At 32.2% G+C, this 60,948-nt stretch overlaps 5 protein-coding genes and 1 non-coding gene across 9 annotated transcripts; 2 read left to right on the top strand and 4 right to left on the bottom strand.

Annotated features, from left to right (window-relative positions):
* Nucleotides 1–2,424: 2,424 nt before the first annotated feature.
* Nucleotides 2,425–3,461, top strand: LOC100253955 (arabinogalactan O-methyltransferase 1). Its single transcript, XM_002277584.5, has one exon. The coding sequence runs from the start codon at nt 2,479–2,481 to the stop codon at nt 3,325–3,327; it is 849 nt and encodes a 282-aa protein (XP_002277620.1). The 5' UTR covers nt 2,425–2,478; the 3' UTR covers nt 3,328–3,461.
* Nucleotides 3,462–5,995: 2,534 nt separating this feature from the next.
* LOC100243822 (uncharacterized) lies at nt 5,996–10,173 on the bottom strand. 2 transcript variants are annotated; one of them, XM_010657622.3, is made up of 3 exons: nt 9,550–10,173; nt 7,176–7,256; nt 5,996–7,059 (listed from the first exon to the last, which is right to left on the bottom strand). In XM_010657622.3, the coding sequence occupies exons 1-3, from the start codon at nt 9,568–9,570 to the stop codon at nt 6,115–6,117; spliced, it is 1,047 nt and encodes a 348-aa protein (XP_010655924.1). In that variant the 5' UTR covers nt 9,571–10,173; the 3' UTR covers nt 5,996–6,114. The 2 variants fall into 2 exon arrangements, with proteins under 2 accessions (XP_010655924.1, XP_010655922.1); XM_010657620.3 differs by lacking the exon at nt 9,550–10,173 and adding an exon at nt 7,348–7,904.
* Nucleotides 10,174–10,761: 588 nt separating this feature from the next.
* LOC100248862 (uncharacterized) lies at nt 10,762–24,781 on the bottom strand. 2 transcript variants are annotated; one of them, XM_019222161.2, is made up of 6 exons: nt 24,416–24,781; nt 23,310–23,413; nt 16,532–16,645; nt 11,810–11,893; nt 11,060–11,157; nt 10,762–10,946 (listed from the first exon to the last, which is right to left on the bottom strand). In XM_019222161.2, the coding sequence occupies exons 1-6, from the start codon at nt 24,657–24,659 to the stop codon at nt 10,922–10,924; spliced, it is 669 nt and encodes a 222-aa protein (XP_019077706.1). In that variant the 5' UTR covers nt 24,660–24,781; the 3' UTR covers nt 10,762–10,921. The 2 variants fall into 2 exon arrangements, with proteins under 2 accessions (XP_019077706.1, XP_002277728.1); XM_002277692.5 differs by lacking the exon at nt 11,060–11,157 and having other exon boundaries at nt 24,416–24,775.
* Nucleotides 24,782–25,079: 298 nt separating this feature from the next.
* LOC100243727 (alpha-ketoglutarate-dependent dioxygenase alkB) lies at nt 25,080–30,825 on the top strand. Of its 2 annotated transcripts, XM_002277732.4 has the most exons (7): nt 25,080–25,359; nt 25,438–25,589; nt 26,771–27,129; nt 27,694–27,832; nt 28,143–28,209; nt 28,293–28,414; nt 30,191–30,825. In XM_002277732.4, exons 1-7 carry the CDS (start codon nt 25,256–25,258, stop codon nt 30,328–30,330), a joined length of 1,083 nt encoding a protein of 360 aa, XP_002277768.1. In that variant the 5' UTR covers nt 25,080–25,255; the 3' UTR covers nt 30,331–30,825. The 2 variants fall into 2 exon arrangements, with proteins under 2 accessions (XP_002277768.1, XP_059590870.1); XM_059734887.1 differs by having other exon boundaries at nt 25,088–25,589.
* A 139-nt stretch (nt 30,826–30,964) lies between these two features.
* On the bottom strand, nt 30,965–31,045 carry TRNAL-AAG (transfer RNA leucine (anticodon AAG)). Its single transcript has one exon. It is a non-coding gene; the product is annotated as a tRNA-Leu (tRNA).
* A 4,319-nt stretch (nt 31,046–35,364) lies between these two features.
* Nucleotides 35,365–39,809, bottom strand: LOC100260936 (F-box protein At1g67340). The gene is made up of 3 exons (XM_002271406.5): nt 39,264–39,809; nt 38,841–39,003; nt 35,365–38,723 (listed from the first exon to the last, which is right to left on the bottom strand). The coding sequence occupies exons 1-3, from the start codon at nt 39,509–39,511 to the stop codon at nt 37,977–37,979; spliced, it is 1,158 nt and encodes a 385-aa protein (XP_002271442.1). The 5' UTR covers nt 39,512–39,809; the 3' UTR covers nt 35,365–37,976.
* Nucleotides 39,810–60,948: the final 21,139 nt, after the last annotated feature.

Here is a 60,948-nt window from a genome sequence, read left to right as displayed (position 1 = left end):
AAAATTGATGTCTTATCACTTTGAGTTCAATTTTTCATTCACTTATAAATGATTTTGAATCATTTTTCTAAAACCGTTTCCCCATTGGATTCAAGAAACCACCCACTTTATTATTACTCCTAGTGTTGAGATTGAAAGAGACTTCAATATTTGCCACAACTACAAGACTACGCGTAAGCATCTACACCAAATGTAGGTGTTTGTATTATAACTCCCTCATATCCTAATTCCTAACATGATAAAAAAAAAAAAAGTAAACCTTGAGTTACGGTTGTTTACGAAAAATTTGAAAGAAAATGGAAGAAAAAGAAAATAAAGATAAAAAAGTAAAAAAATAAAATAAAAATTTAAATTAATAAATTATTTTTAAATATCACCTCAAACCCATTTCACTTATTTTAACTATTCTATATAAAAATGGATTTTACCAACTACACTTTTTTTTGTAATAAATATATAAGTTTTTAATTAATTTTAATTAAATTTATTAATTTTTATATTTTTATAGTACAACCAAATATATATATATATATATATATATGTATCAATTTACTAATGGAATTTAATTTCGATCTTAGAACAACATAATCCGAGCTCAATTTAACCTTATCTTAGATCGAGTTTTTCGACTCAAGTTGTATTCGATTGCATTTGGTTAAGCTTAGACACTTCCTATTAATTATTCTGTTCTAAAATTTAATATTCTTTGTATTAATTACATAATCAATTAATTAAGCATACTTAATAAATAAGTGAAAAAATGTATCATACAAAAATATGAAAACTTGTAATATCTATCAAATTAATGTCACCATATTTTCCTATAGTAGAAAAACTTTGAGTGTGTTTGATGATGATTCTAAGAAGTGTTTGTAGACATAAAAAAATTAGTGGACTAAATTACCACTAATTTGGTCTTCTAAAAAAAAAATAAAAATAAATCATCTTATGAATAAGTCTCTCTCATCTCCAACTATAAAAAGGATAATAATAATAATAAGAAAATTATTATTATTATTATTATCTTGTTGGTAAAACCTCCGATAAATTTTTTTTTGCTAAAATTAAGGAACTAAGCAACTAAAATTGGGGAATTTGAAAATCTTAAGGAGAAAATTCAAAGGTAACTTCGTATGGGAAAAGAGGTTTCACAACAAAAGAAAGAGCTTCATCAAATCTCCCTGCAAGTTCGGTAAGCGGCAAAAGAACTAATACATTCATTCTTTGCTATTCAACAAGGTCATTCGGGAATAAGTCATTTGTGGCCCTCGATTAACCTTCGAAATCAAGAAAACGTCACCGTCGTCTTCCAAAGTGTGATCAAGGCAAAAGAATTAGAAAGAAAATATTCTTTGTTGGAAAGAATACTATTTTTTTTAGATTGTACCCGCGATATTATTAAATTTAATAAATCATTTGTTCGCACTATTTTTCCTATTTTATTTTACTAATTTTACAGGATAAAATTTTACGAAATTTGTGTGTACAGTGTTTCTAACTTATAATACTTGAAAATTTTCATACTTTAAGTATTAAAAAAAAAATACTAAAAACACTTCATATAATCATTATCAAACGCACTCTTATACCAATATGAAATTTGATGTTTATAAATAATTGAAAAAACTTGAATTCTTATACCAAAATAAAAATTTGATGTTTATATCAAAGGCACTCTTATACCAATATAAAAATTTGATGTTTCTAACATTTTTAACACTTAAATGGTAAAAAATTTCAAGTGTTAGAAAAATTTAAAACGTTTTCTAAAATTATTATCAAGTGAATTCTTAAAATACATTTAGTAGTGTTTTTGGATGAGGTATTTTTAATAGAAGTGTTTTCTTTTGAAAGTGTTTTTAAGAAAATAATTTATAAAATATCTTTTTAAAAAACATTATAAGTGATTTTTTAAAATTTTAAAACCGTTTCCTAAATTTTGCTAAACGTCTAATTTTTTATTTTTAAAAAACACTTTTTAAGGTAAAGTGTTTTTTAAAATCATTGGCGACCTCGAATCTCATTTGAGGAATTAGGAACTACTAAAGGGTTAGTTTTGTCATTTCATAAGATTACATGATTATAAATGTCATTATTTAAAGTTTTTAGTGGTAAGAATTTCATCAAAAATGTTGTAATCAATTTTTATTTTTAAAATTAAAACATACTCTTATTTTGGGTAGCGGCAATGATTTTATTAGAAAATTTTAAAAACAGAGCAGCCACGTGTAAGTACTTGATTTGAAAGACAAGTCTCCGATCATTACGGAGTTGAGTCAAACTTTAGACAGGCCAGAGCAGACTCTACGGAGACGTGGTTTGAATCATGAGACGTGCGTTGCAGTCACTGGATGAGGGCATTTTCGTCCAACTTTAATAATCTTAACTTTCCACCGCCATTATTGCTATATAACCAAACAGACCACAAATTAGGCCAAATTGATTTTCTGATTTTTCTGGAGAAAAATATCTGAGAAAATGATGAAGAAACGCCACCTGCTCGAGAAACCGTGGTTCCTTCGCCTGGCTCTGGTCGGGTTGATCGCCGGCGTTTTGTTCATCTACCACTTCGTTCAAAACTCGGATCACTCTCTGCTCTGCTCCTTTGCAGCAGAATCACCGCGAGCTGACTCATCAGCGACGCAGATCCAGCTCAGCGCCATACTCCACTACGCCACGTCACGAATTGTGCCGCAGCAAACGCTGGCGGAGATCACAGTTTCATTCGACGTCCTACAATCACTCGCCTCCTGCAACTTCCTCGTCTTCGGCCTCGGCTTCGATTCTCTCATGTGGTCCTCGTTCAATGCACGTGGCGACACTCTGTTCCTCGAAGAGGATCCCAAGTGGGTCCAGACGGTGTTAAAAGACGCCCCTACCCTCCGCGCTCACACCGTCCGCTACCGCACGCATCTCTCCGAAGCAGACGATCTGCTCTCCACATACCGGTCCGTGCCGGAGTGCATGCCCCCCAAAGCGTACCTCAGAGGGAACAACCGGTGCAAGTTAGCACTGTCCGATCTTCCGGATGAGGTATACGATAAGGAGTGGGACCTCATCATGATCGACGCTCCGAGAGGGTACTTCCCGGAGGCGCCGGGGCGAATGGCGGCGATATTCTCCGCCGCGGTGATGGCTCGTGCTAGAGTGCGCCCTGGGGTGACGCACGTGTTTCTTCACGACGTTGATCGGAGGGTAGAGAAGGTCTATGCGGAGGAGTTACTGTGTCGGAAATATCAGGTGGGCTCTGTGGGGAGGCTTTGGCATTTTGAGATACCACCTGCGGCTAATTTGAGCCGTGCGAGTGATAGTACTGGGTTTTGCTAGAATGAGCCTTAGGCGTCGAGCTTTTAGGAGACGTGCACCGATATGTATGTTTTTATTTTCCATTTACTTTCACACTTTTTGTCTTTTAAAAACAAATAAAAAACTTAATTAATAAAATAAATACAATTTTTTTTTTAATATAATTATAGAGGAAAAAGACATTTGATTATGGGGCAGACAAGTTTGACTTTTGATAGGGCTTTTCCCATGCCGCCGCTGACTAATGAACCAAAATATATATATTTTAAATAATTTATTTATATTTTGTAACTCAAGGGGCGTTGCGACTTTGATGACATGAGTAATTGACAAAATTATATGCTTTATATTTATTACTATTTTAATCAACTATTTCATTTATAACCTTTTTAAAATTAAATGACATTAAATGAGAATCGAAATACGTGACAAAAATAATTAAAAAAAAAGAGTAACAATTATAAAAATAATAATTTTTATTCATAAATTAGAAAATATGTGGATGTAATTGTTATTTATACTGTAATGACTCATATTCAATCACGAAAATATTATATATTTATATAACTTTAGAATTTTTTTTTCTCTTTTATAAAAAATATCGCATGTACAATGAAAATAATGTATATTTTAAATTTATATCGATAATTATTAAATTAGAAAAAGTGGTGTTGGAACAAATTTTAAATCATGGATCAATTTTGTATAGAAATTGAATTTTGGCCGCGCGGATGAAGAGGAGAGACGCTGATTTAAGCCCATAACCAAGGTAGTGGGCTTGGGCTGGCCCAGTTTTTCACACAAACAAGTGAGAAGAAATGGGTTTACTTTAAGATTATTTTAACTAGAAAAATGAGATTTTAAGTCCAAAAATTCTTTCCTTTGGTGGGTTTGCTCCATTGAGAAGATTTGATAATGTCTTTTTATTTTTCATTATTTATTTATTTATTTATTATAATCATTATGGGATGGAAAATGTTGACTACTATAAACATAGGTGATCTTGTTGTATCTTAATTGCTTCACTTCCACATTTTTATAGAATTAAATTTCCTTCCATAATAAAGACTAAAAAAGGGTTGCCATTTGCTGCTAACTTATTTTTATTGATTTATCCATTTTTTTTATCATGTCTTGTTTAATATCACTTTATATAAATTTACATTAAATATTGGTAATTCAAAAATAAAATATGACAAGAACTTCAAATTTAAAAATGTAACCAAATAGTATAATGAAAAATCTAATATCTATTACATTTCATTTTCACAATTTATTTTGAAAAATATGATTTTTATTTCTAAATTTAGATGTCACAATTCTTAAAAAGAAATAAAAAAACAAAAAATACATTTACAAAGTTAAGAGATTTAGGATCTGTTTGATAACTATTTTAAAAAATAGTTATGAAAAACGGTTTTTAAGAATAACTTTTAAAAATTGTTCATTAATGTTTTGTAAAACAAAAATCTATTTGAAATTTAAAATGTTTTTAACTTGTTTTTAATATTTATAAATATGTTTTAAAAATAATTTTTATGTCTAATATTTTATTTTTAATCATTTTAAATGTTTGTATAATAATTTTTTAAAATGATTATAAAAAACAAGTGAAAATAACATAAAACAATTAAAAAATATTATTTGAAAACACCCTAATTTTTGTTTTTATGAATAGAAAATAGAAAATAGTGTTTGATTATCAAACAAGTTTTTCTATTTTTTTTGTTCTAAAGATTAGAAAACTGCTATTGAAAATAGTTAACAAATAAGCCCTTGATATATTATTTGTAATAATTTGCTTTCGTGACATCTCATGTATAGTAACACAATACAATATAGTGTGATAAGAAACATCTTCATAATAAAAACCCCTTTTCATTTTAAACTATGAATTAAAAAGAGTTTACAATTTGGTATAATATTGTCAAAAACTTCATTCCCAATGAATTATGAGATTTCATGATCAAGGCAAGCATCTTAGTCATATTACAACAAGCAATAATGCCCCTTATATCTAATCGAGAATTGACTTTGATATCTCATATCACCATAACATGTTTTTTTTAGTAAACTACCATCCACTCCTCGCGAGATACCATACACATATATCACCTTATATAGAAAGCTAAACATCTTACTCATATTACATAGGGTGGCGATGACAAACAAGCAATAATACCCCTCTATCTTATAGAAAATTGACTTTGATACCATCATAATATGGTTGTTTTTAGTAAAATATTTTCTAATCTTCACAAGATACTACACAAATACGATATAGTATGATAAGTGATAACAAACATCTTTATAGTAAAACCCCCATTTTATTTCAAACTATGAATTAAAGGAGTTCACATAAATTTAGTATAACGTCAAAAACCGATGAGATTTCACAATTAGCTTATATAGGAACACAAACATTTTAGTCATATTACACAGGGTGGTGAGGACTGACAAACAATGATACCTCTCAGTCTAATTGAGAATTGAATTTGATACCATAAATGATAATATGATTTCTTTGTAGTAAAATATTATCTACTCCTCTCAAGATACTACACAAATTAAATTAAAATCCTCTTTTTCATGCAAGCATATACACTAGCATTTGCAGAACCCGGAAAGCAAAATTTTCAAGCATATACACTAGCTTTCAGACCTCTTTGAGTGATACTCCAATAAGAAATAACAGAAAAAAAGAAGAGAAATTCATATTTGCTTTCTTCAAAATATATAAATTTGTTTCATTACAATATTTTTGGATGGATTCGATTTATTACTTGCTCCTCCAACACTGATCAAATTCTAAGAAAGAGGTGTAGTAGTATCAAAAGACTTTGTCCTCACCAGGAGGCAGGTGATCATGGAGGGCTGTGTATGCTTGTCATCGAGGGTGCAGAGCACAAAGTCCGGCCGGTGAAGCGCAAGCGTCAGCCGGTCCTTCCCGATAACCATCTCCGTCGCGTCCAGAAGAACATGCCATGAGTTCCGGTGGGCCTCTGATATCCAGTGCATTGAATAGCGGGTTCCATTCACATTTGCAGGGTAAGAGAAGAGTCCTTTAGGGATGTTTTTACACTTCCTTCTGAAGTACTGGCTCAGCTGTGATCCCTTGATCCTCAGGTCCAGCCAAGTTTCCGGCGCAGAAACAACTTTTGAATCCTTTGCCATAACAAACTGCCTTATATAATCGCGTTCTTCTCCGATGATCGTCATGTAGAAGTTGCCTCTGAAGAAGGGGTAGCTTTCTCCGATCATCATCATGGCGTCCTTGTAGTTTGGAGTGAAGAGGACCATGTACTCACTCTCTGATAGCCCACAATGCTGCAAAGCTCGGTTTCTAGCTTGGATTTCTGGGATGGAGATGAAGTTTCCCGAAAACGATGATTTCTTGGTGAGAATCTCCAGCAATCTTGATGGCTCCAACTGGGTTTTGTCGAGGTCAGAGAGATTGATACTGAAAGAGGGAGAAGACGACTCTCTGATGCCAATACTCTTCGGAGACTTGTGCTTTTCATCCGCCATACTTTCTGAGGATTCCTCATTGATACTGAGATTGTGGAGACCAATCTTCTTGTCGTCTTCTTTCTCGACAAGGCCATTGCAATACTGCGGATACTTGGCGAGAACATACTCTTCAACATACTGCATTTCGCTTGGTGTGATCGGCCCCGACCATCTTAGATCCAGACCGTGGAGGGTGGATATGGCTTCCGCCACCAAGTGTGCAGGAATCACAGATTTCGCCTTCTGTTTCAAACTCATTTTGAATCAAAACCCAGGTTACAAACAATCTAAAACTATAGAAGTTCACCATTTGTATTAGTATAGAAACGAAGAAATTAATGGAATCTGTATATACTTGCCTTGATGACCATGCTGCTTGGCCTTCCAATTCGGATTGGTGATTCAGGATGAGAAGCTTCAAGTTCAACCTCTATCACGTCCTACAAAATATGAACAATCAACATTTAAGGGTATAGAAAGAAAGAGAATAGTAAAATAGTATACTCTTCATCTGACTAGAGAAAACACCACCTTGGACTCTCCATGTAGAACAAGCTGTTCTTCATCGTTTCTGTGCATGATACCTCTCTGATATCAGTGGACTACGGAAGAGGACAAGATAGACGGGGGAAGAAGAAGAAGAAGGAGAAGAAACAAAGAGAGGAGAGTGGGCAGAGGGCTGGGCCAAATTCAAAGGAAGGTGAATGTTATTTTGGTGTGAAATGGATGGAAACCAAGGGACGAAATAAATTAAAAGGCTGGAGACAAGGAGAGAGACGCAGACAGTGACGATGGCTGACGATACAACAGTAGTATCTCTCTGACTCAGAGAGGGAGAGAGAGATTATAATGCAAAAGTATATCTTGAGAATATTATTTCCATATTTATTATTTGGGGTATCATGTTGATTGACTTGAGAGTTACATATGTTGCTTCTTGGTTCATCATTTGTCTAGACTCTAGAAGAATAAAATCGCTATTTTATTTAATTAAAAAACAATTCAATAATGTTAGTTAGTATATTCCATCTGTTAACCATTAATTAAAAATTGGGCGGAAGACCTCAGAGGTTCTTCCCCCACTTTTATATTTTATATATATATATATATATATATATATATATATATATATATATATTAATTTTTAATTTAAAGTCTTGAATATTTTAAATGAAATTTAAAATTTGTTGCCTGAAACATTTATTTTTATTTAAAATATAAATAGATCTAAATTTTGACTAAAAATTGATACAAAAATACAATTTCACATTTATTATAAAAGATTCAATTTTTTATTTTTATATTTCAATAAAATGCCTTAAAATAAGACTTTAGTTAAAAAAAAAAAAAAAACCCTAATGATTTAGAAAAACAAATCAATCAAGAAATAAAATTAAGGAAAACTAAGGTCGATTTTATAATTGTTTTTTAAAATAGTTTTGAAAATATTTTTTTAAAACTATACGTTTTATAGAACAAAAATAAGTTTAAAAACTTGAAATGCTTTTAATTTATTTGAATGTTTTTTAAATAATTTTTTTTAATATTTTTATTTTTAATTATTTTACATGTTTGTAAAATTATTTTTAAAACAGGATTTATAAAACAAGTGAACGTCAAGAAACCGAGCTTTGGTTAAAAGTGGCCGTTTGGCCATAAAAATATACCTTTTTCTTTTTTAATATTTTAACACAATCATTTAAAATGACTCTTTTCTCCCTCATGCTTCATTTTTGTTTTCTTTAAAGATTTGTAATTTGAAACTCTACCTTTAGTGTAAATATATAAATCTGATTTCAGTGCATATTTAGAAACCATATTTTAAAATTAAAATTTCTAATATTTTAAATACATTTTCAAACCAATTTAAAGAAAAATAATAATAAAAGGGAGCAACCTTCCATAATAGTTATAAGACATGTCCACAACCTATATTTTGTTGGCCAAGGAATACTTGGTGAACAAAATTATGGCTTTTCTTAATGGATGCTAAGGATTAATTTAATTTTGAATGGTGACCAGCTGCATCATAAGAGAGTCAAATTGAAACTCAACGTGGTACAGTAGTTGGTCTGCCTCAATCCATCCAAGTTGCAGATAGAATAAATTTAAAAATAAATAAATAAATAAATAGAAACCTTTGAATGGAAACAACTCTCAAATATTTTTCAATTGCAGATGCTAAGCCACCGGCGATAATTCAGAAAAAGGGAAGAGAAAGTGACCCTCTGAGAACTTGAGAACGTTGGAAATTAGTAAGAAATTGGTGGGGGGCCCTTTGGTGATATCAGTGTTGGAAGAAACGGAAGAGGGTGGGAATCTTTAGGCCTGAGAAGGACTTATCTCGGGACCAATAGCTCTTAAAAATAGTGTCATGATCATTAATCACAATACAACGTATCATATTAAAAAAAGGAAAAAAGAAAAAAAGAAAAAAAGAAGAAATTAATTGATTATTAAAATAAAAATTAAATAGAACCAATTGGTCTGGGTGTTCCTAGTGGAAGGTTGACCTCCCGGGACAGATTCATAAAAAAATAAAAAAATTGATTTTGGTGGAGACAGAAGAAGGTAATTGGTGTATGAGGGTGTTTGGGACCGTTGGATTAAATTTATAGCCAAGCAAAATAGCTTCAATGTGTCCAAGAGTGAAGACCCATTTCAAATCCTGGATTTCTAGCACAAGTTAATAAAAAAACAAACCAAACATGTAGCAGTTTCCTGTGCAATTACCTTCACAATCCTGCATTGCATTTGAAAGAAGGGGTTGTATATGCACTCCCTTTGTCCAAGCCTGCATCTCTCCTTAATGCAATAAGACTACTCGTCATTCCTTCCCTCTTTCTTTTCATCCACTTCCCTTTTCCATCTTATTTTCTGGCCTTCCAAATCCCAATTGCATCTTCAACTTTAAATTCAAACTATCATTAAGAAAAAAAAACCCTGAAGGGATAACATGATTGCATCTGCAACTGCAAATTTTTGCTTTTTGTTTCCTTTTTAATTTGAATTGGAAGATGAATAGAAAAAACCATAAACTCAGCCTTAGAACAGTTCACAAAACACATGCGGGTTAATTACAAAGTAGAATAACCAAGTTTTATATAAGGATTTTGTTATGTTAGTGGTAATTATCAGCAAAAGCCGTGCGGAAGATAATGAGAGAGGGGTATCAAAGACTGCCCTAAAACACTACTCACATTGGTTAGGTTAAAGATGCCAACCACAACAGCCATTGCTACACATCTTAAGTCTTTGGAATTTTGTTCCCATGGCATCTTAACATCATTTTCAAACCACTACCCTCCCATGCCTCTTTTCCACATTCCAATAAGACATCAACAAAGAACAATAGTATCACTTATTTCTACTATCATAGTAATAAGGATGACCATCCAACAATCATGGCAATAGGAATGCTTAATGGCCCCTGTTTATGCATAAGTTCAAAACTACAAGTCTAGAGATTATGCAGAGTAGAAGACGAAGGATGTAAGGTTTTTGAAGCCAATATACAAACAAAAGTAGATAGAGATCAGTGACTGCTGCAACTCAGAAACACAATAAAAGGAGCAGGTAAATAGATGGCTACCTTAGGGGAAGTCTGCAGTGTGTTTTCTTGCATGGCATGGGACCATCTTCTTGTGTGCTTTGCTCTGGTATCAACTCCAATGGCATCAAGTCAAGACGTTGACAATGTGCTTGGGCTTTTGGTTTCCATGGCACTGTTTGAACGAGCAAATGACTCAAGAATCAACTAGTGAGTGTTACATGCTCTGAAATACATCCACTTGGATGGATTGAGGAATTGTCAATACACTTATTAGTCCCTTTCTTTCTATGTGGTCAACACCTAGGGAATTAAATATAGAATTCATTTTGAGCAGATATTGAATGGATTAATCTTGGACTATGATTCCTTATAGTCTAGAATGACTTCATGGGTTGATCAAAGAATATTAAATTAGACTAAACTGGGTGCAAAAAAGAGTGAAGGAAATTGGGGAGGAGCAAGGGCACCTATAATGCCCCAGATAATTAGCATTCTATACAAAATAAAAGTGAAAATCACACTACAAAAAGTATTTCATCCGATCATCTCTCCTCATGGCGTTGTATACAGCTTGAACCTGGACAACACAATAAAATTCCATGTCAACAATATTCCTAGGCCAACTCATCAAGAGCAGAAATCCAAAAGTTTCTCATCCACGGTCTCATAAACACCAAAATATAACTGTACCATAAATTATCTATCAGAAGAGAGCAGATCCTACTTTCTCTCTTTTTTTGCCTTTGTTTTTCTTTAAATATTGGTGGTGGATTGGGGGAACGATCCAGCTAATAAAAATATGTGATAAGTTAGCAAACAAAACTTCATTCAAATGCAGTGAGTGTGGGTAGGTTTATGTGTTTTTTACCTTTTTCCTTTTTGTTGGGTGGAGGGTCAAGGTTGGTTGGGTTTTTTTATGCATGTGCTTGAGAAACAAAGTACAAGTCATACATTAGAGCTGAGCACAAGATCTGTTCCCTAATAGATATTATATCACAAAATAACAAAAGTATCAATCACTCCCTCCCATTCAGGATGTTTAATATAGCAAATTGATCAATGCATAGACCAATTTTCAATTAACTAGGACTTGAAACATAGAGTTAGACAATTGACAGGCTCAGTCGTGGAGGTCTCAAAATTCATACTTATATGACATTTTTGAAAATAGGTCTTCTACTTGTCCACAAATCCAAGAGCTTAGAGTCTTAAACTCCAAGTTAACACTGAATTTCCATTGTAATTGAAGGTCTTCACATTTTTCATTCCTTTATTTGAGTTTTTTTGGTTTTGGTGGGTGTTTGGACAAAGAGAGGAAATGGGCATTTAAAACAGACCAAGCAGAACCTCTGGTGTGTCCAAGGGATCCGAGGGACTAGGGTGAGCATTTTGTGCATGAGTTTGCATGTGTGTGAGAGAGAGTGTGAGAGAGAGAGAGACCTGCTCACTGGAAATGACTCGAACCGGTCCAATATTTACTGATACATATTTGCCTCTTGATGATAGTTTCTGCTTTACATGGCCCTGTTTGTAAAAATCACAACATACATTAGGTTAAAATGGATTTGCATATTGATACAAGTTAAGCTCTTGGAAAACTGAAAGTACATCAGCAACTATAGTCATAAACAATCATGTTTTATCTTCAAAAGAAGCGCAGAGTGACTAAGGTTTTCTCAAAACAATACCAAATTCTGAACTTTGTTACCATTAAAAAATAACAATGAAACCCTGCAGCTTTCAACTTCTTCCATTTGCAGCCTATGGAGTACATTTAAAATGTCAACCAATTCTCTCTCCACAACAATAGTTGGATTTCTTGCCAAGTGGCCATGAGAAAATCAAAGTTTTACAAGCATCCTTATAGGTCAAAATGATTACAAATTTACAAATCAAGCCTAATTATTGGGAGATGAGGTTAACATCCTATCCTTTCAGGGTCAGTGCCAATCCAAATTCAATGTCCCAGAATCATCTTGAATAAACCACATTAAAAAACTCAACTATGGGCATGTTTCATTATGAATTGCTAGTTCTTCTCTCTCAGAAGTCAAACATTTCTATTTTTTTTTGTTTTTTTTGCTTGGTACAATTTTTTCCCTTCAGCCCCAAACCCTTGCCACTTAAGCAAGGCCTCGAGGACTGCCCTGCCCTGCACTTGTTAAGAAAGCCTTGTAGGCCATGAGCCATATCACTTGAAACCAAATTAGCCACCAACACTTGAAGGGAGGTTAAGATGGCTTATGCTTGTGTATTCATTAAACTGTTAGGCTGTTAGCTACCATCTTACCTACAATCATTATGTTTCTCTTGCTTGCTGGTTATCATCATTCATGTATTTATCATCATTTCATGGGCTTAACCAAACTGCTAAAACAACAAAGACCCAATCCAATCATTCAGGTGTATGGAGAAATATATCTTCAGCTGATCCATGATTTTGTAAACACAATTCATATCCTTCTTGACCTTCTCACTTCTCTCAATAGTTTTCAATTTGCAACAACTTTTTTCTCATTGGCAGCATTGAAAAGATGATTAGTTCTCCTCCTGTACATATGTGATGACCCTCCCTTTTTTTTACACATAATTGAACTGTTAAGGGAAATATAATTTGGTAGGAGATGGTCCAGTGTTTGTTTTGCCTAAACCAAATTGATCTCAGAGTGGGAAGAATAAAGGAAAATATGGAGAAATGGCAATATCAACTCCCCAATGGTCACTAGTTCGAGTCCCCTCAGGGTCACTGGAGGTTTACTTAGTCGTTAACTTCAGGGCCCCGTGAGATTAGTCGAGGTGTGCGTAAGCTGACCCCGACATCCACGGTTATCAAAAAAAAAAAAAAAAAAAAAATGTCAATATCAACTGCCTACTCCCATTAGCATGCAATCTACTGATGTCAGCAGGATTAATTTCACCTTGGGAACTGTCAGGCCTAGGAACTAGATTAGTTTTAATCAATCTTAGGAGACAGACATTTGCAAGTAACCTCATTCCAATATTTGGACACTCGATACCTTAGGCTAAAATTTACATACCTAACAATGAATTTCAGCATGGATACTTTACTCATATCCATGCAACAATGAAATAAATCACGAAAGTCTAAAGTAACTTATATTTAATTAAGAACTAATTCCCTTTTTCCCTTTTCCTCTATGAACACACCTATCAGGTGCATAAATGACAAACCGACATGTCAGATCAATATTCCATACCTAAGCCCTTGTCATGTCCAAAACAAATATTTTATATGCTTTGAAGTGAGAATGTAACATTAGGAATCACACATCCTGATTTACTAGCTCCCAAGTTTCAGTTAGTCTTTCTACTTGGGAAATTGAGGAATTCTATAACACTCCAGGCTTCTGAGGATACATCGACCACTGGTTTTACTTCTACTCAGACAGGTATAACTGTTTCTGTTATGGTTTGTCTTCTACTTAGACTGGTTAAGCAGTCTCTCCTCATAGTTGTCTTTAACCAGTCTTGCAATCCATCCAAGTGCATATATTATGGTGCTTCTGATTGAATCATTGGATCATCATCTTTTACCTCATCATTTACTACTCACTATGGTAGAGATAAGAGTTAAGAGATCTTAAGCTTCTCTGTTTTCCTTTTTATTATTATTATTATTATTTAAAAATAAATTAAAAAAAATCAAAGGGAGGAATTTATCAAAACTGCCAGTGAAGTAAACTTCAGGTAGCATGTGCTTGCCCCTCCACCCATACCATTTACAGACCAAAGAAACTTGAACTTGGGACTTCTTGTTCATTACCAGAAGGTACTACTATTGAGCTACCTAATGGGGCTATAGACCTGTTATTTTAAATCTTCAAAGAATATAGAGTTTTTTATTCAACTCAAACATGTCATAGTTTTGCATCTATTCTAGTATGAATTTAATGGACAACATACAGAAACATGCAATCATAAGCATTCAATATTCAAGACTTCCTCAAACCTATCATGACCCTAAAGATTACTCTTTCCAGTGAAATACATGGATGAAAATGTCAATTTCATCCCTAATTAAATTTCTCTTCTTTATTACCTACATTACGATAGTAATTCATTATGCAAAACTCATTGATGAACAAAGATGCCTGTCATTACTGCCAACATTGTGTAGATATTGTCTGCCTTAGGTCTTCCGTCCTTACAACTTTAAAATGTGTCTACAATTTAAAGGTGTTGTCTCTCATGAATACCAAGAACTTCTCCTCTCTAGGTAATGTGGGATGTCACAACTCACCCTCCTATATAGGCTTAACATCTTTGTTGGCCCATGGCTTATGGGTTGCTTGAGTTAGCACATTTTCCCATTGAGAATGGCTCTAATACCACCTGTCATAAATCCTAATCTCTTGATCGTATGTAAACATTGTCCGCTTTGATATACTACCCTCACAATTTTAAAAGGTATTTACACAATTCAAAGGCATCACTCCCTTTAAATGTCAGGACCTTCTTCTCTCAAAGTGATATGGGGCATCACAAATGACACTTCCATATGGGTCCAACGTTCCCATTGGCCCATGGCTCAGAAGGTGCTTGAGTCTACCTATTTTCCAATTAAGGATTAACTCTAATACCACCTGTCATGACTTGTGGACATTATTTCGCTATTGTTTGCTTTGGGCCCACCGTCCTCATGGCTTTAAAACATGTCTACACAATTTTGAGGCATTGCCACTTATAAATGTTAAAAACTCCTCCCCCCCTAAGTGATATAGGACATGACAACATAAATCATGGATCCACTAAGCCCTCTCAATGACAATATCTCGACCCTACTACCAACAATTGTGTCCAACTATTATTCCCATCCTAATGAAAAAAAAAAAAATAGTCATTCACAACCACAAATGATGAACGAAATATTTTTTATGCTTAATTCCTTAGTTTGATTTGTATCAATCTTAATTCTATCCTTTATTCAAGTAAGTTTTCTTTGCCAAATTTGCTCAAAGCTTAAGCTTTTTTTATTCCAATCATAGATGTTATGTCATATCCCATATTGTTAGGGGAGGAAATGCTCTTAGCATTCATAAGGGATGACTCCTTTGAATTGTGAAGACACAATTTAAAACCATGAGTGGGTTCAAAGGGGATAATATCTACACAATGTTAACCAATTGGTTTGGTCGATGGTATCAGATTCAATCCTCAATTGGAAAGTGTGTGGACTCAAACAACTCGTGAGCCATCGTTCAATGCAGCTATTAGGCTAGTATAAGAGGATGAATTGTGACATCCCACATCACATAGGAAGGAAAAGTTTCTAGCATTCATAAGGAGTGACACCCCTGAATTGTATAGATGCATTTTAAAGTCATAAGGGTAGTGGGATAAAAGCGAACGATATCTACACAATGCCAATGAGTAATGAGGTTGTATCAAAGTTAATCCTCAATGGGAATGTGTGTAGATTCAAGCACCTCATGAGCCGTGAGTTGATAGATATGTATGGGAGAGTGAGTTGAGACACCTCACATCCCCTGAAAGGAAGTAATTCCTAACATTCATAAAAGGTGATGCTTCTGAATTGTTTAAATGCATTTTAAATTAGTGAGGGTTGTGAGCTCAAAGCAAACAAATACCTACACAATGTCAACAAGTTATGACATGAGAAGTTCACAACATTCATAACGGGTGACGACTCAAAATTGTGTAGATGCGTGTTAAAATTGTAATAACAAGGTCATGACAATACTAGTCTAAACTCTTGAATACATAACTTGCCATCCCCTCCATCTGGAAATGTTGGTTCAAGGCCTTCGGTGCTAGGTGAAAGATGCCTCATCTTTGCATTTGATGCAATTCTTTCTACATGTATATTGTAATTGGAATAGTATTATGACTCCAAATAAATTAATTTCCAATTTTTCACAAAGGAATCAAATATTTTCTTATTTCTATACAATTCATGCATGTGAATACACTCTATCTTCATTTTTCTCCATAATCAATCTTCTCATTTATGATCAACATGAATGGAAACTTAGATAACATTTCAAAGATAACCAGGCCTTGTGAACCATGAAATGTTTGCATTAAATGGTCACCTTAAAGTTTATTTCCTTGGATGTATCAATGCATAAACTAGAAAACATCTTAGTCAACAAAAACATTTGCAACAAGTGATCTATGTACCTCAGGTATTGGATGTTGAAGTACAGATTCAACAGCAACAACCATAGCTTGCACAAAATCGTCACCTCCAGTTCCAATTGCAGTAAACCCTCTAACTGTTGGGTATGAGTTTACCTGTTACATCAATGGTAACAGCATTTAGTTTAGGACACTAGTGAACCATAATCAAATTTAACCACAGGTTGACCACTCATCTTGACATGATAAAATTAATCTTTGGATCATCTATCATTTACTGGAATGTATTTGCCTTTGTCTAAGTAATATTTTTCCTTTTCCTAATTTAGAAGAATCAGAATTTTATCATTAGCTAAAAGAACTTCTGAATGCTCAAGTGGAATAAGCCACACTGGCTAGAGAACCAAAATTGATTTACAAAAAATCCTGAGGTAAAAAACATTCTCTTGTAGTGCGTTGTGTACCCAAATCTCTCCATGAGGAGCAAGGGAGGTGGTAGTTGTTGGTTAGCTGTGGAATCGAAGTCTTTTGAGATTTCGATCAACAATGTTGGGGGGAAGCTACATGGTATCATTTTGGAGAGAAGCAAAGGCTTTTCCTTGGGGATTAGGTTTGGTGATTCCAGTTTAAGGTGCTTGCTGAAGGGGGTGGAAGTTTGCTGTAGGGAGGAAAGGCTTGGGAAAGATGTAAAAAGTTGGGAAGAGGAGGGAAGAAAATTTAGATTGGAAAGGCGTGTTAACATGGCGGGAAGGTTCATTCTTTGCTCTATTCGTGATCTGGAAGCGAAAATGTTCTGTTTGGTATTTCTGGGGGGTAGAGGGATTCTAGGGGGTTGGGTTTTACTGGCTCACAAGCTGCGTTCTCTTGGTGTTGTTACCCCTTTTAAAGACAAGGTGAGCTCTGGCACTGTAGGTGTTAAAGAAGGAAGGAGAGGTGAAGTTCAAGTTGAGGAAGAGGATGAGAGAAGGTCTTTTGTTTAGGTTGTTAAAGCGAAGGTTGGAAGATTAGGAGACGCAGTGTGGCTTCAACTTGGGGGCAGAGACTTGAGGAGTAAGGAGGAGCAATTGGGGCGTTATCTGGTGGGACGGTGGAGAGAAGAGGCAGCTCCATTTCTAGATTTAGCTTTGTTAAGGAGATGGGGGGGTGCATCTTTGGAATTTGAAGGGGAGAGTGAGCTTTTCGAATTTGGGCAGTGGCCTCTTTCTAGTAGAATTTGAGGTTGCAGAGGAAGCAGAGAGGGTGCTGAGAAGGGGGATACAGCGCTTTGAGGACAAGTTGTTTCATCTAGAGAGGTGGGGACCCGAGGTAGGATGTTTTCGGGTCAGAGTTCACATAAATCAATGCTGGGTGAGGGTGGTGGGTCTACCGATACACTTCTGGAGCCAGGAGGTGTTCAGGAAGCTGGGGGATAGCTACGGAGGGTTTGTTGCTATGGACAACAACACAACTAACTTCGAGCAGCTTCAGTGGGGCCAAGCTTTTAGTGAGGACAGAGGGGAAAGATCTACCTGAGTCGTTACAGCTAGTGGTGGGTTCCTCATGTCTTGCAATCCAACTATGGTGGGAAGTGCCACCATGGGTGTCAGTGGTGGTGTCGTCGCAAGGGAAGGAGAGCTCGAAGGTTAGAGATGAAGGAGAGGTGGATTCACGCGTGGGGAGTAGCGTGGGGCAGTCGCAGGTGCAAGCGCAAACTCAAAGGGATGGAGCAGTGGGGCCAAGTGGTGAAGGCAGAGCAAGGCAAGTGGATGTTGGCTTTGACTTGCACAATTTAGGTATGGTCGGGGGTACTGAGACAGTTGCAGGAAACGATGGGAAGGGAAAGGTAGTTGTTGAGGAAAGTGGTGTTTTTTCAGTTGATGGAGAGAGGTTAAGTGGGAAAGGAAGCAGGCCTAGAGTTGTTTGGGCTGAGTTTGATAACGAGAGGAGCAATTTAGTTTTGGGAGCCTAGGAGTCCTATTTGTGAGGCCTTGTTAGGATTGGGCCTGTGGCCCAAGCAGGCCTTAGGGTGGGTCAAAACCTAGGGGTTTTAAGGGCTGTTGGGTCTGCAAAATTGGGCTAGCCCAACGTGCCATTGCTAAGTGAAGGGGGCCTGGCCCAGATGGCTGCTGCTGCTGGAGGTTTAAAGGAGTCTAGGGCTCCTGAAGTTGAGATTTCCGATTTGGAGAGAAGGCTTGTCAAAGTATTTCTCGGTGCTACGCCGACGGCTGAGGCAAGAGGGATGTTTGTAGTGGATGAGTCTCTCATGGAGGAAGCTACCAAGTACACCCTTTCTAAGCCTTGCTCTTTTCTTAGCTTTGGGGGTCGGGGTTCTCCTTCTTCTTTCTTTGGGGTGGACAAGGCGATGGTGGTTGTTAATCAGGGCCTTGGGGCGATCGAGGGGCCAACCTTTGTGACTAGAGAGGTGTTGGTTGACCCGTTGAGGGTAATCTGGGCAGATGGGAGTGAGAGAGGAGTTTCGATTAATTTAGAAAAGGGGGCCAAGGTGTATGGTGGAAGAGCATTGCCGGCAAAAGATGTGGAAAGAGGTTTGGAGGAGGAAGAAGGGAGTGTTTTGGATTCATGGATGAACGATAGTTTTGTGAATTTTTTTCACTGTCTGGGAATGCCTACCGAAGGGTTGAGGAGGAGATTTTATCGCTTTTGAAAAGAATGGAAGAGAAGAAAAAACTGAAGAGTAATTTGGCTGGAGAAAAAAGGAAAGTCCAAAACGTCTCCAGATCAGAGAGGGAATTGAAAAAACTTGAGTGTTCAGTGAATTATAGTGGTGTTAGGAGGAGTGTTGGGGAACTTCAACTTGCTATCTGAAGCTGTGTTTTGTTGGTGTTGAGAGGTGTGCGGGGGATTTTTAGTTTGCTTAATGAAGCTGAGAATTTTATCGTTGAACGTAAGAGGGGCTAATGATAGTGATAAGAGAAAGGTGATCAAGGCGTCGATTAAGGCTCAAAATGTGGATTTGGTCTACTTGCAAGAGACTAAGATGCAGGAAATGTCGAAGAGGATAGTCAGGAGCCTTGGTGTGGGAAGATGTTTAGATTGGGGGGTTGTCAACTCAAAGGGTGCCTCCGGTGGTGTCTTGGTGTTTTGAGACGATAGGGTGTTACAATTATTGGAGGTGGAAGTGGGGGCTTTCTCAGTGTCTTGCCGATTTAAAAGCTGTGAAGATGATTTTTGTTGGAACTTCACTAGGGTTTATGGTCCTATGCTGAAAAAGGAGAGGGAAGATTTCTGGGGTGAGATAGGTGTTGTTAGAGGGTTGTGGGGTGGCCTTTGGTGCGTGGTAAGTGATTTTAATGTGGTTAGGTTCCTTGCGGAGAGCAATAGGGGGAGGTAAACTAACCTACTCAATGAGGAGATTCTCGGAGATTATCGAGGATCTAGAGTTAAGGGACTTGCCTTTGTAGGGAGGCTCTTTCACTTGGAGGGGTGACCTAAATAATCGGTCTCATTATAAGCCTGATCGGTTTCTGGTCTTGGATGAGTGGGAAGGTCATTTTACAGGAGTTGTGCAATGTATACTTCCTAAGCCGGTTTCAAATCATTTTCCAATCTTGCTAGATGGGGAAGGTGTGAGGAGAGGCACAATGCCTTTTAGATTCGAAAATATGTGGTTGAAGGAGGGTTTCAAGGATAAGGTGCAGGCTTGGTGGGAAGGTCTCAGTTTTAGTGGGTCTACTAGTTTTGTGTTGGAAGCGAAGCTGAAAGCCTTGAAACCATTATTGAGAGACTGGAATAGGAATGATTTCGGTAAAGTTGAAGCCAATAAGGCATTGGCTTTGAATTAGGTGGACTTCTGGGACAAAGTAGAGTTAATCTGACCTCTTATTGTTCATCAATTGAAAGCACAGTAAGAGGTCAGATTAACTCTTAGAAAAAATTTCTTGGAAACAGAAATCAATGAGGAGCAAAGGAGGATTTTAAAAAATGGGTTCTCTTAGAAAAAATTTCTTGGAGACAAAAATCAAGAGAAGTATGGTTGAGGGAAGGGGATAGGAACACTAGTTTCTTTCATAAGATAGCTAATGCTCACAAGAGGAGGAACTTGATGACCCGAGTTAAAATCAATGGTTCTTGGTTAACAGAGGAGAATGAGATTAGAGGTGGAGTGGTGAATGAGTTTAAGGTTTTATTGTCTGCTGCAGGAGGGTGGAGACCCAACACTAGTGGTCTGTCTTTTGCAAGGTTAGAAGTTGTGGAAGCAGCTAGACTGGAGGAGCCTTTTTCTGAGCAGGAGGTGTTGAAAGCTCTTAAAGGCTTTTGTGGGGACAAAGCGTTTGGGCCTAATGGTTAATCTATGGCCTTTTGGCAGTTTTCTTGAGGTTTTGTAAAGGAGGAGGAGGTCATAGGGTTTTTTAGGGAGTTTCCTTACCATTGTCGATTGTAAAAAGTCTAAATGCAACTTTCCTAGTTTTGATCCTAAAAAAAGGGAGAGTAGAAGAATTAAGGGACTTCATGCCAATTAGTTTAGTGGGAGGGTTGTACAAGTGGCTGGCTAAAGTGCTAGCCAATAGGCTAAAGCTGGTAGTGGGTAAGGTGGTCACTAAGGCTCAAAATGCCTTTGTGGAGGGAAGACAAATCTTGGATGTTGTCATTGTTGCTAATAAAGTCATAGATTTGATTTTAAAAAGCAATGAGGGGGCGATGATGTGCAAGTTGGATATAGAAAAGGCGTATAATCATGTGGACTGGTCTTTTTTGCTTTCAATTATGGGTATGATGGGATTCAGGGAGAAATGAATTCGGTGGATGCAGTGGCATATCTCCACAACTAGCTTTTTTGTTCTAGTTAATGGGACTTCTTCATGTTTCTTCCAAAGTTCTAGGGGTTTAAGGTAGGGGGACCCCCTCTCTCCATACTTATTTGTGATTGTTATGGAGGCTATTAGTTGCCTTCTAAGGGGAGCCATGAATGGGGTTTTTTGTTAGCCTACAAGGCAAGGGGTAGAAGTGGAGAAAGGGCTTAGGTGTCTCACTTATTATTTGTTGATGATACTTTGGTTTTCTGTGGGGCTTCTCAGGATCAGATGAGATATTTAAGTTGGATTCTAATGTGGTTTGAGGCCATTTTGGGGTTGAGAATTAATTTGGACAAAAGTGAGTTAATCCTGGTGGGTGGTGTGTAAAACACGGAGGCTTTGGCTGCAAAACTTGGGTGTAAGGTTGGGAGTCTCCCATCCTCTTACTTGGGATTACCATTAGGTGCTCCTCATAGATTCGTGGTTGTTTAGGATGGAGTGGAGGAGAGGTTGCGGAAGAAATTGGCTAGGTGGAAGAGCCAATACATCTCCAAAGGAGGGAAGATCACCTTAATTCGGAGCACTTTGGCAAGCATGCCCATTTATTTCACGTTTGTGTTTTCTTTGCTCAAAAAGGTGAAATTGAGGATAGAGCAGATTCAAAGGAATTTTTTGTGGGGAGGTGGGGCTCTTGAGCAGAAACCTCATCTTGTACAATGGAGTTTGGTTTGCCTAGACAAAAGCAAAGGGGGGCTAGGGGTAAAATGTCTTTCTATTCTCAATAAGGTGTTTTTGTGCAAATGGAGTCGGAGATTTGCTAATGAGAGAGGGGCTTTTTGGAATCAAGTGATAAGGGGAAAGTTTGGGGAGGAGCAAGGGGGTTGGTGTTCCAAGGAAGTGAGGAGTGGGTATGGTGTGGGGTTGTGGAAAGCAATTAGAAGGGAGTGGCATGTTGTAAGTAGTAGGCTATCTTTTGTGGTTGGGAATGGTCAAAGGCTGAAATTTTGGAAAGATAGATGGTGTGAGGATTCACCTCTTCGTGTTTCTTTTCCCACTTTATTTGCTTTAGTTGTCTTCAAGGATGCTTGGGTCAAAGATGTGTGGAGCTCCACTGAGTGATAAGGGAGTTGGAGCCCACACTTCTCTAGACCTTTCAATGATTGGAAGGTGGATGAGGTGTACAGGTTTGTTCTGGGCCTTAATGGGAAGAGAATTCAGCAGGATGTGGATGATAGAGTGCTTTGGAGAGAGACTAAATGTGGGAAGTTTTCCCTTAAGTCTCTTTATAAAGCATTAGTTTCAAGCCCTCCAGTCTCTTTTCTTTCGACTATCATTTGGAAAGCTTATGTATAGCCTAAAGTGAGTTTTTTTGGATGGGAAGCAACGTGGGGAAAAGCTCTTACTTTGGACCAACTTCAGAAGAGAGGATGACCTTTAGCAAATAGATGCTACCTTTGCCAAATGCACGAAGAATCGATTAGATCACATTCTTCTCTATTGTACCAAGACAAGGACTCTTTAGGCGATTTTTTCTCTCTTTTTGGAGTTCAGTGGGTGCTGCCAACCACAATTAAAGGTGACACTTTTGAGCTGGGATGGGTCTTTTGTGAGAAAAAAAAAGAAAGGAAATTTGGAGAGCAGGCCCATTGTGTATTTTTTGGACAGTTTGGAACGCAAGGAACAAAATTGCATTTGAGGAAGAAGTGTTGTCAATCCAAAGACTTAAGAGTTCTTTTGTTTATTTCCTATGGTCGGAGACAAAATTGTTCATAAAAGATGGTCCTTCGACTTTAGTTGATTTTATTGATTGGGTGGGGACCCGTTGAGGGGGGGTTCCTTTTGCACCTACGTTCTTAGCAGATGATTTGTTCCAACTGGGGAGCAGGGGGTGCTTCTTCTTTGTATACTTTGAGCCGCTGATCTGGTGGCTTTTTTCAATACAGCATCTCTCTTTTACTTATCAAAAAAAAAAAAATCCTGAGGTAAACTTCCTCCCAGCACAGAAAGGCAACATCTAGAAGCAAGGAGAGGCTACCATTTGAAATGCAAAAAGGCTACTACTTCATATGCAAAAAGAAAAACTATACCTTCTGATCCAAAGCTAGCCACTCGTTGGTAGAATCATCAGTTACTGTACCTCCAATAACCACATTCGTTGTTTGTCCAACTCTCCCTTCTGTCTTCGACACTTCTGCTTCCATTATCAACAAGATGTCTAAATCAATAACTACAACATGCTTTGAAAAGTAATAGCCCTAAATGATTTAATGTTACCATAACAGCTATAAAGACCAATGAAAAAAACATGTCCACATAAGTACTCAATTGAAACACCACCAATATAACTGAATTTTGATGGCTCTTTCAACAATTATAAATCTTTTGATTATGGGTTCATTCTTCAGTATATTGAAGATAACCAGCCAATAGCATGAGGCAGGAGGGAGGGCCTTGGTTCCGTCAGTTGGATCTTTGGTGCTTAGAAACCCCATATTGATGTGATACAGAATTAACTTTACCAAGCAAATCCCCTCGACCAAATGAAGGAAAAAAATTAATGGCCCAAAGTCTTTCTTCGGTTCTTGTAATGCTGAAGGGTCATTTTGCACAGCAGCAAGATCTAGTCAAATGTTTCTTCCAAGAGACCTTCCTAAATGAGAGGTTATCATTTATTGTGTAAGAAAAAATTTGAATTCTAAAACCTCTTCCACAAAGATCTTTTGGAATAATATCTAACCCCCTAGTATTAAAAAGAGCATTTTAAGTCCAAACTACTCCACATTAAATATTTTAATGTGTGATAGAACCCACTCTAAAGCACTTTAAAAATCAAAAAGAGCTTTCAATCAAAAGAAGATAGCTAAAGTAGACCTTTCAGTCCTACCATTGGAAAGCTGAACCATATTACTCAGTGCAATTCATTAATGCCACCTCTAAGACTTAAACAGATAATTTCTTTATCTCATAGATGACATCAATCCCCAATTTCCAAAACAATGCATTATTCAGAGAACCAAACCAACAAATTCAATGCGTTAAACACAATTCCACATCCCTTGATTCACACAATTCTCAAAATTACAATCATTTTTGCAGAAACAGTCCAATAATCCTCTTGCACCAGATTCACAACAACAAACCATCAAACTTATCAACAAAAATACGCAGAGAAAGCGAAACGATAGCTTTTAACCTGAAATGGCCTTGAGAACAGCCTCTTGAGGAGGACCTTGATCGTCCTGAGAAGATGGAGTCTCGCCATTGGAGCAACTCACCAGAGTTCTTCGAGCCCTAGCGATCCGACACTCGCAATTCAATCTCCGGCTCGACGAGGATCCACGGGTGCATAACGGAGGGAAAACGGAAACTCGATTGGAGTGAACGGGTCGCCACGGTTCCGTTAAGAAAACAGAACGGAGCATGGTTCTGCAAGCCATTTCTGAACCAGTTTCACAGCTTTCAATTTAACTAATGGTTTTTCTTCAGTTTTCCCTTCGCCGCTACAATATCTCTTTGATCTGTCTTGTCAGTGTGTCACACAACTCACAAGCAAAAACGTGATTTTTTCGGGGGTAATGAGGGTGCTCCTGATTTTAACTGAATAGACAATATTACCCTTGATTTGGAGCGTGGGAATGCAATCTCTGGTCAGGGTTGCAACTGACATTTCACATATATTTCGTGTGGTTCTATCCGAAATGCAGTGTTCTTTCCGTTGACCACAAGGTTTTGAAATTCTGGTGTTCGTAGGACCACCGGGGTAATGGAGAATAACCAGTGATATAACGCCACGTGGTGAAAATCGAGACTCTGGTGGCGACTAAGGAGTTCAAAGGCACCAGATACAAATTTACAACTTCTCAATTTCCCCCTTTTTTTTTTTTTTTTTCTTGTTTTTTTCCTTCGTTTTCCTTTTGGCCGGGAAGAATAAAAAAATAATTGCTACGGTGACAGGCGGTGACATTTAATGAACTGCAACGAAACCCTAGCCAAAACCCTAGCTCAATTGCGCGTGAACTGAGAAGCCGGGAATATGTACGGATCCTATGGAGTTTCCGATGATGCAGAGCGAACCGCGTTCAGAAGAGCGGAGAAGAAGTACAAAGTCTATTACGATGACTCCAAATCTTCCAAAAAGTATCTCACGATTCTCTTCCTTTTTCTCTTTGATTGTTGTTGGTTTCTCTTTTGTTACAGTGTGCTCGAAAATTTCAGGAAAAAGCAGCTTAAACAAGTGGATTTATCAGAAGTTGTCGATTTCAAAGCCATTCTACGGTCATTCAATCAGAGCGGTGAAGTTCCTCCGGGAACTTTTGCGCTTCAATGCGATTTTGATCGTCCAGTTTTCTGTATCGAAAATCGGCCCGGTATGTGAATTAGCAGAGGCAATGGTTTCTTGTTTTTCTAATTATTTTTTAAAATTTTGTGCGAATTGATCTGCATTTTAGAGGGTGATCTCATGGTGATTGAATTGAATTGAATCCAGTTAAAGTAAAAATACGGAGTTAGAATTGAATTCCACCTGCAATGCTAACTTTGGTTGCTTACTGCATCATTGATTCAGTGCTTTTACCATGTGCTTACCCTACTGATAACACTAAGCGTTGACACAGCTTGGGGTTGTATTGAAGTGCTTATTTGAGAAGAGCTATTGAGAAGAAGACTTTGCTAAACAAACTGAAAATAAAATTTTTAACGTAGAAACCTCTTCAAGAAAGCATCTCAATGTAAGCTTTTAACTTCCATTTATAATTCTTTGAAATGTTTTATGTGTTGTTTGACACACCTTTTTTATTACGTAATGTCTCTTTCTTACTGTTCATTAGTTATAGAATGTGTTTGAATTCCTTTAAAGAAGAAGACATTTTGAGCTTCAAGCACTTTTTAGTCCAGCTGAGGTGAGATGCTTTTGTGGAAGAGTTCCTAGGAGGGATGCTTCAGAACTAAACTAAAAAAAAAAGGTTCTAGTAGTACTGATTTAATGATACTTGCTATAGATCTTTTTAAGGAAAACTTTAATTGAAGCTGCAGTAATGTGAAGAGGGCCCTTAGTCTGTGATCAAATACACTTCAAATCGCTTTGTGGTCAGGTATTGCTTTTAGACATTCAAAAGGATGTGGCAATGAGTCCTACATACATTTTATTCGAGGTTATTGTTTTGGAAACTTGCAGCTTGCTTATCCTTTTGACAAGCCATTTAGCACATAAAGTTGGAGTGCCCTGTAACAATTGCATATATCCACATTCATAAAACTAGTTGCCTATTTGTGGACAATGCCTGTTGTTCTCTCCTTAATGTTTCTGCTGGTCAGCGATCCATATTATAGTCTTTTTTGAGTCAATCTTCATTTTGGGCTATACCACCTAAAGGGTGTGTGACCATTAACTAGCTTTTAATTATCCAACTGAATATTGATTTTTAGACTATTTTTAGGCTGAGTTTGGCGCCTTATAAACTTACATTCTTGGGCAAGTGTTCATCTGTTAGTATAATTACCTTCTGAATTTTTTTCTCTTTTGAAACTTAGTTGTATTTTTCCAGTGCAGGGTTTTATTTCATTCCTGATGCATTGACTGTTGAGGAACAAGGCCGATGGATAAGGGAGAGCCTAATAAGTTTCCCACAGCCTTATAACAGAACAAATCACAATGCAATTTATGGGCCTATAAGGGACTTATTCATGGCAGCAAAAGAAAGAAAAATTTTGGTTGAAGAAGAGGATTCAAGTGGAGGTTTGGATTCTCTGTCTAATTCTTCTATCACAAACATGGATGCTGAGAGATGGAAATTTTATGAGGAAAATACTGTATCATCAAGAGGAAGCACATGCAAATCAATTTCAGCCTCTGTTCTGCTGCGGAAGTTGAGGTGGAGTACCCTTGGGCTGCAATTTGACTGGTCCAAGGTCATTTCTTGTTCTTTTCTCATTTAGTTTCCAACTATCTGTCTGTAGGTAGATAATTCACATGCAGATTAAAGTGGTGCTTCGTATTTGACTGGTCCTAGGTCATTTCTAGTTTCAAATCTCAAATTGCCTGTAGGAGGATATACACATTACTTTCAGACTGTAGCATTTCAAATTTATGTTGGGGTTTGCCCCTTAATATAAGATGCCTGCTAGCTCAGCTGGTAAACTCTGTCCATCGTTTTTCCCCAGATCTGGCTTGAATGCCATCTTCAACTAAAAGTATCCTAACCAAAAGAAGAAATTTGACTCTTTTTCTAAAAATGTTTTGGGAGTTTTCAAAGTCATTTTCAGAGGATTTAAGCAGTTATACGTCCATGTAACTGCAACAGGCTTCATGGTATTTTGGCTCAGAGTGCCTTGTCCACATGTACACATGAACCTTATATTAGTTTGAAAGGATAGAAAGAGAGAGAGAGAGAGAGAGAGAGAAGATACTTTTAAAGGATAACTAGCATAATGTGCATGGACAGATCTCTAAAATGATGTATGTTCATGGTGCAGCGGAACTACAATGTCTCCTTACCACACAACAAGATCCCTGATGCACTTTGTGACCTGGCTAAAGAAATGGCAGCACCTGCGATGTCAAAGGGGAAAGTATTCCAGCCAGAAGCTGCAATAGTGAATTACTTTGGATTAGGTACAAACTAAAAACTATTATCTGTGGTTGATTTTTTGTTTATCCATTTGATTTTATAATTGATTTTGGTGTATGATTGATTCCGCAGTTAATTAATTCCTACAAGGTTATAAAGCATTGATTTTGATCATTTGCATTTTACAAGTAGAATTTACCTAGGACAAATGTGAAAGTTTAAAACTGTAAACTCAATTGAGATGAAAGAATATATGCACTGATAAGCTTTGTAACCTTTTGGTGGGATGGAGGTTTGAGGTATCATTAATTATGGATTTAAGCAACTGGTTTTCACTTTCATTGTTCTTTTCAGGTGATATGCTTGGGGGCCACCTAGATGACATGGAAGCAGATTGGACTAAACCTATAGTGAGCATGAGGTATCATGCTTTTCTTTGTTAATGTTCCTGAGCAGAAATTTAAATATCATGTTGGGGCCTGAATGTTTTTATCTTTCCCTCAGTTTGGGCTGCAAAGCTATTTTCCTTTTGGGAGGAAAATCTAGAGATGATCCACCATTAGCAATGTTCGTTCGAAGTGGTGATGTTGTACTTATGGCTGGAGAAGCAAGGGAATGCTTTCATGGTAAGTGTGAACTTTTAGCTATTTCAATCTTTGGTTGGTTTTCATGCATGTGTACATACATACATAGATTGATCACACATATGTTCATTCATATGCATGTGCATAATATAGACACATGAAAAAAATATTTGCTAGCAAAGAGAATAAGAGTTACAATGAAGGATCTTATCCATCCAAGAAGAAAAAACAACTATTGGAAGAAAACAACAAAGAGAATCCTACCTAAAGAGTTCACACTATCCCACTTAAGGGCTCCCCAGTCATTAAGTCAGCCTCTGAGTACTGGAATCCTTTGGAACATCTTGTTCATCCCTGAAGCAAGCTCCTCACCCTCAATAGTATGAACTTCTCTAAGGTCCACAAGAAGGGCAAGAGAAAGCCAGAAAGCTAAAAAAAACAACAACAACAACAAAGAAATTGTCTTTAAAAATATCTCCAATTCTCATTTGGCCGGATTTCTTGAAGAAGATTCATCAAAATTAAATTCACCCACCCAAGGGAGTGCACCACATGTGATCTCTCAAAATAGACCAAAAGGATTCAAACTATTTTGTCATTTATGCCAAAAGAGGAGAGAGGGCCATTTGACTTTTTCCTCTAGCAAAAACTATCAAGCCAATATAAACATCCAATGGACTTTTGGGAAGGAACTCACACTTGTAGTAGTGACAACTTTATGCCACAACCCTAAGGTGAATGATCAATGTAAGGAAAGGCAGTCATTAGTTTCATTACTCTTGCCTAAAGAGTAATATCCTGAGAAAGCACTCACCAGATCTTCTAGTTTGAAGTGCATTGTGTTAATACCAACCAAGCCAATATCCTATCATTTGAAGGAAACTGTCATCGAAATCATTTTAGCCAGGAGAAAAACTTCAAAGTTTTCCCATTTAGTGAAGAAACAAAAATAGTATTCGTCAAGAGATCAAATTTGCTCATACAGTAAAGGAGGAGATAGAGAATAACCTCTTCAGGAAAATTAAGAAGATGATTTTGATACCGCCCTCTTGTTGAGATCACAATTGAAGTGCAAGTTCCAAGAATGATATTCAACAAAAGCTGACAACAAATCCAATTACCCAACCTTTGTTTTTTTGTGTGGTTGATACTAGTCTGGCAAACAATTGATTTCATGGTTCCTATTCGCATCTAAGGGAGAAAAGGAGTTAAACCCTCAATATTGCTTTCCAAAGACATATTAGGAGTTCTCTACATCCTTTTCCACTAGGCCATGTTTGCTTTTGATTACTGAATACCATTAAAACATATTCTCTTTAGAAAATCTCCATATCCTTTTATCCTATCCTTGCCCCCACCTTCTGTCCTGCCTTTCGTGCTTACTAACTAAACAATTGCAGATGATACATATGGTCTCTTGTGAAATCGTGATCTTTTAGGTTTTTCCGATGTAATGTTAATTTTATGGTTTTTCTGTCAAGTCTCAAGTTCCAATTGTATCTGGAAATAAAATTATTGAAGGTCAAACCTGGTTCATTCACCAAGGAAATGGAAAAACTGCATGACAAGCTAATCAGCAGCAGATGGAGATATTTGCTACCTTAATACTTAGCAGCCAATTATGGTTATCGCCTTCATTAGACCTATTTAAACGTCATCATATTTAGATTTTCTGATACCATTTTTCCCCCATGATTTGTGCAATTCAAGTCTCCTGTTTCTGAGATGCAGTTAAAGCAGGTTGATCTACTTGTTATCTTCCAGCAATGTATTATTTTACATTCTACTCTGCCTTCTTCTTGCTTATCTATTTTGCAGGCGTGCCCCGGATATTCACAGACCAAGAAAATGCTGAAATCGCCCCACTTGAACTGATGTTCTCGCATGAAGACGACGTTTGTTTCTTAGAATACATCAGAAGTTCAAGAATCAACATCAACATCAGACAAGTTTTCTGAGCATATTTTTGGTAGTCTACTCATTGAAATTTTGAAATTGATTCTACATTCCCAAAGAACAAAAATAAGCATCATTTCAACCTGTAACCATCTTTGTAGTGCATTATCTTGGCTTCTGTCCATCTGTAGTCCTCTTGCCACAATTTTTTTGAACTCCCTTTCAAAAACCACCAACCGACTCAAAGTCATAACGATTGTAGGGAAGCTGATTGAGTTTGTTTTTTGAGAGCTCTACATCATGGTCAGATGCAGCGGTGGCAGAGCTAGACAGATGTTGCTCAGTCGATCTTATCAGACAGGTTGCTGCCTTTTTTATCCCCTAAGGCTTCAGCCTTCTCTTCCTCTTCCTATGTACTCTTCAACAAGACTCTTGCTGGTGGGAGCCCCAACCATTCTAACCTATTTGGCATCTAAATTGGGGTTTAATTGTTCGATTGTTTGAAGCATGTTGAGGTTTAAATTGCCCCAATGCAAGCCGTTAAAATTTTTCCTAAATTGAGTATAGTTGAGGCTGAATCAGGATTTGGGCATGGTGTTCTCAAGATGCAATTGAGTGCTTATTTTTAACCCTATAAAAAATGTATTTTTGATAAATAAATGGGTCATGTTCCAAAAGAGTAGAAATGTAATTTGGTGTGGAGAGTGGGATTTGAACCCACGCCCTTTCGGACCAGAACCTTAATCTGGCGCCTTAGACCAACTCGGCCATCTCCACTTCACAGGAAATTTGATCCGTACAAAACAATTTATAATGTTTTCTCCTACAATTAAATCTTCAATTTATTTTATATGTTTCAAATATTTTTTAAAATTTGATTATTTTTTAAAACAACTTAAAAAAATTAAAATATGTTCAAACAACACCATATTTTCAAAACAAGCTATTAAAAACATTATTTTATTAAAAATATATATATAATGATAGTGCAAATTCTTAGACCAATAAGAAATAAATATAAATATAAAATTAAAATAAAGAATAATAAAATTATGGTACAGTTTTATGGAGCATTGAAAATTCATTACATATAAGTTGAAAGTCGTGGATCTCATGCTGAAAATAAATCCCAAAATTCTCCAAATATTTAGGAACAAAAAAACTTAGAGAATTGATTCATATGTCCTTAATTCTAAAGTTTAGATCCAGGTATTAGTAGAAAAAACCTACAAAACTTAATTGAAGTAAAATTGGACGGTTATGTTGGGTTTTCGGAAGATTTGAGGGAAAGAAAATAAAGAAGAAAAGTGGAATAAAATAAAAAATAAAATAAATTCAAAAATTAATAAATTATTTTTATATTTTTTTTCAAATTTATTTCACTTATCAATTTTTTTATATATGGAGAGATTAAATGATTTTAAAATATATAAATTTATAACTAATCTTAATTACATTTAATTTTCTTCCATATTTTCTATGGTAAAGTGGAAATCCTTTTTTTTTTTTCTTTTCTTTTTCTCAGTATTTTTAAAAAAACTAAACATAATTGGAAAGAATCTTTCATTAACAAGGTAATATCTAAATTTTAAAAACTCAATTTCAACCACTTTGTAGTCAAATTGTGTCTTCTTATGAACTCAAACACCATGGAACATTTTAACATCACATGAATATTTAAATGCTTGATCTCTTGGAGGAGATTAATTACTTTTTTTCAATTTTGAAGCTTTTCCTCATTTTTCCTCTTTATTTTTTTAAATTCTTACTTTTAAATTATTACTGTTTTATCTTAATTGTCCAAACACATGAGTAGCTTGAAATCATATTCGTTAAAACTCAAGTAAATAGGTAGTATAAGATTAGTGTATAAATTAAAACAAAAAGTTTTCGATTTAGAACTCGATAATGATTTTAGGAAGCGTTTTTATCATTGTTACATTTGAATTTTTTTTTCATTTAAGTGTTAAAAAGACTGAAAATATTTTCAAGAATTAGTATCAAATGTACTCTTAAAGTGAATTTGACAATAATTTTATGAAATGTTTCTATTCGAAATATTTAAAAATGTGTTTAATAATAGTTCTATTCGAAATATTTTTAGTGAAAATATTTTATTTGAAAGTGTTTTTATAGATCACCAAGCCTTTATTGAATTTTATCAAATACTTAATTTTTTTTTTCAAAAACACTTTTTAATCTAAAAACTCTTTCTAAAATCACTGTTAAACGGATTTTTAAATATTATAAAAATTAAAAACACTCTTTGAAAACACTATCTAGAATCATTATCAAACATACTTTTTAAATATTTAAGTAATTTAGATTGTATTTGGAGGTGATTTTAAAAAATATTTCTAAAGCTTCTAATATTTAGATAATAATAATAAAATTAAATATTAGAAAATCTAAAAATATTTTCTAAAATCATAATCACACGATGGGATTAGGTAAGCTTTTAAATTTTGACAACATTCTTTTATAATCATAAATTTAAAATTAGAACATGTTAAAGTTAATAAAAATGCTACAACATGTTTGAGGACTTCGTCCAACAAAAGAGTCAAACGAGCAAATAGTAGCGGTCTAATGGAAACGTGGTCATAGAAAAGAAGTCAAGAGATTGAAGAATAATAAAGAATGTGTGTTCTGACCGTTCCAAACCTCCAAACATTGAGAGGTGTTGTCGGCGCTGTTGACCGTCCACAGCCTCCACCGTTCTTTCCACGCCAACCCCCTCATGTCGGCGCCGCTAGCCGTTACCCCACAACTTATACAAGCCGTTCACGTTTTGCGCAATACGCGCTGGTTTCACTATCGTTTAAATTTTATTCACGTTCTTTGATATTTAGTTTTATCATGAAAAATATAAAATAAAATAAAATATAATTAAAAATTATTAAAATTTTATATATTTTTAAATTGTTTAATATTCATATAATAAAGAAAAATAAGTAATATGTAAAAATAATTTATCAAAATTTAAATTTATTTTTTATTTTTCTTTATTTTTTATTTTTTATTTTATTTTATTTTCCTCGTATTTTCCTTCAAATTTTTCGAAATAGCTTAATAAAATTTTAAACTTTACTTCCCTTTTATTGTCATTCCTCAAAATTTTTAATAATATTAATAATAACATTTTTTATAAGATATATGAATATTTAGATAATTATGTCGAAAAAAATAATGATTATAAAAATTATTTAGAAGAATTAATGTATAAAATTTTACTACCTTTTAAAAATAAAAATTAAATCTATAATTTTTATATTTTATATAGAAATTTATATTTTAAAAACAAGAAATGGAAAGAGTGTCTTAGGCTAAATTAATTTTTTTAATGGTAAAACAAATTTTATATTTGATTTATTATTAAAGATAAGAAAGAAAATTAGTTATAATTTAAATTTATATACAATTACTACTTAATAACATATCAAATTATTCAATTTCAATTTATTTTTTAGTGTTATTATTATTTAAATTTTAAAATTTCTATTAAATATAAAATATTTTTATGAAAAAAAAAAAAAAGATTTTCATACTAAAGTCAAAGTTGAAGTCAAATAAATATACAATCTAAGTAAAATTAGAAAAGAAATGTCTCATTGTTCTATATCCTCGTCTCATTCAATGATATAAATTTCTAATAGACTTAAAATGATTTAAGGGGTGTTTGTTTTTTTGGTTTTTTACTAAAATTAATTTGTTTTCAAAACTTAAATTGTTTGTTTTTCTACTTTTTGATGACTTATTATAAATTATTTGTTAAATAAAAAAAGTCAAAATATTGGACTTTTTTAAATAGAAAAAATAAGGTTTTTTTTATTTGCTAATACTTAATAAAAATAAAATACTACAAAAATAAACTTAATATGTTAAGTATTAAGTATTAAAGGTCTATTTAAAATTAAGTAAAAAAACAAATATCATCTTACATTAAGAATCCAATGCAATATTAAATTAATACCACATACGTTGCTTAAAACTTAATTCAAGAATATCCCATACAACTTTTATGAAGTAGATTTTGTGGAATAAAGGTTCAAAAAGTGCCATATAATCATTTATTGTGGAAGCTCTTTTGTTTTAACTGATATAAAAAATTAATTACAATTTAAGGAAATATTTATAAGCTTCCTTTTATATTATAGTTTTATATTTATCATAGGATTATTCTGAAGATGGGTAGAAGTTGTTCAAGTGTAATCATATCGCTCTTAAACCTAAAATGGGTCATCCAAACAATGACTCTTTTAATAAATTCACGGGATGTGAGTTAAATGTCATAAATGGTTTGACTTATTATCAATGAATATCAATAGGTTTTTAAATAAGATTGTCAAAATTTGATCTAGAAATTAGTACCCATGAATCAAGTGCCATGGATTCAAGCCGCGGAAGCCCTATGTTAAGGCTCGGGAATGTGCCTTAAAAGGTTGTAAGAGAGAATAAAATAAGTCTTTTTTTTTACTAATTAATACTCAATAAAAACCAAATATTAAATAAAAATAATATAATACTTAACATTATTACACACTATTTAGTATTAAATTCTATTTAAAATTAGATAAAAAACAACAAGAAAAAAAAAATATCAAAAGACTTATAGCTATAAACTTATTTCTTTGAAAAGAAAAATTAAAATTTCTTTAATTTTTCTATGCTATATCACTTTAAACCATGTTCCTGCTCAAAACCTGTTAAGAAAATTACTACTTAATACCCTATCACAACCTAGTTTTGTCAAATTTTTAATAAAACATCTTAAAAAACCTTTAAATAATAATAATAATATAAGTCTTCCGATCGCATCAAGCGTAACGCGATCAAATCCAAGCAATCGCCATCGTCGGTTGGGATCAATGAAACCAAAGAACCAGTACGAGCATATACACACAAGACCTGAATTCACAACCAAACAAAGAGTGGAAGGAGGAAGAGAAGCAACAACACCCACCAAAAACATCCTCACTACACTCCAAGAAAAATCCCCCAATCTCACACGCATCTACGTGTCCAAACCCAATACCACTTCTCCTCTTTTCACTTATAAATTCCAAAAATACTTCCTATTTTATATTACCATAACCAAAAAAAAAATAAAAATCCCCTCACCCTTCTTCCCCATCGACGCCATCCCATCTCTGCAACTTCCTTTTCTTCATTACTATTGTTATGAGTCCGATCGTATTGACTCAGCTCGCCACCGGCTTGAGCGTCTTGGCCGGGGCGGTTCTGGTGAAGTCGGTCATGGACCAGAAGCCGATGGCCGGTCCATTTCCCAGGTGTTCTAGTTGCAACGGCACGGGCCGGGTCTCGTGCCTATGCTCGCGGTGGTCGGACGGCGACGTTGGCTGCCGGACCTGCGCCGGGTCCGGTCGTATGGCCTGCAGCAGCTGCGGAGGAACAGGTACGGGTCGGCCCATTCCGATTCAGATCTCGGCGAGGCCTCCGAAGCGGCCGTCGTGACGCTTTTACGGTGGGGTGTTGGGAGGTTTGGTGCTACCGTGTGTGTCTCAATCTTTCCCTCCCCTTCTGAAATAGTCTCTGTAATATATAATTTGATGGTATATATTTTATTTATAGTTGGAAGATACAGAGATGGAAGGTGATTAGGTTGTAATCATCACATTTACGAATTGGGAATTTTTATAAAATTAGATGGTTCTATAATTTATTTTTTTTGCGCATTCATCTGCAAATTGGTTCATTTTGCGTTCAATTCTTTCTTTAGCCTTCATCTTTATGCATTTCACAGTGTGGCTGAAATCCTTAATCAATTTATTAGGAATTGTAGCAAAATTGTTGCATTTGGGAGAATTTCCTTTATTTATTTATTTTTTTTGTGGTAGTTTTCCTGAAAAGGGCATACTAGGGAAGAAACTGAATGTTCTTGAAGACGTGATCAAGTTGATCAGGAGACAAAGTTGAATTCTTATCATTGGGTCTGGGCTCAAGTCCAAGCCCAAACCCAATCACAGCCTCAAGTAGGGTCTGCCCGGGCCCTAAGCCTGACCCCATCATTTTCTTACTCTTTTTTCCCTCGTCTTCTCCATGTTTCTCTGGTTTCCTATTGGAATGCCATAAAATAGAAAGATAATGTAGCATGGAAGAGGAGACATTAGAACATTACATTCAAAGAATTTTTTTATTTTTTTTAAATGAAGATATATGAGGGAAATGAGGATAGAAATTGAAAAATTTTAAGCTCTCCTAAACCCGTTTGATTGTCTTGCCCTGCAAAACTCTGATTCAGGCCCATATCAAAATTGGGCCTAGCGATGGGCTTGGGTTCACAGTCACCCCTCATAAGGTTCAAGCCCAGTTTGAAGGCCCAACCTGAGGCGGCCTGATTTGCTCTTTGTAATGCATGAACCCATCTGTCCTGGAAAGGAAGCTGATTTATCGAACATAATTGGAAACGGATCACAATCTCTTTTTTCCTATTTTGTCTTTAATACATAGCATTTGGACTCTTCCCTAGAACATAGCACATGGTAAGCTTGGATTCCTGAAGAAGTGTGTTTCAGGGGAGACATGGTTTGATATCGTGAAAGTTCAAGTTCATCCCCATTAAGCGCATTTTGAGTGTGCTTCAGGGAAGTGTGTTTCACAGAGAAAATAAACGGGTGATGGTAGGAACTTACATTATATGTAAAGGTAAAAACCTCACACAAGCAGAGCAGAAACTCAAAATTCATTTTCATGCAGTTTTGGAATCCCAACGAGCGGAAAGGACTTGGACCACAGAATTGGGTCAAATTTTCTACTCGACCATGATAATCATAATAATGGTAAACAATGATGATAAATAAAGAAAGAAAACAGAAAAGGAAGAGAGCAAGTGCCCTACCACCAAGGTGAGAGAGATGAGATGCCAATATGTATTATTTTTCCCGTGTCTACTTTTATTGGTTTTATGGCCAGGCATATTAGCTTTCCAAACAGCCGCATTCTCCACTAGCTCCCCCTTCTTTATTTTTTGGGTCAATCTTCCACTGTGCGTACCTTTTTTGACCACCAAGAAAAGGTGAAGAGGGTAGTGATGATAAATTACCTAGGATGCCATTTTCATCTGCCTCACAACTGTGAACTGGCACCCTCTATTAGTTACACTATACTCCTCCCAAGTCTATGTTTTTGAATTTTGAAAAAATTAAATTAAATCCATCCGGATCCGCTCACTTGCCCTGTTTGGCAATTCTTCTCTAAATTTGTTTTTGACAATCATATTTTTGAAAACAAAATCATAATTGAGGAGTCAAAGACAGTACACAAAATGAGAAAATGGGGATGATTTGATAAAAAGCAACATGATGATTCACACTAGCGAGACCAACACCCACATGCATCCCAACGATTAATATCCAAAGTAATCCAAAATTCAAATAAAAGGAGATTTAAAGATTTACCAAAACAAACGATGATTTTTAATGCAACGAGTCCGAGATTAAGGCTTCCAATTGCTCTATAAACCCAAAAAAAAAGAAGAAAAAGAAGGAAATAAAGAAAATGGAAAACGCCCCATCGAATTCTCCGAAATACCCCTATCTATACAAACAACGGGAGTAAACTCTGTGCGTTCCAAAGACCATAATAAAGTTAAAATTAATTTTTCAGCAAAAATGGCCTGATTTTTTTTTCTTTTGGTTTCCTTAGAACTCATCTGTGCCGTTACCGTCAGTAACGATAAGCGTCACCGTTAACTAGCGACGATGACGTCGTCCTCCGCTGCGGCGCCGGCTACAGCACCTTCTCCGTTAGCATCACCGTCGTCGACTAGCCAACGCTCCACCGGCGCGCACGCCGCCTTGTGGCGCAACTTCCAGTCGAGTGCTTGACACGCGCGAGAGCAATAGTTCACGATACCACACACGGAACAGCGACGAAACTCGTGTCGTCTCATCTCCGGACGTCCACAACCGGCGTGAGAGCAAAGCCTCAGCCCTGGACCGGGAACGCCACCACGAGCGGCGAACCACTCCGCCAAGAAGCGGCTTGCTGGATGCGCCTCCGGTGCCGGCACGTTGCAGCCGAAATCGCTTAATAACGGACATCCCGAGCCGGTTACATGGCGATGATGTTGGTGTGGATTCCACGTGAGCCACGAGCGCGACGAAACTGCCGAAGATGCCGAGGAGAGGACGGCGGCTAGCTCTCTGGCGTTAGCTTGGACAAGGAACCGCCGTCCTTCAGCAACGTTTTGGCGAACGCCGTAGCCGTCTTGGAGGCAGTGGCCAAGTTCGCGAAGCGCGTCGATGTGGCCGAGGAAGGCAGCTCTGGCACAGAGAGCCACGCCGGCTCGAAGATCCTTGTCGTTCTTGGAGCCGACGCTACCGTTGAACTGTATCACGGCAAGCGAGTACAGTGCCGGCGCGTGCGAACTTATAGCGGCTTTAGCCATCAGCGAAGCTCCGCTCACTCGATTTTGTAAACAGTAGAAACGAATCTGTCAAAGCAATAGAGAAAAGTCTATGAGTCGATTAAGGCATTCCATACAAATTTATTTTTTCAATATTTATATTATATTTTTCAATATTTTTTCAGCGAAGGATAGTAAGCACACCATGCCAAGAGTGTAGCACGCCTCGACGTTGCCGGCATCGGCGCAAAGTTTCAAGAACCGAAGAGCCGACTCAGACCAGTTCTTCGCTCTAACGGCGAGCGATTTCGAAGAAGCTCTGGATAGCACTAGAGAATGAAGACCTAATCCGTTAAATCTTTTGCATCTGTTTCAGAAAATCAACAAGGTCAGCCTTTCAAACGACACACCATAAAAAAGAACATAAATTTATTTCACAAGCGCTCTTTTTTCTGGAGTTTCAAACGGAAAAAGATTTGCACAGATCCAGAAACAAGTGCATCCATCAATGGCAACAAAAACTCAAACTTCCGTCCAAAAATCCGGCAAGACGCCGGATTGCTCAATTTTCCGGCGAAGACAAAAACGAAAACCAAGCCGGTAAAAGGGAGAAGAACAATCACGTACGTGAGCAAAACGTTGATGAAATCCGAAGGACATCCAGCAGAGGAGCTGAGTTTGCTGAGAATACAAATGACGAGATCATCTGGCAAGGCTTCAAAGAAATCAGACTTTCCGGCGGACTCCGGCGCTAGCCTCTGGCGTTTCCGGCAGCAAACGACGTTGTCGCCGGAAAAATCCCCTCTTCTCTTCACTACTCTATTGTCCGTACACATGTCCACTTCACGGTAACAAACCCCTCTTCTGGTTCTCATATCTCTGAATCTCTCTCCCGTGAGATTTTGTATAACAAGAAATGAAGAAAGAAAGCAAAGTGGGAGCCTTATATAAAAGAGAAAGAATAGGCCTTCGAATACCCCCAAAAACACCAACAACAACGACAGAGCAGAACACGTAAGCAAATGACACTTTTAGCCCTGGACTTGTCCCTTATTTCTCAGAGTTCGGTCAAACGTCGTTGACCAGATCCGCCCGTTCGTCGTCGTCGTCGTCGTCGTCGGTTTTGCTTTTAAAACCTTTTTTTCTTTTAATCATCTACTGTCTTCCACCCTTTTATAATCTCCCCACAGGGGCATTCCCGTCTTTCCTCGCCCTATGTTGGTTGCAGGGTGGTGTGGCGTTTCTCTCTCCACCATCTCTTCTCACTTTTTCTCTCTCTAAAAATATTTGGGTTTGTTTGAAAGCGGTTAATTTTGTTGTAAGTAAAACAACTAACTTCGGTTATTTTCCAAGGTAAAATTTTATCTACACGCGCCACCACAGTGGCGTGAGGCTGGATGCGGATCAGTCTAGCCTCTTTAACGGTGCAGCATGGGGAGCACGCGCGGTGGCAAGAGGTTGTTGTGAAGACGGGCGGAGGGGAGATTAACAAAAATCAGGTAGCGAATTCTGGGCTCTCGTCGACGACCTAACCACTGAAGGTCAAAGGGATGATTCAGCACTAACAGAGCTTCAGTTACTGTCGCCTCTTCTTTTCTTAATATTCCAGACCAAACCCTAAAATTAAAATGGAAATATAGGGGGAATTTAAATAGGGAAATAAATAAAAATAAAAATAAAATGGGGAAATATAATATTTTATTTAATTTTGGTTAGGGAAACAACTCTGATGCATGAGCGAACTGCATGCCTCATGCTCGCTGAAAGGCGTGCCTACAACCTTAAATTTAGGTAAAGAGATATATGGGTGGAGTGGTTGACGATTTATTAGATAATTATCAAAATCAAAATCAAAATAATTTTTGAAATGACAATGACATAATAGACTAGAGATGTACTCGGGGGTGATAACTTTTTGAAAATGTGAATTTATATTTTTTATGTTTTAGAAAGTATTACGCAACTGTGTTTTGGAATGGTTTTCCATTCATAAACTGTTTTCTATTTTGTATTTTTCAAAATAAAAAATATAATATTTTCATAACACTTTTTTTTTTCATTTTTTTTATGAACAATGTTTTAAAAAATAATTAAAAATAATCATGGATATCAAAAATTTATTTTTTAAAATATTTTAGGTTGCAAAACATACTTTTATTACATAAAAATCAAAAATAAATTTTAAAAATTATTCTCAAAAATTATTTTTTCTCAAATTTGTTAAAAAATAATTATCAAATAGGTCCTAATGTTTTAAAAATGAAAAATAATAATAGGAAACAGGTTGGTTCATTTCCTTTTATTTTTTGAAAATATTTTGGGAAAGTTGTTTTTACTTTTTACTTTTTTTTAAAGTTAATTTTTTAAAAAAAAAAAATTTCAAGTATTTAACAAATCTTACCATGGGAAATTAATGCACAAACTCATTTGCATTTTCTTCCTATTAATTAAAGTAACAATGTTGGTATGTTATGTATACTTCATAAACATTGACAAAATGGTCATAAATAAAAATAAATAAAAAATAATCAAAACCAAATCTTTTAAGTATGGTTTTAATATTTTTTTCTGTTTCTAAAATAATATATATATATAATAACTACTAAATACCTATGTTGAAAATACTACCTAATAAGAGTGTAATATATTTGATATAAAAATTAAAAATAAAATAAAAAAATATATTCAAATGAACTATTAATTTTATCTCAAGTAATTATCAAACACCATAAAATTATATTAATATTTCAAATTAATTCTTAATTGTTTAGAAATATAGGCAAAACATTTTAAAAAAAATCTAAAATGATTTTTGTAATTTACCCTAAAAAGAGTTTTTTTTTTTTTAAATAAGGGTTCAATTGGTAACTATTTTTAAAAATAATTTTTTATTTTCTAAAAAAAACACTTTTTATAAAAAACAAGAAACATAGTGTTTTCGGAAAAACATATTTAATTGTTTTTAAATGAAAACTAATTTTAAAATTATTAAAAAAAGTTAAAAATATTTTAGGTTTCAAATAAATTTTTGTTTTATAAAATATCACAAACTATTTTTAAAAATTATTTTTTAAAACTATTTTTAAAAATAATTACCGAATACTTCATAAATTATTTAATTAATCATGACAATAATTGAAGAGAAATTAGAAAACTTGTCATTCAAATAATAATAATAAAATAAGAGAAAAACAAAATACTAGTAATAAGACAAAAGAAGGGAGAGAGAATAATGAGAATAAACATGTGTTTAAGGTTTTAATGGAGGATAAGGAAGCAAAAGTAATGATGATAAATTGGAGTCAAAAAAAAATAAAATAATAATAATAATAATAATAGAAACGTCCTAAACTCAACAACTCAAGAAATTGTGATGGCGTAAGGAACGTAAAAACGGTGGTGTGTGTCACGTCGCCGTAATTTTAACAATTCCCGTCCCATCACTACCTGACGTCGTCCATACTACAACCTTTCCTTTTGTTTTTTTCCTTTTTTATAAAAAAAAAATATTAATAATAATAATAAATAAATAAATAAATTACAACATTCCACAGTCCACATTCCAAATTTCTAATAATTTTAGATCGACATAAATATCATAAGTTATCGTCTTGGAATGAAAAATTGATTCAATGATTGGTAAATTGAAATATCTATGTTTTTTTTTTAAAATATATTTATTTTAGGAATTTCTCCCATATTAATTACATGGCATTAATCATATTTATTTCCGAAAAATATCACCTTATCTTATAGCATTAGAATATGAATTATTGATAAATTAAAACACAATTAAAATATAGAAAATTAATTTTTTTTCTAAATATATATTCTTCTTATTAAATTAATAATATTGTGATTTAATGCTCATTCTTTTAATCAATTTTAAATTTAATTATTTTTATATTAATTTTAATTTAGTTTTCCTTTTGAATATAAATTTGGGTTGGCAATTATCACATTAGTATGTTTTTTTTCTTACAAGTTTTTCATAAATTCATTATTTTTTAATCATTTATATAATTAATCTAATATATATATAGAAGAAAAAAGAAAAAAGAAGAAGAAGGAAAGTGTATAGATAGGATAATAAACTTTTACTTCTATTTTTATTTATTTCATTTTTTATATTTTACTATCCATATAATCATATATTTTGAATAAATATTTTTTACCTTTAAAATTTATTTATATTTTCATATTGTATAATTGAAAAATGATCATTTTAAGAAAACCCATTATTTTCTATAATTTTAATTATTTTTTAGTTTTATTTTTATTTCCTATTTTGTTTTATTTTTTATGGTTTATTATTATGAATATAAATTTTTAGTTTTAGTTTTATTGCCTGTAATAGATAATACGGTAAATTTACTATGATTTATTTTATATTTAATGAAACTTTTTTTATATGAATATATTCTTTAAATAATTTGATTTTTTTGCCTCAATTTTACAACAAAGACAACAAGAATTATTTAATAATGCCACATTTTTATTAATATTATAAATGAAAAAAAAATCTGATATATATTACACCTTTAATTTTTATCTCTTATTTCCGAAAATTTAAAAAAAATGTATTTTTTTCTCATATAATTTTTTTTTCTTTTAATTTTATTTTACCACAAAAATTGTGAAACCAAAAATCTAACTATTTCAAGATAATTTTGATGATAAAAATGATAGTATTATATGTAAGGCATTGAGAAAAGAAAAAAAAATGTAAAGGAAATTTGTTTATTTATTTATTTGATTTTATCATAAAAAAATACAAAAAAAATAAATAAAATTAGTTAAAAACATAAATGTGTTCAAATTATTTAATCAAAGAGTTAAAATAAATAAAATGAGTTTGAAATAAGATATAAAAATAATTTATTAACTTTAATTTTTTTTATTACTTTTTTTCATAACGTTTTCTTTTAAATTTTTTGGAACCAAATATAATCTAACTCAAAAAAACTATGATCATCTGACCCTTCTCTTAAAACTACATTATTTTCTATTCTCTTTCGATTACATTTTTTGCTCAAAGATTTTCAAAAATCAAACATAGCATAAATTTTCTTAAAACCAAACAAATCATAATATTTCAAGATAATTTCTAAGGTTAATTTCATTGAGACCCTCGATATTTAGTGTAAATACACAAAGTCACCACATGTTTCGAATTTCATCAATTAGTACCCTTACAAATACATTTCATGTATAAATTTTATTTTTCTAAAATAAAATTTAGTTTTTAGATAATTATTAAATATTTCTATCTAAATTATTTATACTTAAAATATCTCTAAAAAATAAATAAATTTCATTAAAAAAAATAAAAATTATGAAGGTGGTAATTGACCAAATTTGAAACCAATAATGATTAAATGTATTTATACTAAATCTCAGGTTTTCAATAAAATTAATCCTAATTTTCAACTTAGACTAAGATTTTCAAAAACAAAAACAAAAAAAAACGATCATCCATGTAAGAAAAAGATAGAAAGCTCTAGTGTAATGTCATGATATAAAATTAAATTACCTTTTGATGGTGTTGACCATGTTCTTACGTGATAAAGATGAGCAAGTAAAATTAAAAATTAAACAAAGGGTAGTTGGTTCCTTAAGTTGAAAGGTGGGTAGTTTCTCTTTCAATATTTATCACCTTTAAAAATAAATAAATAAATAAAATAAAAAAATAAAAAAGGAGTCAAAGGAGTAGAGGTAGATTTCTATAATTTAGCTTTCAAAGGGTTTCTTTTTCAATCTTTTAAAACAAGATCTCTCCCTTGATTGTGTTGTGGTTTTTTTGTCTTTGTGATGGGACACCTTCTAGCCTTAGTTGCATGGCTTCTCAATTATTTGGATCCCCATTTTGTCACCACACCCACAAGTGGGAAAAGAGGGGAAAAAAAAAGGAGATCTTTCATCTTTATATTCTAAGTTAAAAATAAAAAATAAAAATTAAAGTTTTATCACACAAGATTTTGGTGTTTAAAGGTCGCTATTAGGCTATTACAACATCAAATTCCATGTGACTAGGATTGGGTCATTTCATGCCTTTGCCTCATTCTCTTCTTGCCTCTCCTTTACCTTTTAGCTTTTTTATTCTTCTATTTATATGGGATTTTTTTTAATTTAAACAAAAAGGAACTTAAAGATAAAGTGGCATTAATATTAGTGGTGTGTTGTTTATTTATGACTTTTGACTTTTGAGTCAATTCTAGAAACAAGAAAGAAAAAGGATGGAAAATTATTCTACAATCTTTTCTCCCCAAGATTTCCTTTGAGATTTTTACCTTTTTTACTTTAGCTTCTTTTGAAGCATAAATTGAAGCTAAAAAGCTGAAGTCCCATAGGGATATAACTATTCATCAAATATAAAATACTTCTCTTCATATACCATGAAATGATGTTTTATACTAATTTTTGTTTTATTTTTTTTTACTTTTTTATTAAATTGAATTATAAAAGTTTTTATTCAACAATATAAAAAATTAAGGTAAAAAATTATTTATTTTTTAACTTTTTGTTAAAAGTAATTTGTTTTTATATTTTAAGTTGTTTTTTTTTTTTACTTTTTTTCGTGATTTATTATAAATTTTTGACTGAATAAAAAAAATCAGAATATTTAAGTTTTTTAAATAAAAAAGTAATATATTGATTTTTTTATACTTTTAATACTTAATAGAAATAAAATATTATAAAAAAAATAATCTTAATACTATTAAGCACTATTTAATTTTAAATTTTATTCAAAATTAATTTAAAAAACAAACACTATATAAAATCAAAATAATAATTTTTAAATACTAATATTATTTTTTAGAAGTTTTATTAAATAAAAAAATTCTTACAAAAAGTTTACAATAAATAATAATTTAAAATTTTTTTATATTAAAATCTTTTTTAAACCATAAGATTTTGAATAAAATTAGTTAAATAAATATATAAGCTCTTGTTCAACTTAGAGAGAAAAAAGATGAGGTCCCCATTTGAAACAAAATGTGAAATTAAATGATTGGAGTGTTGGATAGTATTGAAAATTTAATGGATGAGGGGATGAGGGGAAATGACACGTGGTGGGCTGCTATAAGAGATGCCATCTTGATTTCAGATAACAAAGGTAATTTTGGATTCCCCGAACCAATGGTGGAGATGGTAGTGGCCTCCCAGCTCTCCTCTCCCCTTGGATATTCCTTCTCTACATTCTCACATTTGGGATAAAGTGTGTGTGTGTGTGTTTTTTTTTTTTTAATAATATTATTTAAAAAAAAAAACATCTTTTGATATTAAAATCATATTTTCAAAAAATAATTTTATATACAAAAATGTGGATTTAATATAAATGTAATTTCTAAATTTGCATTGAAATCCTCTTTTTAAATGATAATTTTGACCTGTATATTAGGTGATGTATTTTTTAAAATAGATTCATAATTACTATTTTTAAATTTTTTAGATTTTTTCTTCCAATTTCTTTCCCACTTCAGAGTTTAAAATGGATTGTTCGTTATGATTCCATAATTTCTTAGCACATTATCTCAAAAAAAAAAAAATTTGGAATATTGAAATAGAAAATGAGAATTATTGTATCTAAAATACTTATAAAAATAAAAATAGGAATTACATATTAGTTCTCAAGAAATTAAAACATACACTTATCCCAATCCAAAACAATGATATTTTACTTATTGAAACTACTAATTTTACAAGTAAAGAGTTAGGGGTTTAACTATTTTTTAAAACAATTTTTTTTATTTTTTAAAATAAAAAACATAGAAAACAAGTTGTACAATTAAAAACCATTTTCTATTTTTTGTTTTTAAGAACAAAAAATAAGTTTAGAAAACATTTTTTTGGTTATTTTTACTTGTTTTCTAAAACCTATTTTAAGAAATAATTACATAAACATGTAAAATAATTAAATATTAAATATTAAATATAAAAAATATTTTAAGTTTTTAAACAGACTTTTCTTCTACAAAAATTAAAGAACAATTTTTAAAAATTGTTCTTAAAAATTATTTTCGAAAATAGTTACCAAACAAACCTTTAATCTTTTATATTATATTTGTTTTTTTTTTTAAATTAAAAAATATTACAAATCATATTTATATTATATTTGGTTCTATAAAAATGAAAAAAAAAATTATGTACTTATTCTCTATGAAAATGTTATTTGTATAATACAAAACATTTCTAAAATCTTTTTTTTTTCAAATTTATTCTAAAATCAACTGTTTTAATTTTTTTTTTAATTTCTCTAATATATTTTTTTCTATTTCTTATTTTTATAAAAAAAATTATTTAAAAAAACAATTTTCAAACAAGTAGTCCATTATATTTGACTCTAACAAAAATAAAATAAAAAGTTCCTTCAAGCATGAAGCAACCCTTTGAACCCAATGACCAAGAAAGTGATTAGTGAAGTCCTAATCAAAGGAAAAAAGTAGGATTAAGAGTTGATTAGAGAATGTAATTAGGTTTCACTCAACATGAAACTTACTATTTGGAGTAGAAAGAAATAAGGGGTAAGTCCACGTGTACTCCCAACTCTGGAGAAGCAGCAGAGGAGGTTGCATCTCCACTTTATTGTTTCTGTAAGAAAAAGAAAGCTCTTTCCTTTTTCTTTTACTGTATGTTATGCTATGCCCATACAATTTAATTTGAAGGCATTATATTGTGTGTAGTTGGAATTGGAATCCAACTCACAAATTCCCAAAATCATGTATAAGCTGGACATGGGTTGTATCCGATGTCAATTCCTACTTTAATTGGGACTTTCCTCTTCCATTTTCTCGAGAAAAAAGTCAATGATTCCATGTGCTATGCTACTCTTTTTGGAAATTTACAAGCATCTATGCTTGATCTTTTATCCATCATACTTTAATTTTAATTTTATTTATGTAAGTGATACTCATATAACTTCTCTCAACTTTCATGAACATGTTCATAATATTATTTTTTTAAATTTTAAAAATATTGATATGAAATAAATTCATAAAAATAGTGAATTTATTTAGTATTATTGTTTCTATTTGTGAATGATTTTATAAAGTTTAAAAGTTGTTTTTAAAATAGTGCTTTATAAGTATATACTTTCATTTTTTTTTAATACAATCATATATGAAAAAAAATCATTTTTTATAATATTTTTTTTATTTTCTTAGTATTTCCCAGGAACCAATATATATAAAAAAGGAAAAACCCTAAAAGGTCTATATCTACTTGGTTAAGAGGTTAAAAAAAAAGTTTATATTTATATAATATCAGAAACTTTCTTCCCACTATGATGTAAGATATCATAAATACTGTATGCAGATACAATGAAAACGTTATGTTCAATGGGATTATAGAGTCAAATGAACAAACACCTCTTACGGAGGTCAAACAAACCCCATACTGGTTTAACCCGTACTAAACTGTATAAATATTATCAATTTTAATTTCAAAGAAGTTTTTATGATTTTAAAATATGTTTATAGGTTAAGAAAGTTATATATTTATGGTAGTGTCGGCAAACACATGTGATATTATATATAAATAAATGGCGGTATCATGCAATTCCAAAGGATTCTTTGGCAGAATAAATATAATATTAAAAGATATGATCCATATATTTAAAAGAAAATAAGTCCAAAATAGTGAATTTATCTTTTTTCTGCCAAAACAAACACCCCACTGCTTCACATTGGCATCTTCTAACCCAAAAAAGAAAAAAAAAAAATCAAACAAAGAAAAATGGTGATGAGGTGTGGAAAGTAGAATGCAGGAGGGGGGGGGGAGGAGGTTGTTGAGAAAATGAGAGGAATGAGGTGGGCTCCTGACTCCTGTAACTCCCAACCCAACACTCTGCCCTTTTCCATTTTCCATTTTACTTCTTCTATATTTAGAGTGAATCAGTTTCTGAGGCGGGTCCCATCTTTTCTTTGTTGCCAGGTTCCCAAACACCTCCGTTGTTCCCTCTCAGTGGTGCACGGCTCTTTTCTCTCCTTGCCACCTGTAGACTCTGTCGGCATCCGTGGCATGCCCTTCTCCACGCCACGTAAGCAAAATACCAACCATCATCATCACATCATACACCCCTACTCTTTTGATTTTTTTCTTTTTTCTGTGTAATATTGACGGCAAGGGTAAGCCATCTGTGGTTGTTTTCTTTTCTTTGAACGCGGCCGCCTCGGCTTTTGTGTGTGTGGTGGCTTCACCTTTCAGTCTTTCACTCTATTGTTGGAATCTAGAGACCAAATTTTAATTATTACTATTAATTTTTGATTTGATTTGATGCTTTGATGGCTCTCTTGCTTGGAAGTTGAGGAGGCTGTTTTCTTTTTCCTTCTCTTAATATTTTTAAAAAAATACTAAATTTTTTTAAGTGCTTAAGAAGGAAAAAAAATTAAAATATTTATAAAAATAAAGTAATTAATTAGAAATTGTAATTTTTTAATTTTATTAAAATTTTTAAAGAAAGGAAAATGGGTTGACGTAAAAATGAATCAATCTCATGCTTCATTCCTCGTCCCTCACGTTGGGATTTGGAAGAATTTAATTAAAACAAAATTCTGAATTAAAAAAAAAAAAGTAATAAACAAGCAGTGAGAAGATAAGAGGATTTGAAGGAGACAAGGCAGTCTAGGCAGAGGATGTTGCTTAACGCATTTTCCACTTGGGATTTATCCTCGTAACTCGAGTCACGCGTGCGCACGTGACCTCACCGGAAGTTTGAGTAGGGTCGAAGCCATTTTTACTCTTGTATATTTCTAATCCCTTCGCATTAACCCACCCATAACACGTTACGGAATAGAACTGCACAACGGTCCACCTCTCGTCAACCTCATCCTCCAATTTCTTAAATTAAAAATAAATAAATAAATAAATAAATTTGGGGACAAAAAACCTATAAGTTTGACCGGTCATGAGATGGGGGCGATGAAGAAAGGAGGTTTATCCTCACGGCAGCGATGATCAGAAGCATAGTGTGACAGCGTGGGGGATACAGGGTGTACAGTAACAGTACTGGTGTTACGTGACAGTCAGCCCTTGTGTTTCTCTCAATCAAGTTGCTCAAATTACGGAAACCTCCTACTGTTCCGGAATGATGTGGGGGCTGTCTTGGAAATTCACATCCAAAAATCATCTCTCTTCCCTTCTTTCAGTCTTTCATTCATTTGACCGTGCAAGCAAGGAGGAGAGGTTGCTTTATGCCTCCCGGTCATGGGACAACCACGAACTTGCCTTTACGTGCATGGTAAGTGAAGTTCGAGCTCATCTAAAAACCCACAAAAATAACAAGGAAAATTTTCCTGGATTTTATTTACCGGGGGCATTGTAGTCATTTAACAGGGGTGTTTCCAAAGCTAAGGTAGGGTTAAGTGGCAGCCATCATATCTTCTGTGAGAACAGTCATTGTCTTTTCCAATTGTGCTGGATTCTTCTAGCGACTTCTTCTTCCCTCTTCCCTCTTCCCCCACAAAAAAAAACTGAGTCATTTCTTAAAAATTATAAATTATTTTAAATTGATTAAAAATATGTTTATTAAATATTTTAAAAATAATAACAGTGATTTAATTGGGCATTGATATGTGTGTAAAAATTGAGCTTCAAAATGAAGAATTGGGTGAGGGAGAAAAAGAAGAGAAGATAAGGTTAAGGATGTGGAGTGGGTGGAATACAAATCTCCAATTCTTACTTTTTTGAGGGGTGGGAGGTTGGTGTGGCATACAATAGGCCAAGTAGATTAAATCAAGTGGGCAAGTGAAAGAGAAATAAAGGTAGATGAAGGGAATATAAATGTTAGTCTTTTGTTGTAAAAGCAAATGTATATAGATGTTATGTAAGCAAACATATCAAATGCATGACACAACCATCTCTTATTTGTGAATAATTTCTTGGTTGTGACACTAACCCAGATCTTGTGGGGGTTTTGACCATTACTTGGTTCATTGGCATTTGGTGCCCATCATTGTCATTGTTCATCGATATCTATGATGGCTTTGTGGTGACCATCACCAAATTGACTTACGAGTTAAAAAGAATTGATATCAAGGAAAAACCACCAAGTTGACGAATACCAGAGATCAAAAAAGATTTAATAACTAATCGCACCTATGTATTTTCAGAGAGATAACAGATGTGATATTTTTAAATAAAGATGATATGTCCTATTTCCTTTATTCTATTTCATGAAAGCGATGACTATTTCAAAATATTAGTTTTTTTTTTAAAGAAAAAATATATGATATTTTAAGAAAATATCTTCCGGTTAAAAAGAGTTCATGCAAATATAATATCCTTATTATATCCTATGAGATTATAAGGTCAAATAGACAAACACCTTCTATAAAGCCAAATAAATCCCTACGTGAGGGTGGAGGATTGACCTTATATCATTTGTAACGATCCATACTCAAATATGTACATATTATCTATTCTAAACCCAATGAATATTCGCAAGTTTAAAATGCGTTTATAAGGTTAAGAGGAGTTCATACATATATATAGCGTCATAAACTTTCCCTTTTATTCAACATAGGATGTTACATTTTTTATTGTTTTCACTTGTTTTCCAATGATTATTTAAAAATAATAATAATTAATAAAATACTATATATATAAAATTTATTTTAAAAATATTAAAAATATGTTAAAAATATTTTAGGTTTCAAATAAACTTTTATTCAACAGAACATAAAAAAACAGTTTTCAAAATTGTTTTTAAAAACACTAACCAAATATGTTCTAAAGCTACATTTGGATCTCATAAATTTAAGAAAATATAGAAAAAAAATAGATAAAAAGAATAAAATAAATTTAATAAATATTTTATATATAGTCAATTATTTTTCTTTTTTTCATATAAAAATTAAATAATTTAGAAATACATAAATTTTGAATTAGTTTTAATCACATTTAATTTTCTTCAGTATCTTTTATAATAAGCCAAACATAAAGGAATAAAATTATTATAGTTTAAACCTAATCAAAACCTAAACACATCCTATATTTAACCACTCACACTTCAAATTTTTTGGAAGAAGGTTTAAAATTTCATATTGAGACCTTTGTGGGGTGCTACTAAAAAACCCAATCTTTAGTCCAAGAGACAACATGAAGAGTTCAAAAAAGGGGAAAAATTAATAAATGGATGAAAAAGAAAATCAAAAACAAAATAAAATAGCATGAGTGAGGACATCTTGGGTCATGGAGCAAGTGGATGAATATTGGATTGCAAATGAATTTTATATGGTTGCTTTTCTTTTTTGAGTTGAAATTGTGGGATATCAATGAGACAAGAAGATTTTTTTGTTCTTTTCCTTTTTCTTTTAAGTAAAAAAAGATGATAGGTCTTCCAGCCAAAGAGAAGGGATAAGTTCTAAGATGTGGAATGGTTGGGAGAAAAAATCTTTTGGTTGTCATCCAAGCTTGTGTGGTAGGTAATATTTTAAAATAAGCAAACCGCCATCCCATGCTCTTAGTTTTCTACTTTTCAACTGGTGAGGTTGAATATGATGCCAAAGGAGAGTTCTAGGGTTTATTGAATTTAAGCAACCATGGATGGTAGTTGTTAGCTAATATAGGTTTGTGTAGGAAAATAATATAAAAATCATCAAAATATCATAGGATTGAAATTTGAAAAACTTTGTTTAATTCCCAAAAAATACCAAGATGATATATAATAAAGGAAACAATTATACTAAAACTCTGAACAAATAAAAGAAATTAGAAATAATCACACTTATTATCTTGATTAACCATAGATTCTTCTGGATTATCTTTAGGCATATCGCTACTTTTATGATAAATTAATGAAAAAAAATATCGATAAGAATGATTTCTTTTTTTAAAATTTGGCTTTATCATGAAAAAAAAAACAAAAGAAAATTAGTTAAAAAATTATATATTTTTAATTGTTTAATTTTTATATAAAAGAGTTAATATAACTAAAATAAGTTTAAAATAATTTTTTTTTCTTTTACTTTGTTCTTATTGTATAAATAAATAAAAATATACATATTTTTATTATATGTTCCTTATTATATAAGTATAAATATTTTCTTTCTATCTATGATGATGGCATTTTAGTAGATTGTTTAGGCATCTTGAATGTTAGATATTTTTTTTTCTTGATGTTATTATTAATATAAGTACATGAAGACTATTCCTACAATCTAATCCTTCCTACCTAATTTCAATGAGAAAGCGATGGAGAGAGAATCCCAAAATATGTGCTTACAATGAATGAATCATTCATTATTATTAATATGATATGTTTATTAACACTACAAAAATGGCAAATGTTATTTCAAATTTGATGAGGGTTGTGACATGGCATGCCATATATAGGCAAAAGGTTTTTCCTAAGAGTGGGGGGCTTGTCATAAGCTTTTGAATAGTGGGGTTAGGTTTTGTACAAACCTAGACAATCCCATGCCCCCACATTGATAATAATTTATTAATTTATTAATATATGTATATATTTAATATTATGGATTTGGAAATTTGAGGCATGCTTATACTCAAATGCAATGCAAAAAATATCTTTATTTAGTTAATTTTTAAAATATTATTAAAATACAATTTCCAAATATAAAATTAAATCCTAATTGAATAATAACTATTTTTATTTTTTTTATTACTAAACCTAGAAATTAAACTAGGGGTATTATTTCTTCCCAATGTCAATAAGAAGATCCTAAAATACTTATTATGGTTTTCTCACTATGCATAGATAAAAATCTTTAAAAAATCAAAATTTTCTTATTATAAATTAAAATATTATGCTTAAATTAGAAAAATTATCTATACATTTTTACCTCATATTTTAAAGTATGTTTGTCAATGAGTTTAGAAAGTATTTTTAGTTTAAAATTTGTTTTTAAATTCATTTGACAATGATTTTAGAAAATATTTTTAATCTAAAAAGTGTTTAAAAAAACATTCAGTGATTGATAAATTTTAAAAAATCTAAAAAATTATCTTTAATGTTTTTTAAATAAATATTTAATAAGTGATTCTTTTAAAAATACTTCTCGTGAAAATATTTTTACTAAAAACATTTTAAGTAAAAATACATTCAAATGCACTTTTAATTTATTATATGCAACACTCAAAATGTCAAATAAAATCATTTTGTGAAAAAAATTCATACATAAATTAAACATGACCAAATAAATCATGTAAAAGCTAATAAAAATATATATGATTATTGTATGAGCTTTTTTTATCAAATTAAAATTTTTAATTTGACATTCAGGTATAATTTTAAAATGTTATTGCTTCAAAAGCTAAAAGTTGAATGGACTACATTAGACACAAGTACAATTACAAAAAAGTTTAAAAAATAAAAAATAATTTACCCTAATATTAATATTAATATTAATAGGGTAAAGCAAATGGAAAAAATAAAAATATTTTTATTCTAATATTTAAAATATTAAACCGTCCATCTCAAAGAAATTACATTCACAAATCATGTGGGGGCATTTTTAAAAATATAAATTTAGTTAACAGCAATAATCAACACTAAGATAATGATGGCGCGAGTACATTTTTTTTTAAAACTTGTCAGTCAAGAAAAAAATATTTAAGATAATAATAAAAAAGTATTTGATTTATGGGAGTTAGCTGAAAAATAAGCTAAAGATCACAGGACATATGGGTGAATTAATCAATTAATTAATAGTATGGTTGAGGGAGATGGACGAATTAAGAAAATTAAATAATAATAATAATATGATGCATATGATTTAATTTAATGGTCCAACAGATGAGGCATGCTACTCAAGTAAATGGTTAACCTAAAGTTCACGGATACATTAATTTTTAGTTTAAAATTATAAAATTTGAACAAGGTATGAGTCAATTATACTTCTTTTTGCGGCCATCCTAACAACTATCGTCTCATTGTTAATGTTACCATTCTCAATTTCACATTTTTAATTGCCCCAACAGTATTAATTTATTCAATTTATTAATTTTTTTAAAATAATTTTGATGAAATGAATTAAATTTATTAGCGAAATGATATGAATATTGAGTTTAAATATCTTTTAAAAAAATTATTAATTTAACATGAGAACTTAGTTTGATAAGAGGTCGTGAATTCGAATCATCTATAATCATTATATATGAATGTAGAGATGTTTATATATTTTGTCTGTTCATATTAATAGTGAGTCAATAAAATTAATTTTTGAAAGTTTAACATTAGAAATTGGAATTCATATTTGGAGCATAGTTTTACTTTTTATTTTTGAAGTTTGATAACAAATACAAAAAAAATAAAAAAAATATTAATTTTTTAAAAATAAATTTTAAAATGAGAGATTACATTGTTTAAATTCATTGATTTAAAAAATAAAAATAATTTTTAAAATATTATAAAAATAAAAATATAATTAAAAAATTATTTATAATTTTTATTTTTATTTTTTTAAAAAAAAGGAATGTATTGTAGGGATATTTTAATACAATTTATAAATATAAAGAGTTGATGGATGGTAGCTAATCGGAAGTGAGGCACATGATAAAAAGCATAGATATAAAAATGGTCGTGTCGTTCACTCATTCTTGATTTGGAAATATTTTAATGATAGTAGTAATGAAATAATAATAAAGTAAGTAATGGGGATTTGTGAGAATTTAGCGTAACGAACCATAAATAAGGATGCATCGATGTTGCTTGACGCTTTTGGCATCATTTTTTTTGGGGGCCCTCCCCGGTGGCATGTTTGGGAGAATCCTAGTGACTCTTCCTCCACACGTGCTGGCCCCCATTGGTTGAGTGATTTTCAAGCCAATTTTTTAAATTCTCTCTCTTTCTTCTTCATTTTTTTAATTTTTTATATTGCAACTAACAGTCTACAGGTAACTTGTATTAATGTACTTTTAATTTGCTATGTTTTTTAAAAATAATTCTTTTGAAAATTTACCAATTAATTGACTTTTCAATAATCACTTTGGGTGCTTATTCAAAATTTTAAAAGTTTGTCAAATATCTAATTTTTGAATGAAAAAAAAAACATTTACAAACATTATAAAACACTTTTAATTCTTCCAAAATCATACTAAAAGATACTGTAAAAACTCATTTGAAAGTGATTTAAAAAAAAATTCAAAGTGCTTTTTAATTCTTGGAAATATTTTCTTTTTACAAAAATTAGATTTTTTTTTTAAATTCACTTTTAAAAAATAGAGAATCACTTAACGTGATTTTGGTAAGTTGATTGGTTGATGATTCTTTTAAAAAAATGTTATTATATAATATTATTAAAAATAATATATTTTTTTAAAAGTTGTTAGTGGAAGTGCTTTTTTAAAAGTGATTTATTTTTATTTTTTTTAAATGTTTATATATATATATTAGAAGTGCATTTTAGAAACACCTTCAAATGGATTGAAGTGATTCTATTTAAAAGCATTTATTAAACACTTAGAGTGTTTTTTGGAGTGATTTTAAAAAGTATTTTTAATATTTTTAATATTTAAATGATAATATTTTTTAAATATTAAAAATATTAAAAGTATTTCATATAATCATTACCAAATGAGCTCTTAATTACAACCCTAAACCTAATTAAATATTGATTAAAAAATTTAGGTTTTGATGAGTAGAGAAGGTTTTTATAGCAACTGTAGCTTTTTGTAGGGATGTGTCTTGTATTTTTTTTTATTTTTCAATAGTTTGGGGCTGTTGGCCATGTAGGCCCAATTTCACCTAATAGTGCTTATCCTTTGGATGACACGATTAGGTCACATTCTTGGAATTTTTTGAAATTATTTTATGAAAATTTTAATTTTTTTTGGGTATAAATTTAAAAAGGAAAAACTCACAGGAAAAAACAATCTATTTTTAGATTTTTCAATTATAAGTGATTTTTAAAATTTTATTAAATATTTAATTTATTTTTAAAAATAATTTTTAAACTAAAACCACTTCTTAAATCACTATCAAACAGTTTGGACCATTACCTAAATATAAATATAAACTTTTATTATATTAAATAAAAAAATATAAGTTTTAGGCAATTTTTTCTCCTAAAATCTTAATATAATATTTTAAGACCTTTTGTTTTTTACTTAAGTCTTATTTTTAAATATTTTATCAGAATATAAAAAGTTTAAAATCTTTAAACTATGTTTGATTTTGAAAAATTTAAAGAAAAGAAAATAGAGAAAAAAAGTGAAAAAAATAAAAAAAAATATATTAAAAATAATAAATTATTTTTATATGTTTTTTTAAACTCATTTAACTTATTTTTTTCCATTGTATTAATATTAAATAATTTAAAATTATATAAATTTATAATTAATTTTAATTATATTTAATTTTCTTTCATATTTTTTATATAATGAAACTAAACATGAGAAAACTATTATCCTTTTCATTTTTTTCTTTTCTTAATACTTTTCGACAACCAAACATAACCTTAATTTTTTAGTTCAAATTTAAGTTTTAAAAAAAAAAATGCTATATATTTTCCTTTATTTTTTATTTTTTAAAAATAGTTATTGAAAATGAAGTGATGTGTGTGGCATTTAAAGGATCCACAAGGTCAAAAAATACAAGACACATAGGGCCCATATGAGCTGCCAAACAATCAGTATCATTGAACATAGAGTCTCTTATGGCAAAATTTTCAAATGTACACATCATATTTCTTTTTTAATAATGCATTTTTAAAAAGATCATCTTATTTAAATTGGATTTTACAAAAAACCAAAAGACCATTTTTGCTATATTTTAATTTTATTAAAGGAATTTCCGACTTATTATAAAGATAAAATAATTATATTTCAAAATTATATAAAGTTACTAGTTTTACTTTATTTGTAGATGCGCTACTTGTAATAATATCGTCCATAAACTTTGAGATGAGTTAGTGAAATAATCGTAATATGAAAGATCGTAAAAGGTTTGACATATCCTCGTTGAACAATAATTACTTTTGAAATGAAATAGTAAAATTCGGATATGAGAGAAGTAAAAAAGTCCGACGATTGTGATATTTGCTTAAGTTACCATTATTATAATAATAATAAAAAAATGGATAAAAAAAAAAATCACAATCAGCCGAAAGTTACAAGCTTGAAAATTAAGTGGAGAGATTAAAAACAAAGGAAGACACAATAATAAGATATGTTTGTGGTTGTAATGAAGCGATATATTCAAAGTGACAAAGTACATAGAACATGGCTTGGGTCCATGGCAACTGAATCCTACTCCCATTTATTGGGGCAGTGGCGTGATTAAAGGGACGTCTGCTGTGGACTAAGAAAAAAATATTCATCATCCTTATGGACAGTTTGAAGTTGAAGGGGAGTGGGTTTTGCCTGCCAGCTTTGGGACAAGCCACCATTTTATTGCCTTTACGTGCATGGTAAGTCAACTTTGCCACAATCCAACCTCATACCCGTTTGGGATTTAGGTCACTTCTTCATAAATCCTCAACATTCAAGTCAAATGGCAATGGTAATTTTAGCAATTTCTATTTTTTTTTTTAAATTATTAATTATTAATTATTATTATTATTTGGACATGGAAAATTCCATGGATGAGAATAACCCTAAGATGAAATCTAAACCGTCAAATAAAAATATAAATAAGTGGTATTAAGTTACAAATAAATTATAACAATAAGATGGAAATCGGGTTTAAAACAACGAGATTGAATTCGACCATAAAATTAATTCAAGTAGCTTCTTTCGCTAAAAACGAAACTTGTAGTTAATGCCATAATTTAGAAACGAGTTTTTTTTTTCTTTCATGTTAATTACTTTTTTTTAAGCCAAAAATTCATTTAACAAAATTAGGTAAACAAAAAAAGTAACTCTTATTAAATTCAAAGTAAAATTTTTGGTTCTATAGAAATTAATTCAAACCATGCAAAATATATAAAAAAATCTAGTCACCTAAAATATGATTAAGATATGAAAATGTGCGGTTATGAAAAATATAACCATATCACAAAAAAAATGAATCAAAACATGAAACAAATCTTTACATGTCAATATGCATGGTATTGACAAATTATTTTAAAAAGAGCATAATATGTTTAGGAATTATAATAGAGTGAGTTTTTTTAATACCCGTCCTATTGTCATCCCTAAATATGTTGCTAATTATTTTTCCTCTTCTTATTATTTGTTGCATTTTGTTCTTGTAGCATTACAAATTACAATACCCAATACATTAGGGAAAAAATTTAGAAATAATGGACTAAACTTGTTACTTCAAAATTTCACCATATCAATTCCCAAAATAACCTCCAATTTCTCTTTTCCATTTGGTAAAATCCAATATCTCTTTTTTTTTCTCCAATTATTGCACATACTTTCTAATTAAATTTGCCTTTATTTGGTGCTTAAATTTTTTTGAAAGAAACTACAACAAAAATAATATTAATTGATTTTATATTGTTGATAACCACCGAATTTTCTTTTACCATTTCGTAAAATCCAATCTCTCACTTTGTTTTTTCCAATTATTGCTCATACTTTCTAGTTTACTTTATCTTATAGTTGATTATTCAAAATTTTAAGTCTATATGTGGTTCCTAAAAAAATTGTTAAAGAAAGGAAAACAAATTGTTAGAAAAATAATTTTTTTATATTTGGTTTTACTATGAAAAATGTAAAAAAATATAATTAAAATTATTAATAAATTTTTAGATTCTAAAATTATTTAATCTTTACATAGAAGAATTAAATAAATGAAAAAAGTTTAAACTAATACATAAAAATAATTTATTAACTTTAAATTTATTTTCTTTCTACTCTTCTTTTTTTCCCTTATATTTTCCTTCAAACTTTCCTAAAAGCAAATATAGTATGAGCTTCCCATAAAGTAGGAAGAAAATAAAAAGATGATAAGGAAAATGGTTTCCTCATGGTTTTACTATGAGATAATTTCACTATGAAAAATATTAAATAAAATCAAATATAATTAAAATTAGTTAAAAAATTATGTATCTTAAAATTATTTTAATTTTTATATAATGGAGAAAAATAAGTGAAATGGATTTGAATAAATATATAAGAATAATCTATTGACTTTGAACCTTTTTTTTTTTTTTATTCACTTTTTTTTTTTATTTTCTTTTCTTCAAATTTTTTGGAACCAAACATAACCTTAAAATAAAATAAAAATAAATAAAACTTAAATAAAATAAAAGAGATTGAAAGAGAAAGAAATAAAAAATCAATATTGTTATCAAAATACAACAAAATAAAAATTATACCATTGATGGTTACTTTTTGGTATGATAGCTAAGTGTGAGTTTTAGGTAATATAAAACAAGTCCTTGGAAGTATTATATACATATTTATGTAAGATGATGCATGGACATGACATGATGGTTTCATAGTAGTCTCCCTCTATACGAAATGATGAAATTTTCAATATGATTAGCGAGATGCCTTTGTCTATATACTTAAATATTCAGGCATGAGTGCCCAATATCACAATCAACCCAGTTGAAAGTTTTGAATATCATTCCCTTTTTAATATTTTGATGTTACATCTGCTAGAATTGTGTCCCTCAATTTAAATTTAATTTCAAAACATCACTTTAGCACAAAATTGAAAGTGACAAAAAAATTTTAAAAATTAATCTCAGGGATTTTGTAAGTCTTAAATCAGTCCCATCCTTCAATTCCAATATAAAAATAAAAAAAGTAGCTTAAAATAATTTTCAAAAATAAAATAAAACAAAAAATTGTTCGCCTAACACTTGGCAGAAATTTGAATATCGATGAAGTAAGATGACTTAAAATAAAAGGCTTTATATAAGCTTCTTGGGATTTATTTTTTTTATTATATATATATTGGTTTTATCTGTGTCAGAGCCAAAAATTATAAATTATAAATGGAAATATTCATATTATTAAAATTTTTGTAAGTATGAAATTATGTAATTTCATAGCTTTTTTTTTAAATAAAATTAAAAATCAAGAAAATATGTTTGATAATAAATATATGAAAACATGGTGTTTTCATATAATAATTTTTGGTTATTGTTTTTATTTATTTATTATTTTTATTTATTTTCTGATAATTTTTTTTAAATAATTATATAAATACGTAGAATGATTAAAAATAAAAAAACTAAATATAAAATTAATTTTAAAGCATATTTAAAAATATTTAATACGGATTAAAAATATTTTAGACTTCAAAACAAACCTTTTTTTTTTTTTGTATAAAACATTGAAGAATAGTTTTCAAAAATTGTTTTTCAAAACTATTTTAAAAAATAATTACCAAACAAGTTCAATATTTTTTTACACAAAAATACCCTCCTTTTGGCCTTTTTACATGCAT

The sequence above is a fragment of the Vitis vinifera genome, chromosome 1 (genome assembly GCF_030704535.1).
Source record: "Vitis vinifera cultivar Pinot Noir 40024 chromosome 1, ASM3070453v1".
Classification (NCBI taxonomy): Eukaryota; Viridiplantae; Streptophyta; class Magnoliopsida; order Vitales; family Vitaceae; genus Vitis; species Vitis vinifera.
Note: the sequence above shows the minus strand (reverse complement) of the source record. Positions and strands in the feature narration are given on the sequence as shown.

Excerpts from the sequence above, each read along its gene's own strand:
- LOC100253955 (XM_002277584.5), top strand. The coding sequence starts at position 2,479 with ATGATGAAGAAACGCCACCTGCTCGAGAAACCGTGGTTCCTTCGCCTG.
- LOC100243822 (XM_010657620.3), bottom strand. The coding sequence starts at position 7,395 with ATGCACAGAAACGATGAAGAACAGCTTGTTCTACATGGAGAGTCCAAG. Across the intron at positions 7,257-7,347 it reads TTCTACATGGAGAGTCCAAG|GACGTGATAGAGGTTGAACT; the intron begins GTGGTGTTTTCT and ends CATATTTTGTAG. Across the intron at positions 7,060-7,175 it reads CAAGCAGCATGGTCATCAAG|AAGGCGAAATCTGTGATTCC; the intron begins GCAAGTATATAC and ends AGTTTGAAACAG.
- LOC100248862 (XM_019222161.2), bottom strand. The coding sequence starts at position 24,659 with ATGGCTTGCAGAACCATGCTCCGTTCTGTTTTCTTAACGGAACCGTGG. Across the intron at positions 11,894-16,531 it reads TTCAACATCCAATACCTGAG|GGCCATGTAAAGCAGAAACT; the intron begins GTACATAGATCA and ends TTTTACAAACAG. Across the intron at positions 11,158-11,809 it reads GAGTCATTTCCAGTGAGCAG|CTGGATCGTTCCCCCAATCC; the intron begins GTCTCTCTCTCT and ends TATTTTTATTAG.
- LOC100243727 (XM_059734887.1), top strand. The coding sequence starts at position 25,256 with ATGTACGGATCCTATGGAGTTTCCGATGATGCAGAGCGAACCGCGTTC. Across the intron at positions 25,590-26,770 it reads CTGTATCGAAAATCGGCCCG|GGTTTTATTTCATTCCTGAT; the intron begins GTATGTGAATTA and ends TTTCCAGTGCAG. Across the intron at positions 27,130-27,693 it reads TGCAATTTGACTGGTCCAAG|CGGAACTACAATGTCTCCTT; the intron begins GTCATTTCTTGT and ends TTCATGGTGCAG.
- LOC100260936 (XM_002271406.5), bottom strand. The coding sequence starts at position 39,511 with ATGAGAACCAGAAGAGGGGTTTGTTACCGTGAAGTGGACATGTGTACG. Across the intron at positions 39,004-39,263 it reads TTCATCAACGTTTTGCTCAC|ATGCAAAAGATTTAACGGAT; the intron begins GTACGTGATTGT and ends TTTCTGAAACAG. Across the intron at positions 38,724-38,840 it reads CGTGCTACACTCTTGGCATG|ATTCGTTTCTACTGTTTACA; the intron begins GTGTGCTTACTA and ends TTGCTTTGACAG.